Here is a 63,513-nt window from a genome sequence, read left to right as displayed (position 1 = left end):
ATACCATATTTTCTTTTCTATGTATTCTAATAGAAGTAATCATAATGTTATTGTTGCAAAATAACTTTATCAATTAAGTGATAACAGCAACAGTAAACGAAAAACACCGTAATAAAGTCATTATATAACAGTTATACGCTATAATAGGTGTTAATAGACACTGAAAATACCTTTTGGGAGAACGGTGAATTCAGCACACATATGACAGCCATTCAGCAAGTTTTTAATCACAATATTCTGTTACAAAACTTTGAACTTTTCGAAAAACTAAGGATTACATTTTTCTTATCCAATGAATGGATTACCATAGCTGTATTTGACACAGCTGTTTTGGAATTATGAGTCTAGTGTAGACGAAACGCGCGTCTGGCGTATTGAGCTAGACTAAAATCCTGGTACCATTGATTATTAACTATATGAACTTTATCTATGATTAATTAAATGGTACAGTAGTGTAACAACACAATATAAGACCAAACTATAGAATAACTCGACAGATCGATACAAAGAAGAAAACTAACTTACAAAAACACAGAGTGTACATGGCAATAACCTCACAAATAAAGACACTAAGTACAGATCCGAAAATACTCACAGTTACTGAGAGCAAGTTCAAAGCAAATAGCAACTTATACAAAATTCATCTATCAAAGACTAAAATATCAATCAGTGTTCATCCAATAGTTCTCAAAGGTACCAAGATTATAATTTAGTATGCCAGAAGCGCGTTTTGTCGATATAAGACTAATCAGTGACGCGCACATCAAAATATTTATAAAGCCAAACAAGTACGAAATTGAATTGCATTTGGGATCCAAAATGCCAAAAAAATTGTGCCAAATACGGCTAAGGTAATTCATGCCTGGGATAAAAAAATCCTTAGTTTTTCGTCAAAATTCAATGTTTTGTAAACAGAACATTTATAAAAATGACCACGTTATTGATATTCATGTCAACACCAAAATGTTGACTACTTGGCTGGTGATACCCTCGGGAACGAAATGTTCACCAACAGTGGCATCAACCCAGTGGTATAAATAGTTGTATGCAGACCTATTGGTGACCTTCTGCTGTATTTTTTTTTCTACGGTCGGGTTGTTGTCTCGACACATTCCCCATTTCCATTCTCAATTTTATAACATATAATTAATTTAGTGTAAATATATCATTAACAGTCAAATGAAAACCGCGAACTTATGCAATGACAATATATAGGTATCTACATATTGTAGTGTCAAGAAATATATATTGCATATAAAACATATTATGTGTAATAGTTAGTATGGTTTTGATTTACTGATAACAAAATCAAAAGGCATACCAATAAAACAATATTCAACCATTTAATTAAATAAGATGAATAAGTAGTTTTTTCTGATATTATATCTAATGAATCGATAGGTTTACCCGGCTCGTATCGACAATTCCAGGCTTAGCTAACAACATCATCATGCAATTGCGACATGCCGGTTGGAATTCTTTTTCAGCTACAGTTAAACGTCACTACAGACAATATTGTGCTAGAGGAACATCACCTAACGAAAGAGGAAAATAAGAAATATGAAAAAAAATCCTCCCGGTGTAAAACTGTTTTTTTTTTCTTAATTTAGAGAAGAACATGCATTGCTGTAAGAAATTGGTTTATATAAAGATTGTTATTTTTGGTAATCTACACCAGTATATTAAGAGGCTTCTTGATCATTAAACATTGTTAAACGAAAAAATATCATCAAAATAACAGTAAGTGTTGTTAAATTTATCAATTAAATGAAATTGAGGTGGTATGGGTGTCTTCCTCCATCTTGAATTGTAAAAAACAGACAACCAAAGGTCCAGATTTTCTATCAAGTTAGCAAAATTTGATGCAGGAATGCAGATGTATAAAGTGAATTTTTATTTAAAAGAACCAATTGATAAGAATATAACTTATAAATATTAATATTTTTGCAAATGTTGATTTTTTTTGGTTGCTTTTAAAAAAAAATTAAACTTTAAATTTTGCTATTTTGAATATTAGCCGGAAAAAACGTACGGCGACACTCTCTTTTCTTTTGATATTATCAAAGCATTGTCTGAAAGCTATCTTTTCCTTAAGTATTTAACAATTCTATCATTTTGTCTTATCACAAAATGGTGTTTTTCCTGTATAATTCATACACAATTTGTCATTTTGTCTCGTCCTGTAGCTCGAAAAAATGCGCGGTGACCTATCATTTTTATTATATTTTTCAACATAAATCAATAGTTACTACGTTTTGGCAAAGTATGGTCAAGTTCTATCATTTTTGTTTTAGACTCCCATACCACCTTTAGATTGGTCTTTACTGAGTTTTGACATAAACAATGATTCAGTACAGAACAGGAACAGGTCAACTTTTAATGGAGCTAAATTATTATCCATAGGAATGCCTATAAACGGTCAATAATCTTTATTGTCGAAGTGAACTTTAATGTTATCAAGAAGTACATTTATCGTTTAAATCATCTCGTCAAACCAGCAGTCAAATACCTAGCATATTTAGCTTTCTCATGGTAAATATAGTAATGTGTAAACATTATTACTATCTGCATGTATTTCTAAAGAAGTTGAAAGACCTGGAAGTGTACTGTAATCCAAGCGGTCCCAGATAATCTATTACAATATTTTGAATATCAATCAGACCTTCATACAAAGGATTTTGTCACATTCCTCTTATAATTTTCACTCACTCTGTGCATTCCATGACAACAGGATCCGGGAAGACCATTCTACCCACCAATTAAGACATTTTTCGTTGAAAATTTGAAAAACATTGAAAGATTCGAATTGCCTTTATGTCATTTAAAAGCTCCAGGTAGTCTTTTGCAATATATTTTGAAAAATTGTTTATAGCATAAAAATGTCACACTTGATTTACCGTGATTCATTAAAAAAAAAATCTTAGGTAGCTATTATCAAGTTTTACATTATTTTTTGTTATCTATTTCTATTATTTAAGATTAATAAATTTTAAAAATAAATAATGTAAAGGGTTAAACGATTATCTACTGGAGTCGGATTTTTCAATCGGTATGGTTTTGTTCTTTATATCTTCTTTTAAAACATGATCATTTTTATAAGAATTCTTTTAAATATCCCACACACAAAAAAAGAACACTGTCTCGTAAGATTGGAACAAGTCATGCGTTTAAATATTCTTTGGTTTTTCCGTTTTAACTATGACTCAATAATATCGTGAAGTATTTATGTATAAGTCGTATGAAATACAGGTATTTTTGTTGAACACAATAAAAATAAAATTGAAGGTTATAGGCCAAAATTTTATTTTGTATGAGGCCTAGACACTGTGAAAGGGCGAGGCGTTCTGTTCTTTTGTTATCAGTTGCGTTCCAAATATAAAGAAATAATACTTGCAGACATTGATAAAGTAATGTTTATTTACTTCATCTATATAAGACTACAATGATAACTATGAAGATATTCACACACAACTTACATTTAATTTAAGTCCCTTAAAGGCCTCCCTATCAAAATCAAATTTTCTGAATGAAGCTTCCTTATTCTATATTTAGGACACACCAACACAATAAAATCTTCATGTTGAATTATACAGTTGAATGAAAGTCCTCATCAGAAACTTCCTGTTACAGCAATACGATCCGACCAGTGAAAGCAATGGAGACCTATATGATTTCAGCACTAGTTTTTCTTTACTTTTGTAATTTGATTTTTCCATCATCTGGTAAGTAAGTCTATGAAATAATTTATGTCGTGTTCACAACAAATATAAATGGCATTGTATATAAACAATTTGCAAGGCTTCTATATGCATCACGAATAATCGTTTATGGACCTTTATAGTGACGGTAATGTACTGCAATTTCTCGAAGATGATATCCTTGGTTTGGATTTTTGTAAATAATTTGATTGCAACAATATACAACAATATTTTTGTAGTTGAGAAAGATAGAAAGGCATTGAGTTGTGCCACACAACAAGACAAACAGTTATTTATTATGATTACAATTTTCAAATACATTTGGCAGTTGTTCACACATAAATTGATAATCTAAATACATATTGTTTTACGTATGAAAAAATGTTAAAAAATATACTACAAATGTGGCAAACACAAGATTCCAAAAAACGGAAAGCTAATGCTTGCGTTCTTTAAGTAGTTCTCCTAGCGCAATTGCAAGGGGAGAGAATACATCTACAAAACAGCACGTTTACCCTTGGAAGGTGTAAACTTCCCAAAAAAACGTGTATGATGTAATGGTGTATGGTGCAATGGTGTAATGTGTATGGTGCGTTGGTGTATGGTGCTATGGTGTATGGTTCTATGGTGTATGGTGTAAGGGTAAAAGTGTAATGGTGTATAAGGAATGGTGTGATTTTGTAACGTGCGATCTGGAATGGTGTGAATGAAAGGTGTAAAACAAAGTTCTTTTTATTTTAATTTTTCGGATAGTAAACATAAACAATAATAATAATCTTAATATTTGAAATTTAATTGCGTTTTGGGTAATTTCGGATCGTATAGATAGAATTTGGAATGGTGTATGGGGTAATGTGTAACGTGTATGGTGCAAAGGTGTAACGTGTATGGTAAAATGGTACAAGGTGTATGGTGTGATGGTGTATGATGTATGGTGTAATGGTGTATGGTGTTAGTGGGAAGTCTACACCATCCAAGGACTGTATGTTATTGTTGCTGATTCTACAAACTAAGCATTAGATAGAAATCATCTTAAAATTGCTATCAGGAACGAAACTATCACTGTTTAAGAGGTTCACAATATAAAGCAGCTTTTCAGATTCTTTTTCGAAGCAGTTTGTTGAATTTAAAAATTATTTTTTTTAACTTTTTTACGACAAAGCATCGCGAGTAAAATCATAAAAATACTGAACTTAGAGCAAAATCTATTCGGAAAGTCAATAATCACATGGCAAAATGAAATAACAAAACGTATCAAAAACGAATGGATAAGAACTGTCATATTCCTCACTTGGTACAGGCATTTTCAAATGTAGAAAATTGTGGATTAAACATATCCATGGTTCTATAGCGCTAACCCTCTCACTTTAATGACAGTCTCGTCAAATTCCGTTATATTTACATTGATGCGTTCAAAACACAGAGACAATAAATAAAATAGTCAAACTATGGGTACATCAGTCATCATCGAATATCAATTTTAAGAGGAACAATTTATCAGAACACAAAAACATCTACTATCTACGAACACATTCATTGATTTGAGTGTCTGACGTCCGAAAATTGTATACGTCACATACATTTGTCGTTCAATGTGCATACTTACAATTTAACAAATTTACATAATCAGATAATCAAAAGTTAGTGTTTTTATTCTCAGATGTAAATATGATTCGTCTGTGTGCCAAAACCTGTCATTTAATTTTAAAAAGACGTAGAAATTTTATATATTGTACATAGTATTTTATTTCATATTATGTATTATTATTATCTATGCATTTTAATAGTCTCTTATAATTCTGTATAGAATGGCTCTCATTTTTTTTAGTGTTATTTTACAATGTTACTATTGTATAAAGATTGATTGTACTTGTTGAGAGATGAGACTTTAATACAACATTGAATTGAATTGAATAGGCAATGTTACCATACAGGGTTTAAAAATCAAAAGTATGTAAGAATAAATTTCAGAAATAAACCGAGATTTAAACTAGTCCAAAAGTTATATATAGAATGTATAAGAATCCACAAAAAGTTAATTCCACTACGCGATTGAATGATTTTGACGTTTGTGGTTCAACGTATATTGTAATTCATGATAGATAATATATCATAATGACATATAACAGAACAATATCATACTGACGGGATCTTTTAAAGTATAGAGTCACGTGATAAGAACAAAAGAAATACAAAAAGTTGTATATACAAAACAAACCACCAAAAAATGAGAGCCAATACAAACACATTGACGAGATGTATAAGTACCGAGCTACGTCAAACGGATATCACATACAACCATTCAACAGTAAAAGTAATATTATTAATAGAACAAAGACAAATGAAAGAACCATAAAACACATTGCTAAATTGATAAACAACATCAGGACGGAGAATCTATACATCAAGACCATCGTGTATTATTTGAGAAGTTGATACGGAATATTTATCAACACGGTCTTGGTACCTTTCGATAAACTGTTTTTAGAAAAAGGACGAGACGTTCTTTGACATACTCCTGATTCATCAACTTTCTACTCAAACTTACAAAGTATGAGTAGGAGCTGCAAGCTCTTGAATATCGAACAAGTTGGGGAAATATATATCCCATATGCAGGTGAAGTTGGTATATTGCTACTAAGGTGGGGGGAAATTATAATTTCAAAATTAAAATCGTTTGTCATAGATTCTGGTACTGAGATGACTGTGTAAGTCTAATTCGAGATAGAAGCCTTAAAATGAAACGGAGTTCGCCGTGTCTGTTTTTCTTTAATCTCTAGTTCTGGGGGATATATTAATGGAACCTAATCGACAGAAACTTCAAACAGAAATCGAAAATATGTTTTGCCAAATGGCCAACGTATTGTATACATTTCTTACTCTGTTATTTTTTACTTTATTTCAACCTAACTTTTATATTTCTTTTGCTATTTTTAGCCCAGGAGCCGTACATGCATACAGTGTGTGAGTACATAACGTCGAATAGATACTATTATTGTCCATTACTGAACAAATGTTGTTACCTCAATGGTAAATGGAAATGCATAGACCAAATCGACAGCATTGTCAATGGCGATTATGGAAACCAACCGAGTTGTGAAAATTATAAAAGGTTCTTTTGATTTTATCATTATCTTTCTTATTTTGTCTTACCAAGAAACGAACTTCTCATTTAGTTCTGACTTATTTTTGTTTTCCCGTTAATTTGTTGTCTTGTGCTATTCTGCAACATGTAAGTATATGATAAAATATGAAGCATTAGCTAAATAGAGTTATGGAATCTTCAAGACTTACTCTTTTTAATCCAATACTGTTTTTGATAAAAGTTATCTTTCTCAACACACACTTTTGATACCTGAAGGGTCAAGTGAGCTCTTGTGAGCACTTGACATTCGAAAAATGTTTTCTTTATTATTTTGGAAACCTTCCAAGTTAGAAATTCTGAGAGGAGCAAAATGATTGTGTTGATAAATTTGTCAGATAACGTTTAATTGAAGTAGTTGTCTTTGAATCACAATTTTATATTCTATAAACAAACTTTAATTTGCTTAAAATATCCTGCAAGGGATTATGAAATAACGAAATTACCATCGACTTCTAGTTTTTCCCCTGAGCAATAAAGATTATGACTTTTTAATAATATACAAAACATTCACATGATTCATCTTTATATATTCTTTTTTTATCAATTATTTATTTATTCGTAAGCGTTAAAACTAACTGATTTTATTCTGAGTTCCTGAGATAATATTGTCATACTGTACGCGGTATTATTACAGAAGAGAAGCTTTTGAAATTGATAATATTTCACCATTAGAGAAATGATAGTATGCAATCATATCTTTATAACACTTATTTGAATTTTCAATTTTTCTCTCTCAAATGTTAAAAATTCATATTTATTACATACATATTATTCCAGTCTAGATTTTATTTGATTACGTTAAATTCATCGCATGTCCTAGTAATACAATTTTTCATTGACAATTATTACATCTTCATTTGTGTTTAATTTATTTAAGTGTAAGCTATTAATTAGAGAATGCACTTTTTTTAAACAGGAATACAAATTTCGTAATTTCAGAAAACCGACGTCAAAAGGCCCTTCTAGTTCTATAAATAAGAGAACGGGATATACCATAAACACTTATTCAACGGATGACTCTGATGAGACGATAAGTTCTGGAACTATTGGGTAAGTAAACAGTTTATAATTAAAATAAGTAATACTTTGGTCTCTAAACATAATTTAAATGAGGTGAACAAAAATTCGTATACGACAACTTATTACAACAACTCGATATATATACGTTACCAGCGTATTAACGCATCCCTGGATTTCAAACTACTAAAAGCAAAGCCAACCTTATATGCATGTTTCTATTCCATTTTGGTTCTCCTTTGTCATATAACTTCGAATCTTGCAGTGTATTTACGACTTACTGGATTAAAAATGTCTAGGTCTAAGCGTTCCTGGAGTAGTTAAATCAAGGAAAGTGTTCAAGACTGTCAAATTAATGTGGTAGTTAATAATCAAATCTTTTTTCGTTGATTTGATATTTTGTTGATTTGATGTTTGTCTGTTTTTGCACATGTCTTGATGTGAAAATAATTTAATATCTGTTATATTTGATTATTGTCAGAATGGTGTATATTTGAACTAGTTGAGGTCTTTTAAACCTAGACTATGATTTTGATAAATAATATTTTGATCAAAAATGAATTTTTAATTCGTTTTAGTGCGATTGTGATCTTTTTGGTATTTACCGTGCCCAGCTGTATGTTTTGCTGCATATTCTACGTGAGGAAAGCAAATGCCAAGAAACGAAAAATCATACGTATCCAACAATCGAGGACCGTGAGACCAATTAGCGAACAATCACAGTACCGTATTATGGGTAAGAGTTATTTTTCTGGCCAAACTTTAGGTCCTTTCTCGTTTGGACACCTTTTAAAAATTTGTAAAAGATTTTGTTTTAACAACAAATGTTGGCTTCAAACTTCAATGTACAAATGTGCATTTGTGCAATACAATTTAAACCTTTAATGGTATAATGTCGCGATAAAACCATAATCGATTAAAGTAACATGAACAAGTACTACTGACGATTATTTAAGGTGCATATACAATTTCAAAATATATCTACACGTATGTGTAATTTTTGCGTATAACTGGTTTTGTTTCTATTTTATCGAATACTTTTATAACACATAGCATTTGTATGTTTATTGTCAATTTAAAAAAAAATAGACACTTTCTAACGTCATTTATGCAAAAATTGGAATAAGAACAATACATTGGGACATTTAAAGGTGAAAAGCAACATACTAGATGAAACATATTTAAACAAAGAACATTTCGAAAATAATAATTTCCAGTCAAATGTCAATACAAAACGAACAAACGAAAGATGCATGTATATATAAGATAGTATAGAGTAGTCAAGTTTAGTTAAATAGTAATAATTCTTTTATAAGGTTTGTACCATGATAATGGGAATTCATCTACTATTATCACACATCCTCAGACAGAGGGTAGATGTCTAGATGGTGGGGAAAGGCTTGACACTTCCACCTTAGAAAACGACAATGGATCTTATTTACATGACGATACAACCTATACTTCCACTGTTAATCCACCATCATACGAAGATATTATAAACCGAAATGCAGCTGCCATTGATTCCGTTGATCCAAGGACACACACATCAGTTGACGTGGAAGGGCTTGCCAATTCTATCATAAACAACGGCTATGTAACTAATTTATCAGACCATACAGCATCTGTACCCAAAGTCAATCAGCATACACCTATGGTATAAAGGAATAATGTGTGCATGTACTTGCAATGATTTATGTTTTATTTTAAGTTTGCGTATTTGTTTTGTGTCCGAGTCATTAATTTTAATACAATTAACTTTCAAATTATTAATTTTATTTTTCTGATTTTCTTTAATGTTATAATCATATTAATCAAAATATAAATACTAACCATTGTTATAACGATAATTCTCTACAAATATGTGTATACATGTAATAAAATAGTTACACGCAAGTACTCATTAACAAACAAAGCTTCTGAGGGTAAATATATCGACTAATCTACATTTGTATTATTTCAGAAATAAACATAATGTTATCAAAAAAAAGTTGGCAAAATAGCATAAAACATTCAATGATAATAATAGCAGTAACCAATGAACAACACCCAATATCTGGTATACGGTTGAAAGGCCAAACAAGTCTCTTTACAATGCAACCTTTATTTTTATTATCGTTAAAATGCTTTTGTTGCCTTGAGGCGAGAAATATTTGCCACTCGACGTTAAAAAAATCAATCCTTTGATCTAAAACGACCAAGGGAAGTGATGATTTGATTGATTGGAGTATAAAACATCTTTTTCTTGATTACAAACATACATGTGTAGACCTGAAAGCTGATTGTCAGAATACCTACACCACTAACTTACTTTTGATTTTTGTTAACAGTTGAATCATGTTAAAATTACGTTTAATTATCTGAAATATTAACCAAATTATTCAATTTATTTCACTTAGTTCTATCATAAGTACTTTCATTTCAAATATTATCAGAACATTTAGCTGAAATTGTTGATCTATTTTATTAAAAATGACAATACAGGGCTGGTATGGTTACTAGGAAGGCATTTCTGTTGCCCATGATTCACAAGAGTGATAAGTCATCAATCGTTGACGGTCTTTTGCCTCTATAAATATAAAAAAGAAAATATGCATATATTTTTTGTATTTAACTTGAAATAGATATTGAAAGATCATCATTAAATGTGTTACTTTTATGTAAGGGGTCCTTGGTAGTATTTCATGTTATATGTTGTAAATCAAACTGGTACTTTAGCCTTATGTACATATTCAACAAAAATAAAAATAAAACATTCTTTTTTATAGTTAACGTAATTACATATTAGCATATACCATTGTTATAACATATGCCCAGTCTAACTGAAACATACTTTCTATAGATCAGGAAGTTCAATGTTATTCAAGTGGTCAAGTGGTCCGCAGAAGTCTGTTACAACATATTTTTAGTATCAAAATGGCACTTTGAGACCATCATACTAAATAAAGAAAAACGGTTTCCTCAAATTCCTTTTATAAGTATCCGTACTTACAATCCAACTTACTTTGTGCTAAATTCCATGAGGATTTGAAGATAATGCAGATTTATCTTACCCATCACTACCGCTTCCGTTAATACTTTAAATTGTTTGCATTCAAATGTAATTGACTTTGAAAGATCATGATTGTCTTTTGTCATTCTAAAGGTCACCGGTAGTCTTTTGCAACATATTTTGGAAATATACTTCATGGTTTTCCATAGTTTTTTTAATATTTTGCATCAATATCTGAGTTTTAGTTCTTTTAATTTGTCCTTGTTTCGCTCAGCTTTGAACCTTATTGTTTTATTTTCATTGGTTTAAAAAAACAATTCAATAACAAGAAGGCTGTCTCAAACCATAGTCGAAGAAAAACAGATTACAGCATGCTCAAGGCGAAAAATTAGGACACACAAAACGTCTTAAAATACTATACCGAAGTGTGCGAATACTACATAAACAAGTAATGTGATTGCAGTTGACCAGGAAGGATATTCAATCTGAAATAATCTGAATAATTAATTTTCGGAAATATTTAATTAAACAAGGATATAATAATGCTCTAACATAACAAGAAATTCGACGGATTAGAATTTCAAATGAGAAGTTACTTTGTGCGTTGAGTCTTCGGCTAACTCGTATTTTTGTTTGTGCTGGATTAGGTTTTTGTATGTTATGTATCCGTTTTTGTTATGTAGTTAGTCACCACTTTAATTTTATCATATTTAGTCATTTTATAAAATTTACTGTTTGCAAAAGTATGAATTATTCTAAATAATAAGGATGTTCTTATCCCAGGCAGAAAACCCTAGCCGTATTGGGCACAACTTTTTGGAACTTTTGGTCCTCAGTGCTCTTCAACTTTGTACTTGTTTAAGCTTTCGAACTTTTTTCATCCGAGCGTCACTGGTTAGTGTTGTTTGGACTAAACGCACGTCTGACGTTTTAAATTTTAAACCTGGTACCTTTTGTTAGCTATTATTTGTATGTTTCTCTGTCTTATGTGTTTTCCCATTTTTTCGAATTGTAGTCCTGTCATGTAATGTTGTCATTTTAATGTTATATTTAACGTTGCTATAAATGCAGGAGGTTTGGCATGCCACAAAACCAGGTTCAACCCACCATTTTAAGATATATTTCTTCAAATGACCTTTACCAAGTCAGGCCATTTTTATATTAGAGTTCGGTTTATTTTGTGTGTTACGATTTACAAATATTTATTATTGTTTATGTGTTGTGTCTTTGTTCTCTCTTTATATTTGATGCGTTTCTTTCAGTGTTAGTTTGTAACCCGGATTTGTTTTTTCTCAAACGATTTATACGTTTCAAACACTGGTTTACTACTGTTGCCTTTATTTGATAAAAAAAACCGCATGATACAAACAGTTATCCTTTGAACATTGAACGGGAATAAACTTCGTTACTTGTCTTACCACATCGGATAACTATTTTGTTTTACAAAATATAGCTTTTGTGTTCATTAAAGTTCTTTCATTACACTTTCTTATAAATATGGTTGAACATTATCTGCCGATAGGCAATATTATCCAACCAATAAAAGCAAAATAATCCCCATTTACAGACGGTGTTATCATTATAAGGCTGCATTTTAACCTATATCGCATGAGTAGCAGTTTCAAATGATGAAAAAGACCCTCAGCCTATAAACGATAAATCTATTTCTTTTTTTACATCCAAATATTCAAACTTCAGAAACTATTTCTGATTGTTTTGAAATTTTATGATTTTTGGAAGTATGATTTATAATAGGCGAGCGCCAAAACAAGGATTCGGAGGTTTTTAATGCACCTACCTAACACACGGCTATATGATATATCATTTGAAAGGTCTTTAATAGTACTATTAGAATTGCCTGGTCGTCAAATTGGGAAATGGTCACAATTTTCTAAAAACGGCAAAAAAGGGGGAAAAATATAAGTCATAATTTGACGATATTGTTCGAAAAATGCAGTTTTAAAAAATAATTCATCTGCAAAATAAGATGAAATATATCATTTATTAAACTATAGTCTATCTAATTTTTGTTTCTGAAATAAAAATTAAAAAAAAAGTGGTCTCGGATTTTTGTGAAAATCATAATTTTTACAGGTATTGACGCAAAACGCTCGGTAATATTTAATTTTGCACCGAAAACACACAAATGCTATTGATTTGATATTAATAACATATATAACTAGTTTTATAAGTTAAAATGTCTCGCCTAGCATATTTTTTATACCGACAAAATATTGATAAAACTATATTAAAACACATCGTAAAACTGCTTTAATGCGCACATTTACTATGTTTACAGGACAGTTAAAAATCTATGTTATTTTGGTCTCCTGTTAGTTCGACAAATATAAATACATTATGAATTAATTGTCTTAAGCTTGCCAACCACGTCAAGGTCGCCGATCAAAAGCAAGGTAGTTTTTTTTTTCTTTTTTTTTTTCTAAAAAGTTTTTTCAACTATCATTTTTATCGCATACGGAATTTAAGAACACAACCATTTATTTCAAGTGGTAGAGTTATTACAAAAACACAAAATTGATAATAATATACATATTTAAATTGAATAACAGTGAGGCAAATTAAACTTTGCTCAATTGCTCTTTCGCTATTAGTCACTGGTATTGTTTTCATCTTCATCATCGTCATTCATTTGATCTTCGAGGTCGATGTCCTCTTGAAAATATATATTTTGGCAGGTATCACTACCCTGACATAGACAAAGCTCAGTGGAAGACATCTGCTTGGCAAATACATGACGTGCTACATATATATTTCCCCTTGCAAGAAAATAGTAAATCTTGCAGGAAATCGGACGTCATCATGCCGAAAAAGTAGACTGGATCCGGGCCAGGTGAACTCTTCTTCCATCCGTATTCATAAGGAGACATATGATTAGGGTGATCGAGATGTGAGGACATCCACATTTTTGTTTGAAGACATGAAACATGTTCCTTGAATGCAGATTCGCTTGGTGGCAATCGCAACAAACTTGTGTCTTCGCATTTTGCAAGTTTAACACATAACTTGTTTAAGTCAACATATGATGAAGCGAATTTGTCTTTTGGGTTATACAAGCTTGAAATAAGCTCTCTGGCTGCTGACAATGATGAGAAAAAATCAATCGTGTCAAAGTTTTGGAGATTTGTAAACTTACTCGGAGATTTTCTTATCAACTATAAATATGGCGGTAGTGGTTTCACAACCAAGTAAAGCATGAACTGCAGGGAGAATGTTAGCTAGTAAAAGTGAAAGAGATTTACTTAACTCATGGATTGGTATGTATCTTCTACAGTCCATAAGATAATTAGTTGACTCCGTCAAAAAACACATTTTTTCAGTCGACACAAGAACCTTTAAATAATGAACACAGAGCACAAGCACATCTGTATCGGAACACTTGATTATGATTCGTCCCCTTATATTCAACTGCTGAAAGATTTTATCAGAGTGTATAACATGACGGAAGATTCTTGTTTCTGCTTCTTCGTGCGAACATAAAAGGTCTGGGAGAGCGATTACATGCTCATTAGAGAGTTGTTGCACTATTTCTGGATTGGAAAATGCACTGGCAAGAACCAATTATTTTCCTCCCTGAACATATGAGACAAATTTCTGCTCAGATAATCACCAAGGAAAGTAATCAGAGCTTGGTTGATTTTGTTGCCTGATAGAAATTTTGTCCAGTCTGGAACAGTTCCGCCTTCAGCGATTTGATAAACTTTTGGCGTAGTTGTTGTTGCCAATCGTCTATGTCGCTCTACTGATTTTATGTAATGTTCAGTGTCATAGCGATCGAAGACATCAACAACCTTGTTTGTACCTGCATGATGTAAGATTTGGTCAAGTCTCCGAATGTGGACATCCTTTTAAAATCAAATGACTGAACTAAGTTCATGCCATCTATTATTAGTACGGTACCACTGTGGTCGAATGGAGGAATGTAAGGGACTGATCCTACTAAATTTTCCAATTCATGGGCAAGATCAGACTTATTTGTCTTCCTCATAGTATCAACGTCATGAAATAATGCAGTGGGAATGGGACAAATTGGATAGGACAAGTCAGTTTCCACAGATACGTCATCTCTACATTTAGTAATAGATAGTGCACGTCTTAACACAAGCTTGGGATTCAAATGACCTTTTACAACTTGCCCAGATTTGCATTTTAGTTGTACTTTGGGGTTCATATCTTCGAAGGTCTTCAGTACTGATATTTTGATGGGATGGTAAAAGCTACCTACATTGTCTGTTGATAGAGATGACTCAACAAATATCTTCATTTTAGTTTTTCCAGTTTCAACTGATTTAAACAGTGAATATTCAATGTCGTGACTTGCGAAGAGACCAGTTGAAATGCAAATGAGCTGACGGGGGTGATTATCAACGTCAAATAGATTTGTCATATTTTCTGTTATATAAACAATTAGGTCTTGTACATGTTTTTCATCCCTTTTCATTGCAGCTGGTTTTGCTGCATCGTGACATTGGTCATCAGCCTGGACAAGACACGAAAGTGATCTCATTGCCGATGTTATCTGACTAAGCACATGCCTTGTAAGATTCCATCTTATCAATGTAGCCTTCTTCCTTGTTAAACCAACAATGCCTCTAATGTATTAACCTCACACACAAACAACCTAAACACATCATCTTGTCTTTTCCTTACAGCATTCATTAAGGTTGTAAAACCTCTATCAGTTGTCATACTGAGAGTCTCTTGTGTAATATTTTGACATATTAAACAGCGTTGACAATTTATGGACATGCGACCGCGCTTCATTGGAGGTGACGCACATTCCACAGGACTTGGACACTCATCCATGATGAGAAATTATGATAATATTTAAGAATATACTATTCTACAAAATGCAGTCTGTTGCTTACATATCACATGCCAATATTGTTAGTAATGCTTAAAATGGTCTTTCCGTAACACATATACGAATATTGATTTAGTGATATGTTAAAACACGACTTGTGTTTTGGGGCAACTCAAATGTTACCTGTGCATATTAGACACTCAATTTATATAAATTTTGAACGTGTGGGATAAACACGATACAGATTCGGAAAACCGTTTGATAATGCAGATTTTAGAAAAGTCGTCAAACATTTATTATCAGTCATTGAGCTTTGATGTGTGTCTTTTCAAGGAAAATGGAAATTCTAAAAACAAAACATATGAGAGATTTAATAAGTCATTGACACTGACAATCTTAAAAATATGGTATTTATTTTTACATTTTAGGGTTGGTCTGACAGATGCCTCTGAATTTATAAAATCTTCTATTTTTTTGATTCGATGTCTTTTTAGAATGTAGTCAAAGCTATCTTAGATAAAAATGAAAAATATATTTACAACAATGCCGATATATTCAATGTTAAATGTCACCGTATAATCCGAATCATTTCGATATGTCTGTGTTCTCGCGAGATTTGCAAGAAACGTGACCATAGGGAACTTTGACGACCACCCAAATCGTACGCTCTAGAAGTTTTTCTTTCAATTGATACCAAAATTAGCTGTATGTAAGATAGGTGCATAAAAAACCTTAACGAGAGGCTTTTTCTCAAATCGGCGCTCGCCTATAATATAACCGTATGTGAGGTGGGTGTATTAAAGTCGTTAACTAGACGTCTTTTTAAAAAATGTCAGTGTGCCATCATCTGCTTGAGTCAGAGAAACATTTCTATCTATGATTTTTATTAAAAGTTTTTGAATTATCGGTGTGTTGCACTAGCACTACAGAATAAAATTCTGGGTCGTTTTAGGGAAATTAGAAATTGTTGTATTATGTTTGAAAAAAGTAAAATCACAAAAATACTGAACTCCGAGTAAAATTCAATCGGAAAGTCCCTAATCACATGGCAAAATCACATGAAAAAAACACATCAAACGAATGGACAACAACTGTCATATTCTTGACTTGGTACAAGCATTTTCAAATGTAGAAAATGGTAGATTGAACAAGGTTTTGTAGCGCTAAACCGTCACTTTTACGACAGTTTCACCAAATTACGATGAGATTTTTATTTTAATGTGCAGACATAATAGATGAGAGACGATGTTTACTTCCTGTTTGATTGTTGTTTTATCGTTTAAGATTAGTAAACTAAACAAACAAAAAATCACTGTAAGGGGAAACGATTTGCTGCTGGATTTGGAATATTTTCCATTGTTTTATTCTTTACTTCAGCATGACCATCATTTAAAGATTTCTTTTATATATTAAGTTTTTATTTTTTTCAATACGGAGGAACACCTAAGGTACATATAGTTTATCTAAAACAATGTTTGTATCCATCCACACAATAAGGCCAAGAACAAAAGGAGAATACTTTTTAAAAAGATTTGAAAAAAGGTACGCGACCTACCATAAAATCAAAACAATGATTTTAACATGGTTAGGTTTTTTTCATTTGAACTAGAAATGAATAGTGTCATGAATGATTATATTATCAAGATGAACGAAATACCGGCTTATTGCACAAGCACAATTAAATGAAATTTTAGGTCAATGTCTGGATACGTCTTATTTTTTATATGAGGTACACAATCGGGAAGGGTCGATGTTTACTAGCATTGTTGGCAGTTCCGTTCTAAATTCAAAAACGTTAACATTTCAGACATTGATTTAGTATTATTTTTACACCATCTTTGACAGACTACAACAACCTAAAAACATTTTAACACAACAGACATTGATTTCCAGTCCCTCAATGCGCTTCCTATTTGGAGTGACGTTTTTACACTTTTATTCAATTTTATGAAGGCCATAGTGATAACAGGAACTGTTCTTGTTGCAGTATACAACAAAATGGAATCCCTCAAAAGAAACTTCTTGTTACAGTAATTAAATCCGTTTAAAAGTCAACGAATATCAATGAAGTCTCATGATTTGTTTTATGTTAACAGTTGTAATTTGATTTTCCAATCTTGTAAGTGAGTCGAACATTTAATTGTCGATGCAACATCGATATATTTATTTTATTTTATGTTTAAGACTGTCATCTGCATTATGAATAGTTGTTTTGGACGTTTTATTGCAATGGTAAATACTAGTACGCAATTTTTGAAATCTTTTATAGATAAACTTAACTTGAAACGACAAGCGTAGTCCACAGCACAAAATCAACAAATAAATAAATATTTCAAAAATCGTCGATACAGTCATTAGATGAGTTTCTGTACATAAAAGCTTACTCTTTCAACTTTTATCTACTATCGTATAAAAACATCATTTGTAGATAGAAACTTTTAATGGTTAACAGGACAAGATCTCTATTTCATTTGGTTAATTGGGGTTTAAGCCACTTCCAACACTAGTGGGCTATTTTGAGGCTGTCAGTTATTTTGACGGAAGAAGTCGGTGTTTACAAGACTACAAATATGTCACGTAGGCGAAATTGTGAGTCATCTTTTTGTAGGTGTTCTGCTCTTCCGTAATAAATGTACCTAGTTTTATTCTATATTTGTAATTTGTAGTTGAACTGTTAACGTTATAGCTTATAAACTAAATGACAAGCAAAGCAATATCTACGATAAGCCGAAGATATATATTAGTTTCCAACGATGGCATCGAAAACTACATTTTTAAGCATAACGACATTGTTTTGAAATAAACAGTGAAAAATGATTCTTAGTTTATACTTTGATGATAACGTTGCATTTATTAACCCTAATATCCTAAACAATTTGCTTTCGGACAGAAGTTTGATTGAGGTTACATAAATCATTAGAAGCCAAAGTAATAGAGAAAAAGTCAATAGTAGTATACAGATGTTAAAAAGTCTTTAATTGATTAAGAGAAAACAAAACCTGGTTACACATTAAAACAAAGGAAACTCATCACCAACAATAGGAAAACATAGGAACAATAAAAACACTCAACTGCAAACAAAAACAAACACCAACATACATAGAAACGGACTATTTGATAACAACTGACTTCGTACAGGACATTGATAAACAATGGTCGGTTGAACCTAGTTTTATGGCTAGTCAAAACTCCCGCTAATACATGTTAAATGTCAATGTTAAAAACATAGACAGAAATAATGTACACACGACACAAGAACACTCAGAACAAAGAAATTTATAAATAAATACTATAATCGTAAATGACAACATGAAAACTGTAGAATAACAACGGACATCTCCAAACAAATAACGACAGCACAGGACACCACAAACTGCATGTCATTTGAATGGCTCCACGACGCTGAATAGTGACGTATTACATTATCAGAGATAATCTTGAACATGCAATTATATTGAACCGGATTTTAAAAATTAACAATTATTCCCACAATACAAGTCAAACTAAATATCATAATCATGATAGACCTTATCAAAATACTAAAATAGTTAATGGCGTGTTTTATTCGAAAAGAGATAGATCCATATGCAACTAACGGTCTCGCTCAGCAACAACAATATAGATATTTTAATAACGGACATTTTCCTTTTTTAATTTCAAAACACATTATTTGTAAATTTATATATAATTATCTTGGTTTCAGAAACCGACCATGTCGATTGGATATTGAATATTATACAGACACAGATTTGAAATTGCGTAAGAAAAAAGTAAACAATTAGAATAAGTAATAATTGACTACTTAGGTTTTCATTTTTAAACATTAAATTATTTTGTAAAAATTACTTTGTTTAAGACTACTCTTTTCAACTGGATTTGAAGACACGATGGCATTAAATATTCTTTAGACAAAGCACATGAGTAAAATTGAAAGACAAAAAATTACCATATAGCACAACAAGACAATGATTAAATGTATAAATACAGAGTCACACTAAAAATGAAATAAACCAGAAAGATTAATACAATATTAAGTAACTATGTTATGAAGGTCTCAGGAAAATAACTTAATATTAAATTTTTTTAAACATTTTTGTTCTTTTTTAGACTAATTGCATGGTCTGTTGTATGTATCATCTCACTATTTCTGTATTGTTGTCGATATTTTTACCACTTACGGACCAATAATACTAAAACACTAGAAAATATCAGATGTACCCAGCAATCAAGGCCCTTACAACTTACCAACGAACAGCATCGTTTTATTGGTAAGATTTTTGGATTTGGACATACTTTAAGGAGGTTTTGTTAAGTATAAACACCACGTAGAATTATACAAACAAATGACCTCGACCTTATTGAAATAATATATAATGTCAAAATGCACATAAAAGCACAGTAATGTTGATTACGTTAATGTCATTATATCATGACAAGACTATCACCAATTAGAACCAGTAACATACTGGATCTTTTAATATATATGAGTTGGTTCGATAAAGCCCTAAAATTACTCCTTATCTAGCTTCAATTCAAATTGTTCTTTTTACCAATATTACATCGAATCATAGCTAATACAGTGACTACATGTAGATACCAAATGAGTCGTTTTGTTGACAATTCATGTTCCTGTATTTTATTCATGACGTCACAAATAGTACTCGTTTTGATTTTTAATGACAAATCAACGAAAATCACTAAATTATTATTGTTATTGGACAGGAAACACATAGCGCATACATCAACAAAAAAGAACTTTGAAAATGATTTTTGTAATATACTTGAATATTTATTTTGTCGATGTCTGCGCTTTATGTTTCATGGTCCTAAATTTTGGCTGAAGGTAACAAAGACCCCTTCTTACATATGCGTTTTAAAAAGTGTAACATTAATTGGTTACTATTTTGTTGATACCGCTGTTGAGAGACATATACATTTTATAGTTTCCGAATGCCCAATAAGGTCAACACATGTGGAGCAATTTCTGTTAAACCTGGCGGATGACCTGAGACCATTCCTAGTTTTGGGTGGACTTCATGCTGCTTAATCTTTATTTTTCTATGCTGTGTTTTGTGTACTCTTAATTGTAGGTTTGTCTCTCTCTTCTGTAGCCATGGTTTTATCATTTTATTTTTTTATCTATGAGTTTGAATTGTTCAGTTGATCTATTAGGAATTGTAATATTACTATATTTAAAGCTAATTAAAAGCTAAGCAGCGGAATGCTGTTGAGGAAATACTGATCGACTTTAATTCCCCATGTATTCGGTTGGGATTGCGATTATTTTGTGCACTTGTGAACTATATGTAGAACGCTAAATAACTGTCTTACTAATAAAACAAGACCAACACGCTGTTCTCGTTAAAAAACAGTATTCACTATAATATTAGGTAACCATGCTGCTGTTGTTATTTAAGGGCATACGATACAGTTACAGGGGAGGTAATGACGTTGCTAACGTAAAATGTTATTTTCGCGACGTCAAACTGTAACATACCGGGAAAAGATGCATTTTTCGACTGATTTTTTATCATTCAAACTGATTTAATTTGAAAACGAGTGCATGGACCCCTATTTTTTAAAACGACATTTTGTTTCATTTTACAGGGAGATTATGTGAACCAAATTTTATAAAACTGTAAATAGTGCAATTTTTTTAATGTTGATAAATATATAGCAAAAAAATTACGTTTTTTTCTCAATTCATGAACATTTGATAAATTTGAGTTATTTCTGAATACAAAATGCATAAGTTTTTAGGATACTTATAAAATACAGATATTACAAATTATTTAATCAAAAACAATTTGTGTTTATCTTTTAAAGCAAAAAAGTTATGGATTTCTTTCGAAAGCGAAAATACGGCCACAAATCCGAATTTTGAGCAAATATGCAAAATTTCGACCTCATTGAACCCAAAAAGTAGCACATGAAGGTATATTTTTTATTACATATTTGATTTAATCAGGAAAAAAATAGCCTATATGGAAATTTTCATCAAACTGTAAATACGGGATCAAAACTGTATCGTATGCCCTTAAGAAGCGAGTAATGTTTGCAACTGGATATTAACCAAATCAATCAATCTATAACGTAATATTTTAAGTAAAACAAAACGGGGTTTAATTTCAGGTGATCCGGAATGGTAAGCATATCCTGATTCTCGTTTGGCACCCGTGGTGACGATTATGTCAGTACACATCCGGTGATTGAAAGGTATAGTCTGTATTGCTATTTTATAACATTTTTGCGATGGGATTTTTATTGTTTTACAGTTTGACCATGTTATAGATTTACTGAAATATAATTGCATTTCCCAATTGGCCATCTGTTTAGTTAAATAGTAGAGTTTTTCCATTTCCAAAAATACCTTGTGCAGCAACAAAATCTGTTAATAAAATATGAAAATTATCTTTGGTCAAATGTGAGAAACTTTCCATATTTGTGAAGTCATACAAATTTATAGGACACAAAATAAGATAGTTTTAAAAATGCATTGTACATGTTGTATGTAGACATAAAAGAATATTTTCTTTCAAATATTGAATACATTACAAAGACACGGACAATTTTAAAAATCATTGGTGTTTTTTCATGCAGATCTGGGATTTTTCAGTTAATCTTTGAATGGACATCTACATGAACGATTTCATCATAAAATCTCAAAATACTGTTGTATTGAACGAGCACAAATTACCGAACCCTTCACTTATTCATTGTCCAATGGAAATGCTGATATTTTCAAAACGTTATCAGATATTATTTTAACAATGCATTTATGAAACGCTACACTGGTTACTGAATATAAGATTGTTTACGCACATCCCATAGGTCACTCCTTTCTTTTTTGCACACACACTAATGTTCTTTTTCATCGCTTATTGTGTAATTTGGTTTGAGGAAATATTCACTCAAACATCACAGTTATTTTATTTCTATATTTAGAAATAAAAGACATTATGTGAGTGTCCAAATTGAAACGAAAAGTGGTAATTCCCACCCCAATAACTTCCTTAATTCACATTACAGTTGTTAGAGCTATGAAGGGCAGTTTAGTGTTACTAATCGGGCTTCTTTCCTTCTGTAGTTTGGTTTATCCAGCATCGGGTAAGTGAACATAAAAATCAACTTTGTTTGCGAACATTAAACGGTCCAAGTTAATTCAATTAAAAAATGTTAATTAGGTTTGCAAACTAATTACAATGAATTATTCAATAAACCCCTTTATTGTTATGGCAATGAAGTGCTATTTTGCTTTATTCTTACATCTCTTGGTTTAGTCTTGTGTCAACAAATTGATTGCAACTCATTCCATGCATATCTAGGAATTAAAGAAATAAAACAGAAAATAACAAGTTGACTGAATAATACCAAAAATAAGTATGATGTAATTTTAAAGGGGCACTAGCTGCCAAATTCATATTCACCGATTTGACTCAAATACTCAAATTTTATTTATAACAATATAAATCCTTTTCCCAAACTATCAAAAGTATAAAATAAACCATTGACAGGACAAGGTCTCAATAAGATGTAGCTTCGTTTCATGTGAATTTTAGCCGAGACGCCATGTAATTAACTATCGAGTTGACCTTCTATGACCATATAAGCGATGTAAACATAAACATAGATATAAATAGATTAAGCAACTCCTGGAGATTTATATAGGTCTGTTAAATTTTGTATTGTAGATTAAAAAAATATGTTTATCTTCGTTTTGATCTTCATAAGAATAAGTTTGTGTGGATCGAATCAATTAATTAAATTGTTTACCTAGTTTCACCTGCATACGGGGTATTTATCTCCCAATTGATATGATATTCCCGTGCTTGCATTTCCTATCATGATTTTCTTGATAGAGGGTTGCTGCTCACAAGGAATCTATTAAACCAAGAGTTCCAAATGGTGAAGTTGAAATCATCCCTTCGTAAATTTTACGGACGCCATCACGAGTTGGTTGACCGTTATGGAATAACCGTTTCACATATGATATCGGATATGTTCCTTATTTCGTAACTACAATATCCTTTCCTTTTCACGAATGTGACCTACCGAATTAGACTATTTGCCAGATTTGTAATAACATAAGCAACACGACGGGTGCCACATGTGGAGCAGGATCTGCTTTCCCTTCTTGAGCACATGAGATCACTCCCAGTTTTGATGGGGTTCGTGATGCTGAATCTTTATTTTTCTATGTTGTGTCTTCTGTACTATTATTAGTCTGTTTGTCTTTTTATTTTTAGCCATGGCGTTGTCAGTTTATTTTCTATCTATGAGTTAGACTCTCCCTCTGGTATCTTTCGTACCTCTTTTACGTATATTGTAGGATTGAATATGGGGTTTTTCAAGTACGACGGACTGTTGTATTATATATTAAGAGAACAAACATTCAGTCACTCGAAGGACTTACGAGTGTGTTACAAAAAGGCAAACGACTATGACAGGGAAACAATATATAAATAACATATATGTGAGAGGATGATTGAGTAGAATATTCTCCGAAATATATATCTAGTTAATCCCCTGTTTGATCGAAAGCTTTCATACTAAACTCATAAGCGAGTTTGAAACTTAGTTTTAATACTTAGTAATATAATTTGTCCAAATATAAATAAGACGTTTGTAACATGACAACGTAATATATTTTGTATTCTCGTTATGCTTGAGCTTCTATAAAAATGTGGTCAAACGTCAATTTGAATTGACATGCAATTCTAGATATACACTTATTGGAAAGCAGTCCCTCAGTTTGTGACAACAATAACATGAATAAGGAGGTTGGTTCTCCCTGTTGTGATCCTAACATGATTGTATCTGGAGGTTGATCATCTACTAGTTGGACCTTTTCAACGATTTATGAAAGTGGGGAGTGTTTCACGGTGAGGAAAACCTATTGGTGTTCTCTGGTTTTAATTATGATTGTTTCACAAAAAATATTTGTTGTTATTTAAAACGGAATATTTTAATTTGAGGATTTGCGTTTCAATATTTTATTACTTCAACTAACAAAATCTGTAGATTTTCGAACTTATCCATTACGGTAGATATAGTACTGTTGTGAAAATTCGCTTACAATCATATTTGGAATGATCGGGTACTGTCGGAACGTTATCTTATCATGGTCCGCGGTATCGTGTTGCTTTGCCTGGACTTCGTATTGTGTTCTGTAATTGTCGGGACTCTGACGTGATTATCATTGCCGAATTTCGTATTTATAACGGGACTGCTTTGGAACGGTTTCGGGAAAGAGGGTTCGAATTTGAAAAGATCTTGATTCAATCTGGACTCAATCGGCAGAAAAACATCAATGACAAATTTCTCCAGATCATCCCAGTTCCACAGGACACCTTCAATAAAACACATAACATTGTTAGATTTTGATCCTATACAGCAATATCTGTCACGACATAGTCACTTCACAAAATTAGCTGAGTTTCCTGGAATGTCGGGTTGCTTGGCCGACCTCTCAAGACCATCCCTGGTCCAGTTACGAACTAGTTTGAGACTGCGATCAGACATGAATAGCATTCCAGGTGATTGAGGATAGTAATCTGACTTTTTCAATGTTATATCAGTCTTATCACTGTCTGAAACGGAAGACAATATCGGCAAGGTGTAAACGCCGCATTAAAGGCACATACTGCTACATTCGAAACCTCTAAATATTAAATAATATTTACAATGAAAAGAGTGACAATCACGAGCAATAGTTAATGTTGATTTTCCTACGTTTCTTTAATTTCTGTTCGTAGATTTTTATAGTAAGTAAATCCTATTTTACTTGTACACAGTGATCATATTATACATTCATTAAGATATAATATCCTATTACAGGTCTTAATGTAGAATATAATAACAGGTGTGGCTATGGATACGTTTGGAGACACCAAACCAAATATTATTGTAAATATAATACAGAGTGCTGTCAGATAAAAGGAACATGGTATTGTCTTAGTCAAATACAAAGTCAGCTGGGATGCAGAACTTTTCAAATATTATGGTATGTATAGATTATAACTGAACAAATGTTAAACAAATTGTAACACCCTACTTTCTGTACAAAGTATTTATACTTGTCTATACATCTTTTAACAGTTTTATAACCTGCTTGAGCTAATTGGATGGAAGTGAGCCTCCCGTGTTGGGTTTTAAAAAAACCTAGATATATAGATTGTTTTAAGAAAACAAATTGTTTCATTGCATTATATTTTGTAATGACACTGTATGTAGCACAAATATAAGTGACTTTTAAGGTCTATATGACATTACATGCATGTTGAGGAGAAAAGCAGCTTTGTATATCTTAAAGAATTGCAATGATTTGACAAGGAAAAATGTTTCAAATTGTGATTTCGTTGATAGGTTCGAGAATTTTTTCTTAAATTATTTGACAATATTGGATATTGCAGCACGAGAGTCATAATATAAATAATGTTTATTCTAACTTCATAATTCTGTCTTGCATTGAATTTTTTGAAGTTTGATTTTAACATTCAGTCAATTTAAGTTATTAATATAAATATATTAGGAAAAAGTAAAGGCTACATGCTGATTTGATTTCATATTTGTTGTATATACAATTGTCATATTAATTTCATTCTCTTAATTTATTGCATTTGGTACGCTTTTGTTACAACACCATTTTAGGTAATTTCCAGCGCATGTCAATGAACATCACTGTTTTGTATCCGTATTTTTATTCTTCAGGGGAAGTCACTACAAACTTTTTGATTGGATGATAAACAACACAACGAAACTAACAGCTCGTTATCAAACTGTGCCACGATTTAGAAAAACAACGCGTCTGACAAGGTAATCTTTTATGATAAAGTTTATATATGTTTATAACGACAAATTTGAAATAACAAAGCCCAAATAAAATAAATATTTCTTTCAATTTGTAAAATACGTAAATGTGTTAATGCACATATTGAATTGTGAATTAGTTAAAGTTATTCTATCCAGGAATTTAACAGTAAAGGACAGGTTTATATAATCATAATAATTGAGTTCCAATCGAACCCAGATGGAAACTGTGATGTTTGAAAGTACTTTTTTTTTTATTGTTTTCAAATTTAAAAAAAGGCTGTTACGTTAATATTTTCTCCAGAGGTGGCTATTAATCTTGTGGATTTTCACAATTTGTGGTGCACCCATATAGTGACAATATTCGTTCATGAACTTCAATATATTTGTGCTTATAAACCCAAATGCTTGAAAAAAGGTTCGAATGCAAGCACAAATGGAATACTATTAAACAAAACTGTGCCAAAACTCTGTACCTTGTGGTAACAACTAATTATAACATAACTTTCCATCAATAAAACAACAAAGAGATGTGGTATGATTGTCACTGCCACAACTACCAACTAGAGTATAAATGACGAATATAAAGGCAATTATCAGTAACTGTAAGGTTATCAACAATGCACAAACTGAATAGTTGGCTATACGAGACCTCGACATGAAAAATGGGAAAAAATTCATTGAGAAAAATAAAGACCGATTTACATATAACATATACTCATTTGCTGTACAATAGTTTCCAATTCTAATATGACGTGCTTCTTTCGCTTTGTGAACAAAACCATGCTCTAAATCCAATGAAATTTGTTTGCTCATGCGTATATTGACTTCTTCAGAATAATGAATTTTATCAAATTATCATGCACTTAATATATTTCCTTCACTTTAAAACACTTTCAAACTCTTAAATGGTGCACATGATGTTATTAATTCATTTATTATGACTGTAATGTGGTGCATTCCGAAATTGACATATTTGACCTAGAAACGACAACCGTTCATGATGGCTTTTCTAACTCATCCCTCTGAAAAATCAGTGCCAGTCGTTTGTTTTTTTACAAACAAAAAAAAGGAGGTCCATGGAAGAGTTTACCAAACGCTTTTACATTTATACTTATCGGACATAGAAATTACCTTAATTGTCCTAAACAGAATCGAAATAATTGATGCAAGCTATACTTTATTGCAGTTTTAACATGGGTAGGCATCATATTCGTGTTATTTTAGCCCTACCTATCGATCGGGCAAATATAATCACGAATATAATGACTACCCATGTTAAAACTTCAATAAAGTATGGCTTGCATCAATTATTTATTAAACATTTGCATACGCGTAAATCAATGTTAAACTACAACATAGATAGAATAATGTTAATTCACTGAAAGTGGTAAAATAACTTTCAACACTGAAATTAAGCGCACCATATGAGGTGAACTTGCGTAGGTCAACAAGTGTTTTTGTAAAAAGTACTTTGTTAGTACATAAATAGTTAAATCACAAAAATACTGAACTCCGAGGAAAATTCAATAGGAAAGTTCCTAATCACATGGCAAAATCAAATCACAAAACACATGAAACGAATGGACAACAACTGTCATATTCCTGACTTTGAACAGGCAATTTCAAATGTAGAAAATGGTGAATTGACTTAGCGTTTAGCCTTTAGCGTTAAACCTCTCAATTTTCCGTCCCATCAAATTTCGTTATATTTACAACGATGCGTGAACAGACATAATATATAAAATAGTCAAAATATAGGTACATGTTTTGTGTTTTTACGTGGCAGTCATTATTCTACATATGTCTCCTGTTTTCAACTTATTCAGTACATTTTATTCGTATATCTAGTCAGTATGTTTATCAGTTACTCTATTTACTATTTCACACGCGATGTAAAAGGATAATTTTTCGATGAAAGTTCACCTAGAAGGTATGTTGAACTAATTCTTAAAATTAACAATTATACGTACAATAAAACTTTATCAAAATAATAATTAGTTTCGTAAAAAATAGCCACAACGAAAAAGTAAAAGTATATGTATTCCTATTTTATATTTAACTGCAGCACAACAAGACCAACGACATCTGTGTGCAGAAACAAATACCGACACAGGCATAGACAAAGACATACCAGCAAAACTTATACAAAGGCGACTATTCCGATTCCGCAGTGAGTTAAATTACTACGAATTATAGATTCATATACATAAAATATTATGAGATCACCCGTTGTTTGACATGCTAGTCAAATGCGTTTTGTTAAAATATATTTTTTCACTTTTTTGTTCATTTGGTAAATATTGTTTGTTCTGTATTTAGACCCCTCTACTGTGAAATTTGTCAATGCAAGCGTATGAAATAGCAGTTTTATCCAACTCAACAAATTTGAGACAAGTACATACAGAATGTGGCTTGGTTAAACAGGTTATCGGCGCCTAACCCCAATTTAACCTTGAAAAATGTTGTAACAGTACAACATAAAAACACACTATAAAAATCATGCAAAAGGCTGAACTCTTCAGATTGAATCAAATAGAAATACATCTATCAAACACATAGAGAGCACTTGGTCGGGTATTTGTACATCTCAACAACAAAAAACCAGTAAGAACAGATCTGAGTGTATTCGCAATTACTGACAGCTTGTTCAAAGCTAATAACAACTACTAAATAAAATCACGCATCTAAGACTTAATTGTCAATCAGTTCATATCCAACATCTAATAAATTGAGTGTTAAGACGTCATAAACAGTCAATGAAAAACATGATTTTTTTACAATTCCAAGATACTGGTATCCACTAATTGTTGAGCCATGAATAAATACAATGTATATAACAATAATATTTATTTGTATTTTAATTCATTGATAACAAAATCAATATTAGTACCAATAATAAAATATTCCAAGCATATATTGATTACAACATCAATGAGTAGGTAGTACATGTGATCTATCCTTCTTATTTATATACTTAGTGTACCTCATTTTGGACCTCAGATTTATGATTCTTTCTTATGTTGTGCAGTTCGACATTACAAAATGCAGTTAATATGTCAATACATGCATAAACCATTGACGTTTTAGAAAAATCTTTGATATAACACTTTTAATCTGTTCCACTATTTCTACTTTAAATGCACATCTAGCTATTGCAAACTTTAAAATAACAATACAAACCAATATAATTATGTTTTGTATTTTCAGCACAACAAGACCAACGACAACTGTGTACGTAACCAAACATCGATACAGATATATACAAAGATATGGACAAAGATACAGACAGAGATATAGGAGCAAAACTTATACAAAGGCGACTACCATACCACAGTGAGTAAACTGATTGAGAATTATAGATTAATTAAGATAGTTTAATTTCTTTTTGCAATGATAAAACATAAGGCATAATGCATAAGGGTTCGTTCATGCCTCTACATAGAGGAAAAAACGTTTACTTTCCAGGGTAAACACATGAAACAAGATGAACTATTTTCGTAACAGATGATTTATATATGCGAATTGTTGTAATTTCTATCTTATTTGTGTATATTCAACACGTTTTGTTACAAATATGATCATTAAATACTTAAATGATTGGTTTATTTGTTGATTATTGTATACGTACGTTCAGTGTCAATGATTTCATGCTGATTCAGAACCAAATATGGATGGTGTTTGAATGACAAAACAGTTCTCGTTTTTGGGGGGTTTTTGTTTTGTTTTGTATGTCGTTGAGTGTCTTTTCTTGCTTGAAATTGTAGTAAATGTACATCATGTTCATTCATACAACATCGACACCCACAAAACTGAAAATCATGTTTTACAAAATAAATGGCAACACGCTTTGTTATTCATCTTTATACTGTATCCATGATTTATTGTTGACAATAAGAATAGAACACAATTTTGGAAAATATTTATTAACAATCAAAATTGGAATTGACGGGATAATTAATGGAAGCATCATATTCAATGTATGCATGAATTTAGACACTTTATAGAACTAAGCATGTTATACATGTATATTGTTATAAATGAGTGTTTATAATTGATGTTCAAACAATATCTCAGCTTAAACGGTTAAGTTTATCTCGAACTATAAATGTTTCCAGAATATTTTTGCCGACCTGTTCACGATTTTATTATTTTTGACGCATCCATTTCGTATGATCATAAAAAAAATATTTCAATCGGTCCATGTTGTTGAGAAAATATGGCAGTTTAGTATTTGTCGTGTTTTTAAGACGAAATCTACCGGTTGACTCGCATTCTTAACTGGTAATTTGTTTTTGAAAACTTGCATGCATGTCGTGCAATAAGTTGAAATAAATATGATGGAAATCAGTCAAAAAATAAAACAACAACTGTACTTTTTTATAAACATAATTTTCAGAACGACAATATCGTCAACACACTCTACGTATTCCGACGCTAAGAAGACAATAATTACTGATTATATACTGTGAGTATGCAATTTCGATAACTGTAATGCTAGTATCATAAATGGGATATTTATTTAATTTACAAATTATGAGTGAAATATAAATGTAGTTTAAACAAATCGTCCGACGTATTAATTTTTACAAAAGGATTTGACTGTTACCTTTAATGAGCAAAATACATTACAGTTGAATTTAAGACTTTAATGTAGTTATACATACAAGTTGCAATAAACGAGCCTTACAAGAGATCAACGTACTGTGTCTTAGACATCCTGAAATATAGCTGATTTTTTGTTGTTGTAGAGGATTTGGAATACCATTGGCAGTCGTCATAGCGTGTTTTGCAACTGTAGTTTTGAAAGCAAAGTGTAACGATATGACGAGAGTTAAGAGGAAAACTTATGCAGACATGGTATTACAGAAATCATCAGCACCACCAGTGACAAATGAAATACCAGAATATGATAATGCATGTAAGTTTGAATAAACCGTTACATCGTTCCTTATAATTAACCAGATAGGGTTTTCTTTAGCTATCCTCAACAATTTTTGTTATACCTTGTGTGCAGGAAACATAACTATTTTTATGAACAAACAAAAATAAACAAACGTCAGTCAGAAACACCTCCATTATTATCGTATAATATAATTATGATCATGATTTTTCATGATTTTTCGCTGATAATTCTTCAAATGTGTGTGAATTCCTCATAAGCCTGTTTCAACTTCGTCATTTTTAGCTTTACTCAAAACTGACAAAAGTACTGAAGCCAATGAATTTACTGCTCATTTTTTTTTGGGGGGGGGGGGGGGGGCGTTGATCAGACTTTTATAAACCAAAACTACATGAACTTTAATGGAGATATTTTACAACTTATATTTTGATATGTTTGCTAGTTGTAATGTTCATTTAGATATGGTGTTGTCATTTTTTGAATGTATGTTTTTTGTTCTGATCCTTGACATGTTTTCTTTTAATGCAGCATGCATATCACATTTTGCATAAAACTACATGCGTAAATATGTTCAAAGAAACAACAATTATACGAGACATTTCCCCTCATTTGTCCAATTAAATTAATTGTTCTGGGGTGTATAAGTTTCATGTTATAAACAATGATGATTTGAAGTAATTATATTTTTTCTAAATATTCAGAATTTAACAATTCATATCAATTATAGGTTTGTGTTTGCACCAATTTGATACAGTACCATATAGGCAACGAGCTGGTCAACCCAATGAAACGGATACCAATGACATTGTTGATCGTAATGCAGCAATTTGTCAAGATGGTTATGCGACAAAAACAGCATTATTTAGCAGTGCAGAAAATGTTAACGAAACATCAGAACCTCCAGAAAATTTAGCAACTGCGGATCTTCCTACATACGAGGAAGCACGATTTTTAAGTAATTGCCTATATGAAACATCGTTGTAATAATTTCATGTCAAGTGTATATATATCAAAAGTAAATTTCCGAAACTTGTATTTGAGTTTTTTTCAGACCGCACTCGTCATATGGATGTTTTTTATCAGACAGTTTATCAACAACAACTTACAGGAGACAACTTGAAAACTGGTCAAAAGTACATTAGCATTAATTTGTAAAAATGTCATTACCTTTAAAATGTATTCTTTCAAAAATATCGTATTTGAATAGTTCATAATCTTACTATTATAATCGAAAGAATTGTTCGAACGTATTGATTTGCTTCATAAACTGTCATATTCATCCTGAATCTATATAGATCACAATAATATTTTATATGATGGAACAATTATCATAATTAAAGGCAACAGTAGTATACCGCTGTTCAAAACTCATAAATCCATGGACAAAAAACAAAATCGGGGTAACAAACCAAAACCGAGCGAAACGCATTAAATATAAGAGGAGAACAACGACACAACACCGAAACGCAACACACAGAGAAACGGACCAAGCATCAAACAAAACACCACGAGAACAACAAATACAACACGAAAACCAAACACACGAATTTGGGACAGACAAGTACCGCGCCACGTCCCATCTCAATATCTCAAAAACAAGAGGAAACACAAACGACTCAACGTTAAAATGCAACACACAGAGAAACGAACAATAATATAACAATGACCATCTTCCTGACTTGGTACAGGACACTTTTAAAGGGGAATAAAAGTGGTGGGTTGAACCTGGTTTTATGGCATGCAAAACCTCGCACTTTAATGGCAAAGTTAAATATAACATTAAAATGACAACATAATATTACAGGATTACAATACAAATAAATAGGAGAACACATTAGACAAAGAAAAACATGATTAATAGATAACAAAAAGCATCAAGTTTAAAATTCAATACGCCAAAAACGCGCCTTGTCCACACTAGACTCACCAGTGACGCCCAGATATAAAAGATCGAAAGTGAAAAAAGTACAAAGTTGTACAGCACTGAAGATCAAAAGTTGAAAAGGTTTCGCCAAATACGGCATTGTTTTTATGCCCGGGATAAGAATATTCTTATTATATAGAACAATTCATGCTATTGCAAACAGTAAATTTTATCAAATGAATAGGAAAGAGATATACACAAAGAAACTGAAGTATTAACTAATTACAGAAAACTAAACCTGAATACATAACGCCTAGATATAAAAGATCGAACGTGAAAAAGGTACAAAGTTGTGCAGCACTGAAGATCAAAAGTTGAAAAGGTTATGACAAATACGGCATTGTTTTGAAGCACGGGATAAGAACATCCTTATTATATAGAACACTTAATGATATTGCAAACAGTAAATTTTAATGACAGTTCTTGTCCATTCGTTTTTGATGCGTTTTGTTTTTTGATTTTGCCATGTGATTATGGACTTTTCAAATTGATTTTCCTCTGAGTTCAGTATTTTTGTGATTTTACTTTTTAACAAATGAATATGAAAGAGATATACATAATGAAACTGAAGTATTAACTAATTACAGAAAACTAAACCCGAGTTTTAGACACACATCCGAATCAGTCCAGGCGTCAACGTAATTAAAAAAAAAAAAAAAAAATGTGACGTCACATACGATGGCGAAAAGGCAGAAACGTTATGCCACATTTGAATTTATGAAATTTAGAAACAGCATGACGTCACATATGAAAAACTATCATTCAAAAATGAGATAGAATTAGGATTGATTTAGAACTAAATACTGATAATTCATTTAAACAAAATGCATATTGCAAAACTTATTAATAGCAATTAACTGTAATATATATATGTCCAGTTTGTTATGAATCCAACTTCAAACGTAAATAATCGTACAAAATTTAATATAATTAATAAAGAGGAGGTGATTAATTTTTCTATCCGTCACACCTAAATATATAATAAGAAGACGTCAACACATTTGACAAAATCTGATTTGATGAAGAGCAAGTAGCGCAAAACGTCGATGTCGTTCATTTGACAGGTCAGAGAATTGCCATAGGGTAGAATTTTTTCTTTAATAGCAAAATAAATGTCACTCAGATATACAATACCCATACAAAGGAGTAACAGCTCTTAGAATTCCAGTGAATTATACTACGACCCGGTATTGGTATCATTAAAATGAAAAGAATGACGAAGACAATGTCACTAGTCTTCACTGCAAATTTGTGTTGGTGGGATTCTGTTTTAAAAATGCACAAAAAGCTATAAAAATTGAAAAGACAACCATAACGCTAGGAGCATCATTGAAACCGCAAATGAACGAAACATTGAACAATTATTAGTCTACTACGTTAGACACTGTATCAGTAATAGATTTGTAACAAGAACCCAATGACTCATTACATTTATCTAGCTTTGAAGACCCATATGTGTTTTGAAGCCATTATCAACACGAGAGCCGGTATAAAAAGAAATAACGCTGACCTAATTGTTTCAGCAAATTCAACATTAACCCTGTTGTTCTATGCAAGTGAGAATCCAAAAGACACCAAAAATGGCTAAATATTGTTCAGTAATAACATACTTCAATTTGATGTGAAACTATTAACAAAGTAATTCTTTATGTTCTGGAAAGAGAAAGTCAACTTATATAATGATTGCATTGCAATTAACAATGCACTCTTGAACATATGGTCTGCAACATCACAAAGAGAACTGGTTTTGAATGACGTTTATCTGTTGTTTATCATATTTGGTTATAACAAATATTAATCCTTGGTCGCATCTATGTTGTTAATGTTGTGGGCAAAACATTCTGCTCGCCTGTTGCCCTTTCATAAAAAAATCAAAAGTTTATAGTCAAATAATGACAAAGTGTTTGGTTTATCGAAAGGTTACACATTTTTTCCGGTCGCAGTAGTACTCTGTAAGCAGTTTGTTTTTCTCATTGGTACGTACCGTTGTTGTTATTTCTCTAACCAATCAGTCGCCTTTTTACTACATACAATTCCTTTCACCTTATGTCCTGTTGTTTTAGCTTGTATTGTTTAGCTTGTCCAAGTTTCTGTTATTCGATTTCTTCATGTTCACTTATTTGTTAACTGTTTCTGCTTTAAAAATCAACTACTACCCCAGTATCGAATGGTACTCTGTTTCATTGAAGAACTGTTATGAAAACTCAACTGAAACCTTTACATTCAAGAACCCTTTATTTTAGATGGTCACTTGCATAGAACAACAGGGTTAATGCTGAATTTGCTGACACAATTGGGTCAGCGTTATTTCTTCTTATACCGGCTCCCATGATGATAATGGCTTCAAAACACATATGGGTCATCAAAGCTAGATAAACTTAGTTTTGATTCGCACATTCCACAGCTTAAAATGTAATGAATCATCGGGTTCTTGCTACAAATCTATTACTGATACAGTGTCTTATGTAGTGGATTAAGAATTGTTCAATGTTTCGTTCAATTGCGGTTTCAATGACGGTCCTAGCGTTATGGTTGTCTTTTAAATTTTTGTAGTTTTTTGTGCATTTTTAAAACAGAATCCCACCAACACAAATTTGCAGTGAAGACAAGTGACATTGTCTTCGTCATTCTTTTCATTTTTTCAATGATACCAATATCGGGTCGTAGTATAACTCACTGGAATTCTTAGAGCTGTTACTCCTTTGTATGGGTATTATATATCTGAGTGACATTTATTTTGCTATTAAAGAAAAAATTCTACCCTATGGCAACTCTCTGACCTTTCAAATGAACGACATCGACGTTTTGCGCTACTTGCTCTTCACATAAACCAAATGGCAGTCCATCACACACTACAAACACTATGTATAAAAAAAGATGTGGTATGATTGCCAATGACACAACTATCCACAAAAGACCAAAATGACACAGACATTAACAACTATAGGTCACCGTACTGTCTTCAACAATGAGCAAAGCCCATACTGCATAGTCAGCTATAAAAGGCCCCGATAAGACAATGTAAACAAATTCAAACGAGAAAAGTAACGGCCTTATTTATTTAAAAAAACTGAAAGAAAAAAACAAATATGTAACACATAAACAAACGACAACCACTGAATTGCAGGCTCCTGACTTGGAACAGGCACATACATAAAAAAAATGTGGCGGGGTTAAACATATAAGCGGGATCCCAACCCTTCCCCTAACCTGGGACAGTGGTGTAACAGTACAACATAAGAACGAACTATAAAAGTTAGTTGAAAAAGGCTGAACTCATCAAATAGACAAATATACAAGTGGACGTGGCTGGGTACTTATACATCCCGACACAAAAAGACACATTGAACAGATCTGAGAGTACTCGCAGTTATCTGACAGCTAGTTCAAAGCCACTAGCAACTATTAAAAAAATCTTGCATCTAAGACTAAACAATCAATCCGTACACATCCAACATCCAATGGATTTAGGATAAAGACGTCATAAACAGCCAGAGAAAAACACGACCTTGTGCAATGCCAAGTTACATGTACCGACAGTTTGTAGATCCATGAATATGCATACAAATTATGTATATAACATACTAGTAATATTTAGTTAGCTTTTAATTTAATGATAACAAAATCTATATTTATACCAATAAAAAACAATATTCAATGATCTTATTACAGTGTGGAATAGGTAACCTTTTAGAATAATTCCGGGTACGGTTAACATCATTTCTGTAAAAATGAGAATGTGCTATCCCGTTTGAAATAAGTTTTCTACAGGTACAACCAAACTTCAAAACAAAATCTTTATACCTATGGAAAAATTCAATAAAGATTTTAAGTAATTTATGGTAACGATATCTCTAATTAATTTACCAGTAATACAAAGGTTGCGTTCGTTAAAATCAAAAACGTCACAACAGACACGGGCATAGCGAACAAGTTATTGAATATAAACACCGTAAAATGATACCAAAGGAACATCACCATCTAGAAATGGAAAATTAACAATAGGGAACGTTAATTTTAGTGTTGAGTGTCCCGTTTAAAACCGAAATATCTAAATCCAGGAAAGGACAGTTATTACCGAATAAATTTGATATATTTAAAGTAAGTTTCTTGGGGTAAATTTCAGCAGTATATTGAGAAAATTCTTGATTATTTAACGAAAAAATATCATCAGGATAACGGTAAGTGTGTTGAATTTATTAATTAAATGCAATTTCGACTGGTCTTTCATTAGTTTAGTCATAAACTGTGTTTCGTAACAGTACACAAACAAATCCGCTATAAAGGAGCACAATTAGTGCCCATGGAAATACCTACAACCTGTCGATAAACGTTGTTGCCGAAACGTACATAAATATTATCAAGGAGAAAATTAACAGCTTCAATCATCTCATCACACCTTCAGTGAATATATGTGTCTGTTTCCTATGACATAGTTCTGTCTCCCTTCCTGCAGACCAATCTGACTAACAATTGACTGGTAATTTTCATGCGAATTTGGTTTGTAAACAAAACAAGGGTCATTAATGGACTATATAGCTACTAGTATAACGGTGTCACCGGACAATGCCGCGACTCTACATGCTGAAATAAAACTATGGTCTTGCTAGAAGTTCCTGATGTATACTTTGATTGAGTCTCACTACGTTTTACTTCCTTAGCATGTCTTCGTGTCTGTGCCATCTTATCAATACTAACAACAAACTTATAACTTATCCATTGGCCCCTTAAGGATAACGGCCTCTCTACTGTTTGTCTGGGTACCTAGCAAAGTGTTCTGCATAAATAATACTGGTCAAATACCATTTAAAGTAGAATCTGATCAGTAGATAAAGCATTTGAAAGTCTGTAATGTTTTAAATTGTTGCCTGTAAATGCGCTTATAGATTTGCGCATGCTACTGTTTTATGTTACGTCGAGTAATCATAATCTATGTTGAGTTTATAGTATTTGTCCCTGTATAAAACGTCCAACAGAAGTTCAAGAAAAACGAATTATTCCGGCAACTTGTTGTAATTTAGCTATGATAGCAAGTGGTTAAGCTCAATAGTAGATATGTTGTCTTGTATATATTGTGCTGGTTATGGTGTATTCATGTCCAACTTCAGTCTTTTATTTGCATTTGACACGTTCCTGATCATTAATTTCTGATTGGCTAGTTGCAAGTATCTCTTGGAGGATATAGCAGCAGTGATCAAAGTTCTTCATATGTCGTCGCTTGTCTTGAACACATGTTCTGTCGCGTAAGCAGTATAGTTGACCCAATGCGGTCGCGTTAGGGTCAAAGAACATTGGTGGCATTGTCATCTACATATTCGTTAAGGAATTGGATTCATGAAGATATTTTTTAAAGCCTGTTCTAAATCTGTCACTACTGTTACACAATTACCTTATTTAATATAAGTAGACTTGAAAAGAAAAATGACGATCAATTACGTTGTCTGTGATTTCCATAAAGTGTATAAGAAGTATAGGAATATTATATGACATACTTGAAGCCGACCAACTTGCATGTATGCTACAAATATTATAAATAAGTAAAACGATAAGGCATGAATATATATGAATTACAAAAAGAAACTGAAATAGAATAGACATTTGTATGAGATCTACTGGGAATGCCTAAGCATAAATCGCTATTATAAAGACTCAAACATAAGCACCCAATTCATTATCAATATCTTATTAAAAACGTCATTGCTGAAATGAAAAGAAAATGGAATGAAATCTTTTGAGAATGCCACCGAGTACAGTGCAATTGAAACGACTTAACAAAAATAGAATAGAAATATGTATGAAATCATATTAGAATGTCCGCATATACAGCTCTATGTCTAACGGCTCACATAAATTTTTGTTTTAAAGAACTTGAAAGGACATATAATAAAAAAGCATATGTTAAATTATATGTCAATGTAGAGTTTTTCATCTTAATATCAATGGTAATTTTTATGCCCCACCTACGATAGAAGAGGAACATTATGTTTTCTGGTCTGTGTGTCCGTGCGTCCGTTTGTCCGTCCGTTCGTCCGTCTGTCCCGCTTCAGGTTAAAGTTTTTGGTCAAGGTAGTTTTTGATGAAGTTGAAGTCCAATCAACTTCAAACTTAGTACACATATTCCCTATGATATGATCTTTCTCATTTTAATGCCAAATTAGAGTTTTTGTCCCAATGTCAGTCCACTGAACATAGAAAATGATAGTGCGAGTTGGCCATTCGTGTACTGAGGACACATTCTTGTTATTTATATTTCAGCTGAATAATTGTTACTGTATGTTAACAAGTTTAATGATCATAAAACCAATAAAGATTCCTATGATTTATGATTCTATATATTTTTCATTAGAGCCAATGAGTAGGGATACAAAATGGTCGCTGTTATAGGGCGCTTAAGGAGGCTCGAGGGTATAAAAATTTCAGCAAAAAAATAAACATTTGTTTTTCATTTCAAATTTTATTTGTTACCTTTTGTAGTTGTTACTTATTATATGGTACAAAAATCATTCAAAACAAACAATTCGTGTTGGCCACAGATGACTTTTAAAATGTAAACATCATTGAAAAAGTTCCAAATTATCTCCCTTTGGTGGAAAAATGCCATTTTTGGGCTTTAAAATTGAAATATCTTTTTTAACTCATCGGTGACCTATATTTTTTAATGTAATTTCCATATAAGTTGTACTTAAACTAAATTATTTTAAAATTTGACCGATTTCTGTAATAAATTTCTTTCTCTTTTTTTCGATATTACCTTTATTTCTCCTATTACTTCAACAGAAAAAGTACACTTTTACAAAAATGTATGCTTCTTTCGAAGGCAGATTGTGAGCGCAAATGAACGGTGACCCCACTTTTTTATTTTATTTTTCTATTAACTATAAGATAAAGTTCATTTATAGAAAAATATAGAGAAATCTTATATAAATGATTTAGACCCGCGAACCCCCTTAATTCTTTTATTGTAAAAAAAATAATATATATATATATAAAGAAAGGTGCTCATGTACATCAATATCATCTTTGATATATGTGGTGTGCTTCGTGTATTTTTGCTAGATTCGTCTTAAAATTGACAAACAAAATATATTTATTTCCTGAGAGGAAAAGAAACATAACTCCTTGTTCACGAGAAACAACAATGAGTTTCAAGCTTTCGTGTTAAATAAAATTTAACAGATATCTTCCTGAAAAAGTTAAATCACAAAAATATCGAACACTGAGGAAAATTTAACATGTTTAACTTTGAAAGTACCTTAGCTAATGAGATTAAACATGTTTAACTAAGGGATAACGACTGTTATGATCCTTACTTGGCACAGCAAATTCCTTTATGTAGAAAATGGTGGATTAAACCCAGTTTTATAGCTAGCTACTCTCTCATTTGTATAAAAACGTAGTCATTTCTACAGATATATTACTTGCGTTTAAAATTAATTTAATAAAAAAAGCTATTTAGTATATTAGCTAGTGTTCAACTAAACAAACGATACACTAAAATGGCGAAGGGTTTGTCCAAATACAAAACAGAAGCATTCACGATTCGTACCCGACAAAACAGAAGTTTACCATGTTTACTCAATGAAACTATATTTTGAAAACCCTATAGACGAACAAAGTAAATATTATGTGTATTGTATGCATCCCTTACAATAAACACATAAAATGACAAGTGTTATCTATAATACAAGTAATAGTATTGACTTGAAAGTGTGATGCTGTTTCTGCAAAATCAAGTCTAAACTTTCACTTTCTAACAAAGTTTAAAAATAATTTTAAAATTTCCAAATATATAAATAGAATCCTACTTCAGTTGGGATTTACATATAAAACGTTTCTGCTAGACATTGTTTCTGAAGCTGCTACTGCACCTATGTCAACATTACTCAGTCAGGTGAATATTTATAGAAATAGTAAGTTTGATTTATTTTTTTTATTCTGCTCTGTCAACAGTTTTTAACAAATTATTTTTTATCTGTAACTAGTTCATATAAGCAATAGCAAATTTAGTATGTTCACTGTTTTGGGTGAGTTTTAGCACAAAGTCAGTCGTAATGGGTGCTTAACGCATTATGAATCACTCATCATCACAGATGGGTGATAATTTTAGGTATGTGACAATTTTGAGGGCAGTCGTCGTGAAGTACATGTATGCAAAAGAATACAGTATGAATATTAAGACAATATGTAATTTAAAGTTCAACATAGTAATTATCAGATACACCCAGATATTTAGGATATATTTTTATTAATTTGATATTAATTTGGGAGGGGTACTTGAGAAATTTGACATTTCTTAAGTTTTGAATATAATAAATGTAGGATGTCTAATACCTAATACCAAATATTTATATATGCACTTCCATTAGTAACAACCATAGCAAAGGAGCCTCGGTCCTAACAGCTGATATTTTAGTTTGTCGACATTTGAAGTATGTATTTCCTTTCTTCATGCGAAATTCGAGTGTGTTTACAAATAATTTGCAGTATTTCTTATTGCACATTGAATTGTCAGTAACTTTATTATATTGATGAATATTATATATTATTGATCGCCGCATCTGTATCACTGACTTGTAAGCTGAATTATTGTCTTGTAGTCTGAATTATTTTCTCGTAAGCTGAATTACTTTCTCGTAAGCTGAATTATTTTCTCGTAAGCTGAATTATTGTCTCGTACACTGAATTATTGTCTCGTAAGCTGAATTATTGTCTCGTAAGCTGAATTATTGTCTCGTACACTGATGTTTAACACTGTTTTTCAATTATCTTAAACATTTTGAAAGTTTAGATCCGCGCGCCTATTCCGTCGTTATTCTTAGAAAAATAATAATTTAAAGAAAAAAGAAGAAGAACTCATGCAAATTAAAGAATAATTAAGGAAGTTTATTCACAAGCCATGAAATAACTTATTTGGTTTTAACATGATTTCCTGAAAACAAGCTACATGTTTTTGGTAAACTGAACTTATTTTTAGAACATGTATAATGTGCATTAAGCATACCGAACTAGGTTAACGCAGAATTTATTTTATTATATTATAATGCTTTACTTTACTTAGATAAGATCATTCATATTTCTATAAAACATTTCAATATATAAGTCTGAAAATTACGCACAACTTTGCTATAATCAGTTTTGTTTTGTGTTTTAAATGTTTGTACCTCAACGCGATTCGAACTCACACCTTACATACACCACATCACCAATCGCTTAATTAGCCTCAATATCAGCGCTCAATACCACTCGACCACATCCGCTATGACAAATTTAACTTCAATTGTCGAAGTGTAACCTGTTACGCAAACTTAATCGAGAGATAGACATAAAACACGTGTTTTAAGCGTGTGAACATGTTATATCATTATTTATAACAGTAAATGGGCTATGTCACAGATTTTGCTAAAATTTTGCATTAATTTTGTCTCGTTGAACTTTAACATTGTTTAACTGAAAATCGAAACAAAAATGAAAATCAAGCAAAATTAGATTAAGAAGCACAAAAGCATCCATCACCACGTATCCTTCTGTGTATTCAATGATATACATATATATCTATATATATGTGTGTATTTTTTTTTTTTAATTGGAGCATTTATTCCACAATGTCATCTGATTGTTTTTGCAAGTTATGTGGAATTATTTTCTTGCTTGCATTAGAGATAACAGATCTTGTTTTGGATTGGGACTTCTACGTAGAGGTTGTTAACACAACACAAGAACCTATAAATACTGCCAAAAAGCTACACACTGCAATTCTTGTTTTTGCCATTTTTGGAACATGTGCATGCGTTGCCAGCATATTGGTCAAGATAGTTTGTGTCTTGAGGAAAACAGATGATACATTTTTCGTAATACTTTCATTGATCTCGACGTGGTTTGAAGACTTTCCCCAAATCATCCTTGCAATGATTGTGGCTTTCAAGTCATCCGAGTTAATTGATAATGTACAAGTTATCAAAGCAGGATATGCGATTGTTGAGGCAGTTATTCTAATTCTGCGATCGATGTGGCTATTTCGAATTATGGAGATGTGTATTAAATACTGTTGTTGTGATTGCATAGATGACGACGACGACTATGATGTTGATGAGGAGAATGCAAATAAGTCATGGATCAAAACAGCAATCATATTCGATCTAATTGGAGTTGTCATCATTCTTTTGTGTGCTATAATACTTATGGTTGAACTTCAAATAGATTATTTCAAATAATCAAACGGTATTGGTCATTTTGCCAATAGTACTGGGAACGTGACTTATCAAAAGTTATCAAAGATACAGAGCTTGTATTACATTGAATTCATCGGTTATGTTCAGTAAAAGACAAATCGAGTTAACAGCAAATTCAACAAAAACGATTAAAAACATAGAAAAAAACGAAGGTACTTTCTCAAAAGTAAGAATTTAATTGCAGTGACATTATATCAATATTTGTCTAGTGATTTAAACCTGCAAAATTACAAAAAGAAATTGAGGCAATATCAAAACAATTCATAACTTTTATCTTGAGATAGACTATTAACTATGTTAACAATTCCTGTAAAGAAAATATAATGTTGTATAAAAATGTTATTTTCAAAAAAAAAGTGTTGCGTTTTCATTATCTCAATAAAAATGTCCATTAAAGTGGTAAAAAGGCCATGCTGTAGTTTTATCTTAATCACAGTGTTGCGTTTTCATTATCTCAATAAAAATAAAAATGTCCAAAAAAGAGGTAAAAAGGTCAATGCTGTAGTTTTATCTTAATCACAGTGTTGCGTTTTCATTATCTCAATAAAATAAAAATGTCCAGAAAGAGGTAAAAAGGTCAATTTTGTAGTTTTATCTTAATCACTATAAAAATGAACAAATATTTCAACAAAATGGCGTACAGACAAGGCACATCAGCAAAAAACAAAGATAAGTATACAAAAAAATGAACATAGCACTATAACACAATGACGGGATGTATAAGTTCAAAAATTGAACTAAAAAATAAATGTAATCATTAACAAATATAAAAAACCAACATAACAATTTATTAAGAAAATGAACAACGTCAGTGCTTATATTTTTAAATTGACCATCATGTATGATTTCGGACGTTGATAATGAATATTGTTAAACAATCAGTTGTAATCTGCAGATGAATGTGATTGTTTTATTTAAAAAAAAAAAGAAAAAAAAAGAAATTCTTTGACATAACCCTGGTTCATCGACACTCTGCACGAGTAGCAGCTGAAATCTTTTAATACCAAAGGATTTGGGAAATGGATAACAGCAGATGCATATGGAATATTGGTACTTATATGCAGGAAACTTGTAGTTTTAGAATTACAATAGCCTCCTTTTTCAAAGATCCTGGTACACTGAGATGACCTCACATGATAAAATTCGAGATAATAGTCTAAAAAGGACGCCGAAGAAGCCGGGTCTGTTTCATTGATTTTCTGTTCTGGATGATATATCAATGTAACCCAATCACGAAAGTTTAGATGTTAATTGAAGAAAATGATAAACATATTTGATCTTCAATCGAGCAGAAACAAAACAGCTATAGACAGTTAGCACTGAAAGGGCCTTAATCCAATAAGTAAAAGTAATTACACAACAAAATGCAAAAGTCTTTTCATCAAAACTTAAAGATTAAACAATGCACATCAATAACAAACACATACGTTTACTCTTATATCAATCTGACCGAGAGAATTATTTTTCTTTCAGAAGTAGAACCTAAGAGGAAAACAAAAAATTCCCATATTTTTCCAGTTTTAACTTGAGGTCCTAAAATTAATTCTAATGACCCGCCCCTCAACACTTTTCAATACTTTTATTCGACATAACAAAAATGATATATGCATACAATTTCTATTCGTATAATAATTGATAAAATACAATATGCATCAGAAGTGGATCTAGATCTGTCAGTGCGTACAGTTGTGTGTGGCTTCGGGAAACTTTTTTTATATATGTCAGATATTGTCTCAAAGACATTCAATACATCTTCATTTAATTTTAGCAAATTATTAATACACAAACTTTAACATGCATAACTGGACGAACACGATCGAAATACGATTGAACAGATTGAGGAGATCGGAGCAAGGCGAAAAAAAAGTAAACGTCTTATATGACAAAATTCTATTTTTTACTATTAACAGCGGTTATTGTTTTCGTCAATTATTCAAAACATGTCTTAGTTTATCCTACGTAGGTAATCAATTAATCAAAAATGCATTCCTAGTCATATATTTAATCATGAAATATTTTGACTAGAATTATTAAATCCCTATGAAGAGGATCAAGTAATCCCATAATCAACAAACCCCACGATGAGGTACGTGGAAGAATTACCTTCACCGTTAAACGAATTTCAACACTGGTACATATTTTAAAGTGGTTAAAGAGTATAATGCATGCATCACCATTTGTATATTCTCAAGTTTTATAAAGTGTGAGTGTTAATCATTTCCAAATAGATGTTATATGTCGTACTGATACACGTATTATTTTTGTTCTAATGGAAAGTGTGATGCTAGATCGATTTATAGAATCAAGTCAAACACAGTTACTGTAAACTTTAAAAATAGATTTAAAATTTCCTGAAACATGAATAGAAGTTTCAATTTGAGTGGGGATTTACATATTACTTATATAAGTGTTACATAACATTACTGCTATACATTGCTCAGAACCTGACTCTGCACCTCTTCAATATAACTCCGTAAGCTTAGAAGTTTTAAAACAGGTAAGTTTGATTTTTTTATTTGTCTCTCATAGAGTCCTTCTTCTCACATTTTATATCTTATTTGTAATCAGTTATAATTGCAAATTGTGTATATTTTTTATGTCCTTGTCTGGCTTTATTTCGGTAAATATAGTAATGTTATCTTGATGAAGGCGAGCGATACTTTAAGTGGTGTAAAACATTAAAATATAAACTGTCCGCCATTAAGTAAATATAAATCTAAATGTTTTGTATGCAAATTGAAGAGTATAAAAAGTCCTGGTGAATAAGCGTGTTTATACAAACGCGTTAGTTGATAAAAAGATCTACCCATAAAATTATTTAATTGTTTTTACGTGCTGTGCTGAGGAAAAAAAATATCATGCATAACGGGATTCTAAGAGAGCCAATTCATAATTATCACCACAGGAGTAATCTGCTAGGTACGTCAACGTGGCGAAATGTAGGACGAAAGTCTATAAAATAGTGAGTTAATGTAAGATAGTGGCTAGAATTGTTTCTTGAGACATGACATTTAAAACCAAGGACCCACCAGGGTATTGTTGAAAGAGTTCGTTGAATTGCGGAGAGGTTTTCCTTTGCTACTGTTATTACATGTTCCAAAAATAAGCATCTTAAGCATTTAGCATGTGGGATATAGAGTGTTAAAATAGAGGGAATTCGCAAACATATATAAAAACAAAATCAGAATTTGGAAAATGAGCACGACTTGTCTTCACTCACGATAGTCTCTTATTCGTGTGATCAAAACAAAGACGTCTGGAATACTAGTACGCGATACAAAAATATACAGTTTCATGTAAGATCTAGCCGTTGTCAATGTTGCACCTTTGTTGTTTCTTTTGAATAACACAAAAAAGTATATAAATTTATAATAGATGTGCATTTGCCCTGTTCCTCGGATAAAAATTACCTGTTTGTCTACTATCACACGTCCTCGAAACAGTGCGTTGATGTTCAATTAAAGGTATAATGTAAGTGTCACCACAAGGCAAGATAATGTATAGATAAAGAAATAATTCGTTTCCACATTAACCATATGAAGGAATTCCATCATTTGGAAGATGAAATATGTGGTAAATGATAAAGAGTGAACTTGAATAAAACTTTAAAGTACTTAGTCAGTAAAATTTAAAACAATGTTGGACATAATATTTCTTTCTTTCTATTACAGGACTTATTTCATAATGCCATCTGCTTGTGTCTGGAAGTGTTGTCGAATTTCCGTATGGATCGCATTTGAGATAGTCGATCTAGTATTAGATTGGGACTTTTACGCAGAGGTTGTTGCAACAAAACAAGAATCTATACAGACTGCTAAAGACCTACACACTGCAATTCTTGCTTTTGCGATTTTTGGAACAGTGACATGCGTTATCAGCATAATGATAAAGATTTATTGTGTCTGGAAGGGGAAAGAAGATTCATCAGTCCTTTATTTACTTTCATTGATTTCAACGTGGCTTGAAGACTTTCCTCAAATTATTCTTGCAATAATTGTGGCTGTAAAAACATCCGAGTTGATTTCTAATGTACAGGTTATCAAGGCAGGATATGCGATAGCGGAGACAGTAATTCAAATTATACGACTGATGTGGCTATTTAGAATTAAAACGTTGTGTATTAGATACTGTTGCTGTGAATGCATAAATGACGAAAATGAAGATGAAACTAGTACTAAAGCATGTACCAGAGGAGTTATCATATGCGATCTAACTGGTCAATGTATGTTACTTTTATGTGCTATATTCCTGATGATGGAACTTCAGTTAGATTTTTTTAAATAAACTTTCATTACTGGATTCCAATAGTTTATCTAACTAACTAATACTTAAGTTGAATTCCTGATTTTAGTAATGGATAAATTAGGGTTTTTGCCTGAAAGTTATAAAAAAATTAGACGGATTAAACAACTTAATCCTCGCCAAGAACTGCTTGTTGTGGATAGGGGTATAATCAGTACAGATTCAAGAAAACCTTCAAAAACTAAGACACCAAACCATCAATCCCTGTTATTTTCGTTGTTCATGTCTAACAAACAAACCCAAGACGGTCATGACTCATAGTAATATTCGAAGATGGTGTTATAAAATCTTGTTGACAAATATTTGGGCTTAACAAATAGCCTTCGTCAATCGTTTTCATTATCGTATTCAAAATGATACACGGCTGATGTCTTTTCCTTACACCAACCTGTCTTTCGATCAAAGTGATAGGCAGTAATTCCGATCTGCCATAGTGAACAACTATTTATAATTATAGTGCGAAGGAAGGTGGTACATGTAAGCAAGATCATTATTTCCTGACGGAATAGTCGGTATCGCAATTTGCGAAGCTCGCGCGAAAATGTATTATCAATTTAAAACGTCTTATTTTCCGGCTTGTTTTATTTTTGTCAAAGTATTTAGTTTCATTCTATATTGGACAGGGTTAAAATCTAGTTCTTACAAACCAATCTTTATAGTTATAGACACTACGATGGTCATTCTCATATGTTTGAGGAATGGTTGTTCGATATCGTCATCTTTCTGTGCACTTAAGCATACACAATGTGTTTGCAGCCTGACAATACATATTGCAACACATGGTACATGTCATACCAGTAAAGTGAGTGATTGTTGAATTTGTGTGTATGCAGCATTTTTTTGCAAGTCCGAGATCTTCACGATTTGTTGGAACAAATTCTAAATGCCAAGACTTTCAATATTCACTAAATTGTACAACATACGCTCGTTATCTTCTTACTTTATCGAATTGGTGTGGGTGTTAGGAAATAAGACATATATAGTTATGATTATAGCTATATAGAGAAATGGTAAAACTTTTTTTTGCATCTTTTTGAGATGCCTTGTAAATGAATGACAGTCATATGATTAGTCGTGTAATTGGGTCCGATGATGCATCCTGGAAACGCAGAAAAGCGAAGTAAATCGAAGTTCTGCTTAAAAAGGATTTGACAGTTTTGAGATATAAAATTATGATTTCAAATGGTAATTAAGGTGCTGTCAATCATATGAAGCCTCCCTGCAAACATAAGTTTGTTACAAAGGGTAGTTATACCTGTCAAACCAATAAATAGTGAGTGTTGCATTTCATTGTATGCAGCATTTATTTGCAGCCCTGGCGTCGTCAAGAATTGTTTGGAAAAATGCCACATACCCAGACTTTTAATATTCACTCCTTTGTACAACCACCCTTTGTATATTCTTCCTTTTTAAATTATGAATTTTGATTACCAACATTTTACATATATATAGTTATGACGTGCGTACATATATTGGTAAAACATCTGTTTGTGTGTTTTTTAAAAAGACTCCTGGTAAATGAACGAACGTCATATAACTAGTCGTTAAAACGTTTCGAATGTGGCAGCCCTAAAACTCAGAAAAGCGACATCAGTTGAGATCAGAAAGCTTTAATATATTAAATAAAGATTTCAAATGATGTTTGTTCCTTAGTACTAATGCAAATTGACTTCATGAAGTTAAACAATCGTATCTTTTCTCTTATAAAGTACATGGCGATCATGTTTCAAATTTGATTAACTCCCTTTAAACGGGATAAATCAAAACTAGCAATTTTAAAATATATTATACGTCATAAACTTAGTTAAATATACAATTTACCACAAGTCTTAATTTGCTATCAGGTACAATCGATTTGTCTATATGACTATAAATTCAAATATTCTTTTTCTAACTGTTGTTCTTATTTTTATGTACTTGACCAAGTATTGACCGAGTTATATATCATTGTTGATTTAATAGTATTTTAAGATTGAAGATCTATTTTTAAGATCTGCATGTATGTGGCTTATCTATCTTTAGCGTACTTATTGGAATGTTAACTAGTGAACAAGTACGTACTCTACTAATGTATCAGAATACATAATCCGCTTACCGTATCTTTTTATCATATGACTATACTTTTTTTATTTTTTCATTGGCTAGTGAAAACATGGGTTAAACCTAAGAATAATAATTGGACATTGTTGTGCCGTAAAATGATGTTTTTTAAAAAAAATGATTCAGGAACAAAAAATAAAACGCACACAACTGAATATACAAAAATCTTTTTAATATAACATCAATAAAAAAAACTATAAAAAATTAAAATAAGCAAATTGTCAAAAGATACTATATAAGTATAAAAATGAGCAGGTATGATTTTCTCAGAGAAATAATATTATATTATTCAGTTTTGATAGAAGTTAGTAGGTTTTTCTTTATGTATAGGATTTGAATAGATGCGAATAATCATCTACGGAAATAAGTATGTTTACCTCTAAAAACGTCGTGTGCTATAACTATGATGTAATGTAACAATTGGTTAAGGAAATAATTGTTATTACATTTATTTGTCTATTTACTCTCTTATAAATTGTAAACAAATACTGTCGTTTGTTTCGATTAATGTGTGTTTTAAATAATACTGATATTCACCTCAGCCGTTTGTGTTTATGTAAATTAAAATGACATAGATATTAGCAGCTTTCGGTCAACGTTTGTTGCTGTATATCTGTATTTTGTTAATAAATTTGTACATAAATCTGATTATTTTTGTTAAAGAAAAAATTTCATGTCTTTTAATACCATGCTATGTTACTATTTGATTGGGGTTTCGAGGCCCGTACTATGACCTTTAGCAGCTAACATCTACGTCATGTTGTCTCCCATGGAGAGTTATGTCATTGGCAATCAAACCACATATTCTGATATTAATCTATTATCATTATTCAATTAATTATTTTAATGCTAATAAGAAAAAATGACATATCCAAATAAATAATAGCGGGTTATTGTACAAAAGGAGAAAATACGAAAAGAAAGAAATTCCGAATGGTTTAAGTTTTAGATAAGCACCTTATATAATAAAAACATTTGTCCCTAATAAATACCATGAAAAAGATAATATTGTTGATTTAACCAACTGTCTTTCTCATAGTATAACTCCTGTGTATAAGACAAAGGTGTATCAATAAACAATATGACAACATTTTACTCGGTCAGTACCTTTAAATACCTTTAAATACCTTTAAAAAAGATTTACAACTTCATGTACAAAACCGATGTAAGTTAATTTTGTAGTTTATAGCGTTATATAAAACTAAAATAAACACTATAAAAGGACTGGTGACTAGAGAAAATCCCATTGCAATACCACATCACAATGAAATTATGTGTCCTGATGTTCATTATCCATAATCTTACACAGGATATCAAACTTACATAAGACGCATGCTTTTGGAAATAACGCATGGATTTAACAAATGGTATCTTATGTATCCAATATGAACGCAACTTTAATTGACTTTACACTTGAACACATAAACGAGGAACACATTGGTCGTTTTGTCGCACCAATAGTATTTCTTTGTATTTTGTTAATTGTTGGAGTGCCAGGAAATTTAACCGTATTGATTATATATTGGAATAAATATGCCAAATCAGTATACAGATCTCTAATAATAAACTTGGCCATTGCTGATCTGATATTTTGTGTCATTGGAATTCCATTCCATGTAGCCCGTATCGTTCACTACTATACATTTAAAGGACAGTGGGTGTGTAAAACGTTCACAGCAGTGCTGATTTTTGGAATTATGTATTCTACACATTTAGTGATGTTACTTTCACTACACAGATTCAGACAGATTTGTCTTCCTTTGAAGAATCAAATTTCTCTTCAGAATGTTTATTATTTCATATCTGCATGTTTTATAATAGGAATCATACTATCATGGCCACAGGCAGTTTTGATCGAAGTTGAACATGTGAATTTAGAGCGGAACATTACAGGACACACATGTCCGGTGACTGCATCTGACCCCTCAAAATATTCAATCGCTTACAGTCTTTTTAATGTATGTATGTTTTTTGTGTATACGGTTATCTTGTTTGTTCTGTATTCCCTCATAGGAAAGAAAGTTTACCAACGACGACAAACACGACTGCGTGTATATACTGCCGAACCTGGCCAAAACGTTCCACTGATAGATAAAATGACAAAGATTGCATTTACAATATCAGTTGTGTTTGCACTGAGTTATCTCCCTCTATTTCTTTTAAAAATTGCTAAACATTGGTTCGATGAAAAAGATTTGAACGAAATGGAATATTCTGTGTTACGAATTGCTGAGAGGTGTTATATGATTAATCATGTAGCAAATCCTATAATATATGCTCTATTCGATAATCGATTTAGACAAAATTTCAGACTCCTTGCTTCTTTGAAATGGCGGTTTGGTAATAAAGAAACAAAATAACAATATAGATACAGATAATTCTGAAAGAAATAAAAAAAAATTCGACATGAACATCGGTACCTTTCTTTAGCAAGTATAGATTGGTAAATTAATACTTAACTAATGTATCAATTTTATTTTCTAGTTATATATAACAATTGTACATAATTGTATGTGCTCCTCCTTATAAAAAAGATAGCAGAACGTATAATCATTCTGTAATTTCGTTCATCTGCAAATACACTTCTCATAGATACTAGAATAGAAATTTTGAACGTCAGACGCGCGTTTCGTCTACAAAAGAAGTAAAAAGAACTATCGAATCAGAAGAAGTTACAATGACCAAATACAGTATGAATTTAAAGAGCACTGATTATTAATGTAAGCTTATACTTGATTTAACACATTTAATTATCTAAACAATCTCATATTCAGATGAAAGTGTAGGGACTGAGTTATAAAAATAATTGGTAAAAGTCTTCAGAACGGTGTTGTGCATAGGTTGTATTTCTTTTAAATCAACAAAATGTTACTTTACCAGATAACAATAGATGTCAACGAATGACAGATACGCTGCATCCTGTCTTTACTTTCTAAGAACAATTTTTTACCAATTCAAGAATAAGGTAGTTATTATTTATAGTTTGTTTTTATGTATGTTGCATTGGCTTTTGTTTTTTGTGCAACTTCAGTGTTTCTGTTCTCTCGTGTGCTTTTCTTCTTATAGTTTATGTGGTTCCCTCGGTTATAATTTGTAATCCGGATTTGTTTTCTCTTAATCGATTTATGATTTTTCAACAGTGGTATACTACTGTTGCCTCAATTTAGATAGCTCTTTCCAAAATTAGAAGGATGATTATTAGAGCCTCATAATAACAAGCATTTCTAAATTTTATCATAGTGTCATTTATCTAAAGCTAAGGGGAGGTAAAAGTGTAGTTTCCCTTTAGAGATAAAATAACATACATAGCATATATGATGCATCTTAGCTGAAAGCAAATTTTCATTTTTATTACTTATTAATGGAAAAAAGACAAACTGCTTACATCCGATTTCATTGAGGGTGAAGGGAAAGGTAGAATCCTCGGTTAGCTTGCTTTGTTAGCTGAACCATGAAGTAATTATTACGTTAGATAAACTACCCTCTTTTTAGAATAGGAAAGGATGGAAGTATACCTTACCTAAAATGACTTCACGGTTCAGCTAACAAGCAAGCTAACCAAGGATCCTACATTTCTCTACACACTCAATGAATTCGGCTGTAAACATATCAACTATACTCTTTAATCTTTTATAAGACGAACACTCAAGAAATAAAATGAATTGTATTTACATTTATTCCATTAGCTATCGCAATTAGAATTCAGCAATTTTCAGTCAAATAATAGTACTAAGACAAACTAATGGATATATTCGACCATTAATTGATGTTGTGTTTATCAACGGGTTTACATTAATAATTGAAGTGTTTCTGTGAAGTATGAACTATGTGCAATATGAATTTATAAAGTTCAGAGTCTCATATTTCTAGATTTCGTCGTATTCTTGTATAATGATTCTTTTTTTATTCATTATATATTTCATAATTCCCATACCGTATGTTTGCTCTTATTTGTAATTTAAGTGAGTATTTATGCATATGTTTATGGAGAGATTTCTATGTATGTCGTAGAAGGAGATTTCACGATCGTCTCGCAATACTTATCCTCCGTTAAATATTCTTTCACGATTGTTTCTCTGAATAAACCTAATGAGACCCGTGATGAATGGGAAGAGCACCTTCGGTAGTACGAACGATTTTTACAATCTGATTAACAGTTAAGATAACAGGTACGTAAAAGGGTGATCTCTCGGAATTTTTTTTATGAAACTTTGCATACAGCTAGAACACGAGAGACTGCAAATGAATTCTAAACTTGCAATACATTCAAACGTATACAAATAACAAATACGATTTTTTAAAATTCACATCCTAAAATTTCTGGCATAATTTCATAAAAATCTGTGAGATTTCCTATTCACGTTTCTGTTACTTAATGCTAGATGATTGTGTAAATTATGGTCAAAACTAAAAAATGTAGCTAAGTTTTGAAAACAAATGATAACATTTTATAATAACAGTATTATATTAACAAGATTCACATTCCCAATTTTCTTACTGTTTGAATATTTAAATTCGGAAAACAACGGTTATAAATTTATATCAGTTTTACTTTCAATAAAAACACTCCACCTAATAAAGACATCTAAAACAAACACTTCCTGTTTGATAACAGTGACCAAGAAAATTCAGTAATAACTTGGGTATATGTTCCCCAGGGTAATTACCTATGAACGAGGGGAACCCATAAATGAAGATTTACCTGTTGCTCATCAAGTTTCTTGTTGCTTTTATTTATTTCAATTAAATTATCAGAAAGATCATGACAACTTCATTTGAACATGACATTGAGATTGGAAATGGGGAATGTGTCAAAGAGAAACAATCCAAACAAAGGGCAAAACACAATATCATCTTAAACTTAAACTTTTTAAAAGAATTAATGAAACACAAAGTATACGGAGTTTATATCTCAAAATTTATACGATACTGTCGTGAATTTATTTCCCATTATGATTTTCTTGATAAGTGGTTGATGCATACAGGGTAGCTATTAAACCAAGACTTCAGAATGGTGCAGTTGATATCATTACTCCGTAAACGACGCCCTCACGAGTTGGTTCGCCGCTATGGAATATCAGTTTAACAGATGGTAGGGGATATATTCATAATGTCGTAACTACAACAACAAATGTGACCTACCGAATTAGACCTATAATCGGGTTTGAATTAGAAAGAGCAACGACAGATGCCACATCCGAATCTTTTTACCCTTCCAGAGAACTTGAGATCACCCAGCACGTTAACTTAGATGCTTCTGCACGTTTGAAATCCTTGCAACAGATCTTTAAAGGGTCCGTTTGTAGGCCTTTGCAAGCGGAGGTTCAAATATGCAATACCTTCATCACGGACGCCTACTGTTGAATTTATTGTTATTTTGTTTTTGTCCAGAACATGCACTATATTTTTCAATGGACGTTCAACAACCAACAATAAATCAATCAGCAGAATATTTAGAAAGCACACAGGAATACAATACAATAGAAATATTGCATTCAGATGTGTAAACATGATGATGCATGATAATGTGAAAGTGCATCATTGTGAACGACGGTACACGTTATGTACATTATAATCATGCAACTTCACACTGTAGATATCGCATAAAATAGAGTGGCGAAGAATACCAAAGGAACACTCAAACTCATCAGTCGAATATTAACTGACAATACCATGGATGAAACTAAAACTGCGCAATAACCAAAAAACGCATAAATGAAATACATGTTTAATTATTTCATTTTCATCATCTGTTAGGGACATATGTATGACCTGATGTCAAAAGTAGAATAACAACCTTGTAAACAAGCACGTTGGAAGCAATCATTTTATAAAGACTTATGTCTGTCTTTCATATGGTATTGTATATCAATGACTCGACTCAATGTCATGAAACAAACACAAAAACAAATAAAACAAACAAAAAAAGTAAAATAAAAACAATGAAAAAATAAAAATAGAAAAAATGTTTCGAACTTCGAGAAAAATTCAAAACGGTAAGTCCCTTGTCAAATGGCAGTCAAAAGATCAAACACATGAACAGAATGACTTGGTGCGGGCATTTTGTTATGTGTTTCTCAAAACCTCGCACTTGTGTGACAGTTTATACAATTCCATTATAATGACAATAATGCGTGAACAAAACAAACAGACAAGATAAGTACAAAAAGAAGAGGGGAACAACAATCTACCTTGTGTTGGGTGTTCAAATTTATTTGCCACTTTGCTAGTACCAGGTTTATTATATTAGCATATTTAGTAGTCAATATATTATGACATCATATTTACCACATTTAAAAAAGAAATGGGAACATCTTCACACTACGACACTGTGGATCTGAGATAATAATGACTCCATAAGGTTGATTATTCAAGAAGGATGTTGAACATCGACGTTCTGTCAGTACAGGAATATGATTACGTTTGAAATTAATTAGTTCTATATTCCATAGCTTGTGACATTGATTTGCCATATGATTTCGTTTAATATGCATGAAACACTTGCCCCTGTTAAGAAAGCATACATAATCTATTCACTGTTTTAAAGGTTATTTTTATTTTCAGATTGTACTCTGCAATATTTGGTCAGTAATTATGTTGTACTGTTTATACATTTTTTTCCATAAAACAACTGTGTTCACGTTACGTTAGTGTTTTTCACCGCTTCTTCAATAGGCTATGAAATTGTCCATACGAATAGGACTATTATCAAGAACGGAAAATAGATTTCCCATACATTATGCAGTTATCATTTCCTTTATTTGTGTTTAAAAAACTACTTTAGTAGTTATAGCAGGAAAGGCTTAGATAAAAATAGTTGTTTCCGTTAAAAAAAAACACCTCTGCATAATGTTCATGTATTGTTAGATATACAAAGTATTTCTTATAAAAATAACTACAATCTTATCACATTTTACTGTTTCAGATCGTTCAGATTACTAGCAGTTATATCGATTTGACCATGTATGAAACAAACACACTTGATGATTTAAACGATAAATATATCGAACGTTTTGTTGTACCGATATCATTTCTCTGCGTCTTGTTGATTTTTGGAATACCAGGAAATTTAACCGTTTTATTTATATATGGTACCAAATATTCTAAATGTGTGTTCAGAGTATTCATTACTAATCTTGCAGTTGTGGATCTGGTATTCTGCATTATTGGCATACCATTTAATATCGTTCGTATTGTTTATTATTATACATTCGAAAGGCGATGGGTGTGCAAACTCTTCACAGCAATCATTGTATTCGGATTCATGTTTTCTGCTCACCTGGTGATGTTACTCTCATTTCACAGATTCAGGCAAATCTGTTATCCTGTTAGAGCGCAAATTTCTCTTCGGAACGTCCGGTATTTTATCATAGCCTGTGTGGCTATCGGATTACTGCTGTCATTCCCTCAAGCAGTATTAATAGATATTGATGAGTTACAAGTCGAAAATAACATTACTATTCGCACCTGTCCTATAACCGCTGCGCATCCTTCAAAGTACTCGATTGTATACAGTACTTTCAATGTATGTTTGTTCTCGATTTATACAATAATCTTATTTGTACTATATTCTCTGATTGCAAGAAAAATGTACTTGCAACGTCTAAAACGGATGCGTCCTTATACACAAACATCTGAACGCAATATTTCGAACAAAATGACAAAGATTGCTTTCACTATTGCAGTGGTGTTTGCATTGAGTTATATTCCTCTTTTTCTACTTAAAGTTGCTAAGCATTGGTTTAATGAGAATGATCTTAGCGAGGTCGAGTTTGAATTATTGAAAATTGCTGAAAGATTTTACATCATCAACCACGTTGCAAATCCGTTCATATATGCTGTATTTGACAATCGTTTTAGACGAAGTGTGAGGACACTTGTATCTTTTAGACGGCGTGGAAGCCATGATGAAAAATACAAAATAGACCACTCAACTGAACAAACAGCATCAACAATAGTGTTGTAAATGAATTAACCTTATCATTACAGTATCATGGTATTCATTCTTTTATTATAAAACAAATGATAAAAAGCATTAAACAGAATTTATTACCTACCTACATTATTGTATATTATACAATGCAGTGTCTGTTATTTTCTGCATAGACTCATAATAGCGGCATATGAAAAAATATCATTTAATGTTTCGTTTAGTCGTTGAAATACACTCTTAAAATGCTTTAAAAAAAAAATTGTAAACGCAATTTCTATCATTATTCTAATTATTGTACATAGTTGTTTATGTTTGTGTGATTGTGTTTATTTATTTTATTTCTGTTATACTAGTGATTTCCATTTACGCTGTGACAAAATGTCCTCGAATCAAATTTTAATTTTCTATTCATGTCATTGATTACTTTAGTTGTACATATTTAGGTCTTCTAAAATATCCTTTATTTTTCTAATAATGGTGTGTATAAAATAACTTTTATGGGCATATTATTTCAGCATCAATGAAGAAACTTTGTATAAACAAAAGGCAGTATACTAGATTTTTTCACAAAAATAACCAACACAAAATGGACAATCAAATCATTTACATTGCACATTTTCGTTTGGAATTTTTTTCGGACAAAGGTAAGATTGGTAATTAATCGGAGAAAGCTAGCTAGGATGATCATATTCGAACGGCGTTGTTTGCTTGACAACATCATCTATTGTTGACCGTTTCTTGAATACCCATTCTGTAGTTTAATTCCTAATCTCGTATTAGATATGTTTTTCGGTAACAGACAACTTCACAGTTTGGTGGTCATTTTAGCTTATAGAACTTTAGCAACACCATAAAACGACCAATCAGAAACGATATTGTTGAACGACTATCTATAGTTGTTTTGAATATCAGATGAAGTTATAGCTTTGCAACGTGCAACTGCAAAAATACATGTACCCCAGATTTACTTACAGTGCAATTTTGTAAGATAAAAACGATCACTAAGATTTGAACCGGAACATAAATATATGGTGGGCTGTCAAGGATTTTTGAAATCTTAGCCATCATTCTTTATTTCGTCTAGATCAGTGAGCTTACAAACGATACGAAAGTATCAAAACATATATTAAACTGTGTTGTAGCTCTAGGTGTATCATTCAATGCTTTGAGGTCCTTCAAGCAGACTGAAAGTATTACATCCGCCAGTGTGAACTCAACTGTTTGTCAGAAATTTATCAAACTAGTGAATGTTGCTAAAACTTTAACTTAACAGGATAAAATAAAAACTAAAAAAAAAGATCATAACGGAAAGTATAATTTTTATTTCATATAATAGAATCGGCAGGGTGTACACCCAATAGCTTATTGAACGTACTGTAGTTAGAATTCCTTAACAAAATACAACCCGACCAAAGATCAGAAAACTGCCGGAGGCCACCAATGGGTCTTCAATGGAGCGAGACACTCCCGCACCCGGCGGCGTGGTCCAGCTGACCCTTAAACAAAAATGTATACTAGTTCAGTGATATTATGTCACTAGTCATATAGTTTATAAGTTTACATTTTTTATTTTTTTAAATTCGATATTTGCATAGAGTTAGCTCGCTTTGAATGCAAACAACTATAGAGACGAATATGAAACGAATATGAAATTCACAAATTTGAGTCACCAAATTTATAGCGCGCGTCTGGCGTATAAAAATAATTTTTAACCTGTTACATTTTGATGGCTATTATTCGTTTGTTTCTCTGTCCTATATTTTCTCCAATTTATCTGTTTATTTATTGTAACCCTGTCGTGTAATTTTCTCATTTTAATGTTATAATTAACACTGCAATTAAAGCTTGAGGTCTGGTATGCCACAAAACCAGGTTCAACCTACCATTTTTTCATAAAATGCCCTGTACAAAGTTATGTAAATGGCCACTGTTACATAATAGTTCGTTTCTGTGTGTGTTACATTTCGGTGTTGTGTCTCTGCTGTGTCGTAGTTCTCTTATATTTGATACGTTTCCCTCAGTTTTAGTTTTTAACACGGATTTGTCTTTTCTCTATCGATTTATGAATTTTGAACAGCGTTATACTACTGTTGCCTTTATTTCTACGTTGTTCTTGACTCGTCTTCTGATGGCTCCTTAATTCTGTGATGTATGCAATAAATACACCTTAAAACTGTTTTCTAGCCCTCATTTATACATAAGTAAAATTTGCCAGGTTAGAGAACTAAAATTATTTCCTTTCTTTGTTAAAAGTGTGTTAAATGCAAGCAATGTTGGAATGTAAAACCATTCGTTGGGTATTGGATAAAATCTTTATATATGAAACGATAAAAGACAATTTAACGTTGCCTTAATATGAGCAACGTTAAATAGACTAAACGACATATTAAACTTACAGACCGTACTCAGGAAAAATAAATAGAATTAAAGTACTTTATAACATGGAAGGTCTCAACATCAGAATAGCCAAGGGCTGAAGTCCAAGTTGAGATATTTGTCCAGCTTGCGAACTCCATGACTATCCAAGATCTCTGTACTGCTAGACATAAATCACTACTATTTGAAACAGCGCTTCCAATCGTAAAATAACGATATTGAAGATAAAAGATACTAATTTGTATTTATCGCTTAACCAACACTTTCCTTATTGAACTATGGCTAAAGCCGCCGTTTGTAACGACGATTGTTAACTTATATATTATCCTAGCTTAACTATGCGTGATGTTTCGAATCTAGGATTGTGTTACTAGTATATCGTTTTTTCAAATAATTTTTTCGTCTACAACCTTACTTTCGAAATGTGGTGTTATTTTTTTTTTATGAGAACCATTGAATACATTTTTACAAAAGTTAAAATTTTGTAGATACATTACCATTTGAAACAAAAGTTATTGTCCGAGACATGGCGATCTGGAAAATATTTGTAGGACAGAGGTTCATATTTGCCGATTTGAAGTTGTGCATAGTCAAAGTTTTGTAAGCCACAAGTGCCTGCATTAACATATTATACATTAGTATTTTGATTGGTACATATTCGATATATTTTCAGATGATCAGACTATGTTTTCTTACAGAAATGCAAATATTGCTGGGCATCATTGGAGCAGGAAAAAAAACACCTCAAGAATCGAAAATGCAAATGAAACAAATAAAATATATTTTTTTTTATATTTTATTTTTACATTCGTGTCAAAAGGAAACATCTTTAACAAGTAAGTTCCATACTGATGGGAGTTTCACGGACAGTGATTCAAGTTTTATGGACAGTTATTCAAGTTTATGATCTTTATCATCTATATAAATATTCAAATATAAAATTATTGTTATTCTGGCCAATCACGTGTTTTTATTGATTTCTTCAGCGCTTTTTAAATCGGAAAATACGTAGTAAGTACATGCATGTCGAAAGTTTTCCAATATTTACGATGAAAAAAAGTAAAAAATACTGAACTCCGAGGACAATTAAATCGGAAAGTCCTTCATCAAATGGCAAAATCAAATGACAAAACACATCAAACGAATGGACAACAACTGTCATATTCCCTGACTTGGTTCTGGCATTATTAAATGTAGAAAATGGTGGAAAACATTACTTGATTTTCAAAAATAATTAATGTGGGTGATTTCCTGAAAATAAGTGTGAATACTTGTGTGTACTTTAATAACTTGATATTAGTCGGATGTCTTATCAGGAAGAATAATTTCTCACTAAATCTTAAGTATAACATATCAAACAAAGGATGCTTTATAATTGTTAATAAAACAATTAGATACAAATGAGTCAAGAACAAGGATGTAAACAATTACATACAAATGAGTCAAGAACAAGGATGTATACAAATATGGGTCATAGCAAGGTCACTAATAATGATGGAAAGTAAACAAATCTTGAAAGACCCTTTAAAGAAATGTTTCACCTATGTTCTTTTGTTTGAGTTTGTGTTGCTCAGTCTTCGGATTTCTGCGTTTTGTTTAGTTTATTTTTGTTTGTCTACTGATTAGTTTTCTGAAGTCATGGTTTTTTTTTTCAATAACGAGTTTTGATGAAATAACCATTGAAAGTGTAATTACTCATGTGAAAAAAAAGGACATGTATTAAGATCTCCATTGAGAGTCACACACCATGGTGTTACTTTAAACAACTAAAGGGCACTGCACAGTCTGCAACAATGAGCACATCCCACTTGAAAGAAGGTGGTAAAAAGCCAAGACAAGTCAATATATGACATAATTTTATTGAAACAACCAACTATAAAGCATGCTTTATATTTGAAGTATTTTACACGTTTCTTGATATTTGCCATATAGTTGTCGAGTAATGAGGTTAGCCATCGCTTTTAGGTATTCCGTCTCTCTTAAGCTTTTAAACAAGACTTTTGATAATTGTTAAATAGAAAATAAAACCCTCCATATTATAACCGAAACACAAGTAATTATGAGCTATTATTTAAACAAAATGGGTAATTAACAGGGAGAGATCTATATATTTAAAGAGGGGTTTCCAATCTGTGGTGAATGGGAGTTCAAACCATATTTTCCAAATCAAAAATATTGATCGTCAAAAAAAGAGGTTTCAACCATCCGACAGTGATACAAAAAAAGAATCCCGAAAAGAATATATCGAGGCCTTTGTACTTTTTTTTGCGGTTCGTAAAAAAACATACTAAGAAGGTGTTATATATTTGGTAATGAAACACTTATTTGCGCTTTGAGACTCGCCCATGGGAGAAATCACTTATCTGAAATATAGACATATCCCAAAAATGTCTTTCTTGTGGCTGTAATTCTGTCAATCATTTCAAATCTCCATTCTTTCATCTTAACGTATGCCTTTCACGTGAATAGACTACTGTAAAAGATCAATGGTATGGTGACATACAAAATAAAGCAGCTCCTGCATATGGAGTATTTGTGTCCAAGTTGATAGGAAATACAACCCATCCTGATGTCCTTGGAATTTGGTTTCTAGTCGCAAGGAAGTTATTAAGACAAGAGTTCCAAGTGGTATATAACAAATCATCAATTGGTTAATTTCAAGGAAGCAATGTGTTAACCATTATGGAATATATAACGACAGATATGTTCCGAAAGTGAGGCAACAGATACCAATGGAACATTCAAAATAAGTAACTGACAATGCCATGGCTAAAATAGAACAAAAATAAACAGTACACAAAACTCAGCATACACAACTAAGGAATGAACAACTAGATTTCCGGTTGCTGATCGCAGGTGCTCTTAAAGGGAAATCACATTCTGCTCCACATGTTGCACCTGTCTTGTTTTTATGCAAGTACAAAACACGTGTTGAGTGTTATTTGGTAGGTCACATTCCCAAACAAAGGGGAACGCGATCGTAGTTTCAAACCTTTGAACATATATGCCGTCATCTGAGTCTGTAATTGGTTGTAATTTGTTAGACCGTTAGTTTTCTTATTTGCATTGTTTTACATTTGTGATTTCGGGGCTATTTATTGCTGACTATGTATTATGGGCGTTGTTTAGTGTTGAAGGCCGTACGATGACAGTTAGCTGTTCATTTGTGTGTGATTTGGTCTCATTGACAATCATACCACATCTTCCTTTATATTCAATAACGGTCAACCATTTAGTGATGATGTCCCTAAACTTTACGATAAGAT

The 63,513-nt window shown here is 31.7% G+C and overlaps 1 protein-coding gene and 2 long non-coding RNA genes across 3 annotated transcripts; all 3 read left to right on the top strand.

The window, feature by feature from the left end:
• The first annotated feature begins 3,560 nt into the window (after positions 1-3,560).
• On the top strand, positions 3,561-10,617 carry LOC143085353 (uncharacterized). Its single transcript, XR_012981316.1, has 5 exons — positions 3,561-3,722; positions 6,636-6,810; positions 7,783-7,893; positions 8,439-8,596; positions 9,177-10,617. It is a non-coding gene; the product is annotated as an uncharacterized LOC143085353 (long non-coding RNA).
• A 12,015-nt stretch (positions 10,618-22,632) lies between these two features.
• Positions 22,633-32,416, top strand: LOC143085352 (uncharacterized). The gene is made up of 8 exons (XM_076261631.1): positions 22,633-22,778; positions 25,509-25,674; positions 26,382-26,486; positions 28,549-28,653; positions 29,691-29,816; positions 30,880-30,948; positions 31,232-31,401; positions 32,111-32,416. Exons 1-8 carry the CDS (start codon positions 22,712-22,714, stop codon positions 32,365-32,367), a joined length of 1,065 nt encoding a protein of 354 aa, XP_076117746.1. The 5' UTR covers positions 22,633-22,711; the 3' UTR covers positions 32,368-32,416.
• A 13,373-nt stretch (positions 32,417-45,789) lies between these two features.
• On the top strand, positions 45,790-48,410 carry LOC143085351 (uncharacterized). The gene is made up of 2 exons (XR_012981315.1): positions 45,790-46,033; positions 47,208-48,410. It is a non-coding gene; the product is annotated as an uncharacterized LOC143085351 (long non-coding RNA).
• The last annotated feature ends 15,103 nt before the right edge of the window (positions 48,411-63,513 follow it).

The sequence above is a fragment of the Mytilus galloprovincialis genome, chromosome 8 (genome assembly GCF_965363235.1).
Source record: "Mytilus galloprovincialis chromosome 8, xbMytGall1.hap1.1, whole genome shotgun sequence".
Taxonomy (NCBI): domain Eukaryota; kingdom Metazoa; phylum Mollusca; class Bivalvia; order Mytilida; family Mytilidae; genus Mytilus; species Mytilus galloprovincialis.
Note: the sequence above shows the minus strand (reverse complement) of the source record. Positions and strands in the feature narration are given on the sequence as shown.

Bases quoted from the DNA above. Each gene is read 5' to 3' on its own strand.
- LOC143085352 (XM_076261631.1), top strand. From the start codon at position 22,712: ATGAAGGGCAGTTTAGTGTTACTAATCGGGCTTCTTTCCTTCTGTAGT. The intron at 25,675-26,381 runs GTATGTATAGAT...TTTATTCTTCAG, and splicing joins AGAACTTTTCAAATATTATG to GGGAAGTCACTACAAACTTT. The intron at 26,487-28,548 runs GTAATCTTTTAT...ATTTAACTGCAG, and splicing joins AAAACAACGCGTCTGACAAG to CACAACAAGACCAACGACAT.